At 38.2% G+C, this 72,089-nt stretch overlaps 1 protein-coding gene across 2 annotated transcripts; it reads right to left on the bottom strand.

Moving 5' to 3' along the window:
- Positions 1 to 9,490: 9,490 nt before the first annotated feature.
- On the bottom strand, positions 9,491 to 27,952 carry Vmn2r51 (vomeronasal 2, receptor 51). 2 transcript variants are annotated; one of them, XM_017321898.1, is made up of 6 exons: positions 27,756 to 27,952; positions 24,657 to 24,948; positions 22,101 to 22,913; positions 20,421 to 20,648; positions 14,458 to 14,581; positions 9,491 to 10,245 (listed from the first exon to the last, which is right to left on the bottom strand). In XM_017321898.1, exons 1-6 carry the CDS (start codon positions 27,950 to 27,952, stop codon positions 9,491 to 9,493), a joined length of 2,409 nt encoding a protein of 802 aa, XP_017177387.1. The 2 variants fall into 2 exon arrangements, with proteins under 2 accessions (XP_017177387.1, NP_001098649.1); NM_001105179.1 differs by having other exon boundaries at positions 9,491 to 10,395.
- Positions 27,953 to 72,089: the final 44,137 nt, after the last annotated feature.

Raw genomic sequence — 72,089 nt, forward strand, 5'->3', positions numbered from 1 at the left:
GAATCCTCCCTGTAGCAGGGGGTCTTCGCTCGTGCCTGAAGATGTTTCTTTTCCCAGATTTTTGGCACCACTTCTTGTGCGCACTCGACTGGCCAGGAAGAACGATGCTGCAACAGGATCCTTCTGCACCCGTTTATTGGGAGAGCTTGATTGTAGAGACAAAAAGACCATGAGCCCAGAACTGGTGCTGCTTACATAGGCCTAGGAGAGGCGTGTCTCACATCTGATTGGTTAACTTGTCTTGGCAAAAGAACCTTCACAGCCTATGTATGTGTGGTGGCCAGCAGTAGCCAACTGCCACTCTGCAACTGCCACTCTGTAACGGCTTCCCACAAAATATTAAGAGTGTCATCTGGTCACAGGGAATCTGTCAGTGTTAAGACTCCTGACCCCAGGCCAGACGTGTTTGTGAAGTCCATTAATTGCAACTCTCAAAAGACAGAGCTGACTGTGAGCATCCACTTCTGTGTTTGCTACGCCCCTGCATATTATCACAAGAGACAGCTATATCTGGGTCCTTACAGCAAAATCTTGCTAGTGTATGCAATTGTGTCAGCGTTTGGAAGCTGATTATGGGATGGATCCCTGCATATGGCAATCACTAGATGGTCCATCCTTTCATCACTGCTCCAAATTTTTTCTCTGTAACCCCTTTCATGGGTGTTTTGTTTCCATTTCTAGGAAGGGGCAAGGTGTCCACACCAGTACAGGGGAACGCCAGGGCCAAAAAGGGGGAGTAGGTGGGTAGGGGATTGGTGGGGGGGTATGGGGGACTTTTGGGATAGCATTGGAAATGTAAACAAGGAAAATACCTAATTAAAAAAAAAAGACAGAGCAAGAAGATCTTGGCAAGTCAGAGGACAGCCAGGTCTACGTAGCATATCCAGCACAGCTAGGATTCTAAAGATAGATCGGTGTCTCAAACTACACCCAAAAAATTCCTAAACCCAAATTGAATCCTGTGTGCCTTTGCTGCAATTGAGAGAAACAGAGCTGTTGTGAAACTTGACTTAGTTTTTAACCTGTATTTTATACTCTGAGACTGTGGGGAAAAGACTTGGTATTCATAGGCCAGCTTTGAAAAGATACAGCTCTCTCTAAAAAACAAACAAACAAATAAACAAAAACAAAAAAATAAAAAAACCCAAAAACAAAAAACAAAGGAAAGCCTAGACATGCTCTGAAATGATGGTAGGGTCTTACCCAGCAAAGACATGAGTGTTCAGATCTCTGACATCACAGTCTGGTGCAGGCTCCCTTGAGAGTCATCAAGCAGTGTTGATTCCTCCCAGGAGAAGTACACAGCCACATCCTCAAAGGATAAACAGTCCTGATCAGTGGAGAAATTTGAATTTATATGAATCCTCCTTGTCAGGTATTCCTGGTACCCTTAAGTCATTCCCACTTAGCTTCCTACCTCAGAGGGTACCAGACTGTGAATCTATTCTATTGATAGCTAGTCTATTCTCAAGTTCCCACCATCTACTCTGCTCATCACTCAGCAACAACTGTCAAGTTGACATAGGGGCTTAAATTCTTTTCTATTACTGTGAAGAGACACCATGAACAAGGCAACTTATAATAACAAGGAGTTTATTGGGGCTTACACCTCAGAGGGTCAATCTGTAACCTCCATGTCAGGGAGGATGGATACAGGCACACACAGCACTGGAACAGTTGCTGAGAGCTTACATCCTAATCCATAGTACAGTACCAGGCAGAGAGAGTTAATTGGGAATGGCAAGAGCTTTTGAGACCTACAAGCCCACCCCAGTGACACACCTCCTCCAATAAGGCTGTACATCATTATTATCTCCAAAGTGTTCCACCAATAAGGAACAAGTATGCAAGTCTATGACTATCTGGAGGGTGAGTTCATTGAAACCATCACAGCTGGGGTCAATCCAAGGGAGAAGAATGTCCCTCCTTTCAATCATAGAATTCACATGGACTCCTTCCAACCAGACACTAACATGGATTCCTCCCAATCATCTGTTTCACACACACTACATTTGGGGCACTGTTGTCCACTCTGTCCCTGGCACAAAGGCCAGGAAGCCATGTGTACATGACCTCAGGACACACACTTCAGTCTTCACACTGAGCTTCCATTCAATCTCAGTATGCAGACTTAGCCCACAGCTGTTGTGCTACTACAATTCCTACCTTCCCCTAAAGCCAGCTCACCTCATGCATGCCTGAGCATTTCTAATCATCCCCAACCCATCTCACTTCCAGACCTGGTATAATGTCATCACTGGAACTTTAAGACCTTTGAATTTTCAGCCAATGGTTACCATAAAGTGAAACCTAGCCATGTAATCCCTACTGTGGATGTGGGGAACTTTCATTCTGAACATGTGCCAGGGAAATCCAATGGAAGGACAGAGACAATTCCAGCACAGAGTCCCAGGACACCACAGTCCCAGAGGTCACTTATGTGTTAAGTGAGGAATGTGATTCCTGGGCACCCTCCACTTACCTCTTCCTGGTTGGCAGGTTTCACTGAATACTGGGGAATCCGTAGAAAAACAAGGTTGGGAGTAATAAGCAAGAGTGTTGGTATCCCAAAGGTTCACCCAAGTCCCCTCTCATACATGCAGTCGGATACCCACTGGGCTCCATCCCTTAATGGTGTCTCTTACTGGGTGACTTTGGACAAAGAATCCATCTCTTCAGTTTGTTACTTGAAGATAAGCAGGACAGCCTGTGTCATTTACTGTTTTATTGCAGTGAAGAGACACCATGGCCAAGGCAATTCTTACAATTAAAAGAAAGCATTTAACTGGGTGCTAGCTAACAGTTTCAGAGTGTTTGTCCAGGATTAGCTTGGTGGGGAGAAGAGAGGCATGGGTCCAGGGCAATACCTGAAGACTTTACATTCTGATCTACAGGCAGCAGCCACACACACACACACACACACACACACACACATACACACACACACACACACACTTGTGCTGGATTAGGTGTGGGCTTCTGAAACCTCAAAGTTCACTCCCAGCTATGTTCTTCCTCCAACAATACCTTACCTCCTAATCCTTCCAATTCTTCTCAAACAGTTCCACATTCTGGGGACTAAGCATTGAAACATCTAAGCCTATGGAAACTGTTCTCATTAAAACTAACATACCTTCCTATTCAAAAAAGAGACTCATAGGGCTGTAGAAATCACCCTCTTTTGGTGTGTCTGAAGATAGCAACTGTGTACTCATATACATAAAATAAATAAATCTTTAAAAAAACAAAGAAAAGAGAATCACAGACTCAAGCTCAGTCCTATGTGTCAAGTATTTGGTACAGGCTCTTCCTGAGCACATGACTAATGCTTCTTTCAAAAGTTTCACAAATGGGTACATATGATTTCAAAATGTAGTTTTGTCTACCCACATTGAATTAAGACTTTGGAATTAGCCTTTACACAACATTTGCAAGGCAGAAGCAGGCAGCCTTTTGTGCATCTGATGCCAACACGATGTATATAGGCCAGCTAGAGTCATGGGGAGTGTCAATGGGGAAAGGGAGGATAGCTAATAACAAGGCAGACTACTCAAATGCTGAATGCAATAACAAAATTGTAAAATCTTTCAGTAGTACTTACAAATTAGTAATATTAATTTTAATTACTGTGATCGTTTGTATATCCTTGGACCAGGGAGTGGCACCATCTGGAGGTGTGGCCTTGTTGGAATAGGAGTAACCTGGTTGGAAAGGGTGTGTCACTGTGGGTGTGGGTATAAGATCCTCACCCTAGTTGCCTGGAAGTCAGTCTTCCACTAATAGCCTTTGGATGAAGACATAGAACTCTCAGCTCTGCCTGCACCATGACAGCCTGGATGCTGCCATGCTCCCACCTTGATGATAATGGACTGAACCTCTGAACCTGTGAGCTAGCCCCAATTAAATGTTGTTTTTTTATAAGACTTGCCTTGGTCATGGTGTCTATTCACAGCAGTAAAACCCTAACTAAGACAATTACTAATATAACTTAGTAATATTATTTAAAAAATAAAATTTATTTTTAATTTAATTTTCCTTCACAGCTATGCTTAGCACAGCAGCACATCCTGATGGCTGAGTTTTTAAAACTCATTGGAAATGTAGAAGAGGTTGGCTCCGATTAGGGCGCTTCCACCATGAACCAGAGTTCAGTTGGCAGCCCGTACCCAAAGTAGACCCTAACCCACAAGAAGGCAAATCTCTGTGAATTTGAGGCCAGTCTGGTCTAAACAGTGAGTCTGAGCCAAGATTAAAAGTAAATAAATAAAGTAAAATATAACAAAGGGTTCTTTAATCTCATCACTTGTGAGTTAAGAGATAGAAGAATCTCTCTGAGTTTGAAGACACCCTGGTACTTAGAGAGACTGGACAGCCATGACTACATAGAGAGGCCCAGTCTGAGGGAGAAGGAGGGGTGAGGGGAAAGAGAGAGGGAGAGGGGGAGGGGCAGTGGAGGGGGAGGGAGAGGGGCAAAGGAATAGGCAAAGGGGTGAAGGAAGAGGGAAGAGGAGAGAGTGGAAAGGGGAGAGGGAGGGAGGGAGAGCAGGAGCCCACCAGGCCTCCTGGGGGCGGTGGAGGAGAAAAGGAGGTGGGGGAGAAGGGCATACAGAGAGAATAAAATAACTCCATCAAAGATCTGAACACCACCACCACCCACCCTACAACTCCCCCACCCCTGCTACAGCTTGCATTCCAACTCGAACATAAGTGCACAGGATTTACCCAAGGATTCACAGGTCTCTGCCTACACCTAAATTATCCCCACACCACCCTTGGAAAACTGACTAGATCAAATCTCTCACCTGTTCTAATCTTTTTGGCCACCAGAGTCTCTGTATACAAAAGTCAGGCCCTTAGGTGCACTGAGACCTTTCCATCATCTAATGCCAGTAGAGGTCATCCCAGGGCTCTCCCTACAAGCACAGGCCTGCCCACAAGCCTTAGCAATCTAGCACACAGATGTCAAAAACAAAACAAAACAAAACAAAACAAAACAAAACAAAACAAAACAAAACAAAAACAAACAAAAAAACAACAAAAACAAACAAAAACAAAAGCAAAACTACCATAATTTCGTCCACCGGTGCCCTACAGTCGGGGACATGGAGTCTACCCTGTTGGCTCCTGACCCAGATCTCAGCGCTCTAGAACTCAGGTAGGTGGGCGATCACTAAGCTGAACTCACCTGGGGCAGGGCTCCACCCGCAGTGTCCACAATCACCATTGGGTTACACTGGCCATCAGGGCTCTGGGACGTGGCCATCCCTCCTCGAAGCTTGGATTAGATCTCACGGGCTGTCGAAAACCTCAGCTCCGTCTCCGTGACAGAGGAAAAACGCCTCAACTCTACCGTTTTCCTGCCATGACCAATACTGATAAAACCAGTTTTCTGTGAAGCAGACTGACAGATCCAGAAAGTTTCAAAGAACCTCCTGCACGCAAAGCCGAAAGTCCCGCCCAGCATCTTTCTGTTGTCATTAACGCGCCTATTTTCATTGGCTTTTCTTGGTGCAATGTCTTCTGGACAATGTAGTTCAGACGTGATCAAGCGCCAGGAAGTGGACACACCTCCCCAGAAGGAGCCTTACACTCAATCAGTTAGGGAGAGTGTTGTGATTATAGATGTGTCAGTATTTCCTTGAGCTCCAAAAGCCTGGCTTGCTGAAACACTCCTAAATTCCAGAACTGCTGGCAGAGGCAAGTTGATGTTTGGGATTAGAAACTAGCCTGTCACAGTGAGTTCCAGACCAGACAGAAAACCTCTGGGAACCTTACAGAGTGAACATTACCCTAAGCTGGGCCATGTGAGGAGAGGGGATCTGAAAAGAGAAAGAGGGGACTCCAACCAAGAGAGACCACCTGAGCCAAGAGACTAGCACAGCTAAAAGTGGCTGAGTTATATGTGTCAGAGGAGCTGGAAGGAGTAAAGCCCAGGGGATCACCTGGACTGGGGAGTTTTTTTTTGGGGGGGGCGTGGCTGCAGGGAGGGAAGTAGGCCAGGCAGGGACCTATGTGCAGTAGAGACAGAGAGATGCTGAAGCCACTGTCCAGTTTGATGTGTTAATGGACACTTTATTTCAACATTTTTGCCTTGGATTTAAGACCCAACAGGTTATAGGTCTTTGTGTGAATGATACTTGACAGGTCTTCTTGCAAAGAAAACTCAGTAAATTACCACAGAGGAAGAAAGAAAGGACATATTTGGAATCTAGTACCCTTTCTCCACTGATCTCAAGAATTCAAACTCTTCTCAGTTATACACATCAGCTATGATGTCATCACCAATAGCCTAGACAGGTCTGAAATTTGCACCACCATGGTATAACTCATCTAAGCCTTTGGTAGAATCACCCCTATTCATGTGCCTCTCTGGACAGCCCTGTCTGAGGGCCTGGAGATGCTGGATGGGGTGGTAAAGGATCCTTAGTCTACCTGATTTTTGCAGCTCTCTGGGGTGTGGGTCCTAAGCCCAGGCAGAGGGCTGATGTCCCTGATAGTGATGCAGTCTTACAGTCCCGTTTTATGTATTAATTTTACTCTTATAAAGATGGTGTTTGCGGCCGTGTGGCATTAGTACATATAGCAGATATGTAGTGGAGTTGAAGGTCAACCTGGTGAGTTTCAGGACAGCCAGGGCTACACAGCTATTATAAATAAGGTTGCAATGAACATAATGGAGCATATAGCAGCTCACAATCCCACCAGCAATGGAGGAGTATTCCTCTTTTACCACATCCTCCCCAGCATCTGCTATCATCTGAATTTTTGATCTTAGCCATTCTGACTGGTGTGAAATGAAATCTCAGGGTTGTTTTGATTTGCATTTCACTGATCATTAAGGATGTTGAACATTTCTTTAAGTGCTTCTCAGCCATTCAGTATTCCTCAGTTGAGAATTCTTTGTTAGGCTCTGTTTGTACCCTATTTTTAATGGGGTTATTTGGTTTTCTGGAGTCCAGTTTCTTGAATTCTTGAATTCTTGAATATATTGGATCTTAGTCCCCTATCAGATTTAGGATTGGTAAAGATCTTTTCCCAATCTGTTTGTTGCCATTTTGTCTTACAAACAGTATACTTTGCCTAACAGAAGCATTGCAATTTCTTGAGGTCTCATTCGTCAATTGTCGATCATATATCACAAGCCACTGCTGTTCTGTTCAGGAATTTTTCCCCTGGGCCCATATGCTTGAGTTTTTTTCCCACGTTCTCCACTATAAGTTTTAGTTTGTTTTTTATAAGACACTATATATTACATATGTAAATACGTATTTATATATATCTTTACATTATATATTTATATGATATATTTATATTGTTTCTATATTACAATTTATGTTATATATTATATATTATATACATTCATATATTTATATTACTTTATATTAAATATTTATATATTTTATATAAGACTATAAGTTTTTATAAGTTTATATATATATATATTTATATTATACATGTATATTATATATTTATATTGTTTACATATTATAATTTTATATATTATATAATTATATATTTGTATACTTATATTATTTTTATATTAAATATATATATATATAAATATAAGACATATATATATATATCATATAAGAGAGTAAGTTTTTATAAGTTTTATAAGACACTATTGCCTATAGTAGCAACATTTTCTGCCAGGACCCTGATATAGCTGCCTCTTGTGAGGCTATGCCAGTGCCTGGCTAATCCAGAAGTAGATGCTCAGTGTCATCTATTGTATGGAACACAGGGCCCGCAATGGAGGAGCTAGAGAAAGTACCCAAGGAGCTGAAGGGGTCTGCGACTCTATAGGAAGAACAATAATATGAACTAACCAGTATCTCGAGAGGTCATGTATTTAGCCGCATATGTAGCAGAAGATGGGCTACTTCACCATCATTGAGAGGAGAGGCCCTTAATCTTGTGAATATTATATGCCCCCGTAGAGGGGAATGCCAGGGTCTGGAAGCAGAAGTGGGTGGGTTGGGGAGCAGGGTGCAGAGAGTATATAGGGGATAGTATTTGAAATGTAAATGAAAAAAATCTAATAAAATAATAAAAAATTAAAAAAGAATAAATTCGTGAAGAATTCTATTAAATTGTAGTTTGAATATCAAATCTTTCTTGCAACAATGCCATCTTCCATGAATTTTCAATGAGTCAAATGTGGATGTTAATAAAGAATGTGTCCCTTAAAGGGACATTGCTAATGATCATATTTCGATGAAGACTGACTGAGGGAAGTGATTGTTTTTTTTTAATGCATTTTAGACCCATTTGGTTTCCCATTATGTAATGAGAATTGATAAATGTGAAATATTTAGTGTAGCCGCAAACACTCAATTGTCTTTTTGAAAAGTCGTTTTCTAGAGAGCAGCGTAATTAAAGCATCTGCCTCTCATTCTGTTTTCCAGAATTTTCTGAGTCCAGGACCTCAATCAGAACTGCACACAGAGGGCAATCTCTGAAAGAAATTAGGTTCATGCAAATGTCAATAGTTTTACCTATCCGTTCCATAACTACAATATGAATAGCATGTTGACATAGCTACAAGCTTATTTCATTTCAGTTTTTATTTATTGTTACTCAATTTTTTTTTTACAGTCTAGTGTTTATCCCCCTCCTGGTCTGCCCCCTGACTTCTGACTTCCTCATCTAACATCTCCTCCCCCATCTCCAAGATGATATCCCTACATCCCCAATGCCCAGCCCTTCCCAATCCCTGGGGAATTAAGTCTCTCTGGGGTTAGGTGTGTCTCTCCCACTGGTGCTAGACCAGGCAGTCTTATGGTGCATATTTGTTGGGAGCTTCACATCAGCTAGTGTATGATCTCTGGTTAGAGGCTCAATGTTTGAGAGATCTTGCTTGTCCAGGTTTGTTGAGAATGCTGGTCACCCTTCTACTCCTCAGCTTCTTCCAAATATTCCCAATTCATCCACAGAATCCCTGGGCTTCTGATCATTGTTGGATATAATATATTAGTATTTGACAGCAGAAAAGGAACATTTCCTCGTAGATTATTGGCCAGTAGCTTGAAGAACAGAAGAAAAAAAAGACAGTATTTTCTTATGTGTGTGCTCTTACTGGAAATCAGAAAATATGTTCTGATTTCATCTTTGCTGATTATTTATTTAGTCTGTGTTTCTCATTGATTATTTGATTTGGTAGATGGTTTCTATGTGTAACCCTGTCTGTCCTAGATCTCATTTTTTCTACACAACATTTTTTGGAAGTTACCAGAGGGCAATCTCCATGAAAGCGAAACGAAGAATAAAATTGTAATAATTAGAGAGTTTAGTTCTCTGAGAGAAAATGAAGAAACTGAATGAGTGCAAGATTTTATGGACACTGTACGGAAGTGCAGTAGATATGATACTTCCTGATATCACTAGAGCAACCAGTGAGACTGATTCTAAAACTAGACACATGCACTAAAACCCAATATTTGGTGGTTATGTACCAACTTTACATTTGACAGAATTCCTAAATATTTGTTCAGAAATATGATTTTTCCCTGATCTTTTGGGTAGAATTTCTCTCTGGTCGCATTAAAATGATATAAATCTTGGGTACAAAAATACATCCAAGCATCCCTGCACTGGATGCCAAGATGGAGAAGATCTCCACAGCAACCATGTGTTTGCCCTTAGTGCTATGGTAGACAGGGAGGAAGGTGACCCAGACACTACAGAATACTAGCATGCTGAAGGTCAAGAACTTGGCTTCATTGAATGTGTCAGGCAGATTCTTGGCCAAGAAAGCCACAGAGAAGCTTCCAAGTGCCAGGCAGGCCAAATATCCCAGGATACAGTAGAATGCAGTATCTGAGCCCTTGTTGCACACAATGATGATGTGGCCATGGAGAGTGTGTTCATCAATATCAACAAAGGGAGGAGAAACTGCTAGCCAGATTGCACACAGAACACATTGGAGTAGGGAACATATGGGAATAATGTAGTTGGGTGTCCCTGATACCAGGAAGTATCTCAATCTTCTTCCTGGGTCTGTGACTTTGAAAGCCAGAACCACAATGACTGTTTTGGCCAGAACTGTGGAAACAGCTACAGTGAATACAATTCCAAATGTGATTTGCTGTAAGACACAGATGACTCTGTTTGGAAGGCCAATGAAGAAAAAGGAGCACAGAAAACAGAACATGAGTGACATGAGTAATAGGTAGCTGAGGCTTCTGTTATTGGCCTTCACAATAGGAGTGTCATGGTGCTTCACAAAGACACAAAGTACCAGAGCTGTGAATGCAGAGAAACAGAAGGCCATTAAGGCAAGTGCCATCCCCAAGGGTTCTTCATAGCTTAGAAAGGTGACACCTTTCTGAATACATTTGTTCTGTTCAGTGTTGGCATATTGGTATTCTGGACAATTCACGCATTGATCCATATCTGATTTCCAAAGGAAAGCTTAGTTAGGTCTGCTTTAGAAATTTTATTGTCAATGTATTTCAAGTAAGGGTAATGAAAGAAGCCTTGCAATGCTGCCTTTGATGCTGATATGTAATGTGAAGGATGCTGTTGCCGAGCATTGATTTCAATTCATAATGTCCATAAAGATTTAAAGGAAATAAAACCAAGCAATTTGTACTTTGTATACTTAACTTGATTGTATCGTTTATGATGTTAATAGAAAGAGGTTTGTGGTGTGTGGGCGGGTGAGAGTCGAACCAATCTCTGAGGACCAGCAAAAAGAATATAAACAGGTAACCTCAGATAATAAGAGCATGGGTGAACCCACCAAAATGCACCAGACACTTGGGAGGTCAGAGACCTTAGAAGAAATGTACTACAGTAGATAGAGGGAACATACAGAGCCCACCTCTTGCTGGAAGATAGGACATCAAGTGAGTGATGGGGTTCCCATCCCATAGTCACATCTCTGACCTATAATTGTTCCTGTCTGAAGGCAAGGATGAAATAGAGAGGAGCCTGAGGAAAAGAAGGTCCAATGACAGGCCCAAAGTGGGATCTAGGTCAAGAGGAGGTCTTATGGCCTCACATTTTACTGAGGCCCTGGAGCACTCACAAAAAGGATCTATCATGACTTACCTCCTAAATACATTTATTTGCACACAACCAATGGACAGAAGCAACTAACCCCTGAATTAGGGAAGGCTGAAAGTAGTTGAGGAGTAAGGTGATCTTGCAGCTGGTCTCAATTAATCTTGACCCCAGAAATCTCTCAAACAATATACTACCAAACAGACACCAAACACCAGCTGATATGGGTCCCTCAATACAGTAAAGGTCTTCTGTGCCTGTGTTCATTCAGAGAAGATGCACCTAACCCTCAAAGACGGAAGGCCCCAGGGAGTTTAGAGGTCAGGTGGTGTGGGGCATTGGTCTATGCACAGACAGGGTGGTCTCCAGTCGAGCTGGGATTCAGTGGTCATAATTTACCTACATAGGAGGGAAGGAGTTTTCTCATGGTCCTGGAACTGTGGCTCCTGCCTAAGTTACCTTCTACTACAGTCTCCACAAGAGAAACAAGGCTAGAAGTAGGCATGAGTAGGCAATATCCCAAGCCTTTGACCTTTAGGCTAAACTCCTCCCCAGTTACCTAGCAACAGAAAAGATAGCATATTTTAAAAGGGTCTGATTGGGCACTCCTTGCCCCCCTCTCTCTGTCTCTCTCTCTGTCTCTCTCTCTGTCTCTCTCTCTGTTTCTCTCTGTCTCTCTGTCTCTCTCTCTGTCTCTCTCTGTCTCTCTCTCTGTCTCTGTCTCAGTCTCTGTCTCTGTCTCTCTCTCTCTCTCTCTCTCTCTCTCTCTCTATCTCTCCTTTGTTCCCTTGCTCTTACTCTCCTCTCAATCTCCCCCTCTTACTCTCTCTTTTTTTTCTACCCCCTTTCTCTCTCCCACATTGTTTCTTTCTCTTGGCCTTTCTACAATAAAGCTCTAAAAGCATAGACAGTCTCTGATCATCAAGGCTGTGCTCACTCTTGCCAGTGTGGGAACCTGTTTTTCCTCTTCCCTCACTCCCATAACCCCTGGGCTACAGGGTGTTGCCCCAGGGCCCCCATGTTGGGCTGCCCCTTGTCCATCCCCTGTTGAATGAGTCAGAGGCTTGGATGCCCACCCAGAGCTGAATGGAAAGTGTCTGGCAGCCCACCCATGTCTGCCTGTCCAGGGCATAAGTGGAATTCTAGCGGGACATGGGTCCTCACTCCCCCCCTCTTTCCCCAGGCCCCCTTTTAGTTCTTATAAGGTGGTGTGGGGGATGGGAGTTCAAAGTGAAGACAGGTTGGGTTGGGGAGAAGGTGTGGGATGTGGAGTATTCAGTCGGTCTATGGGGGGATGGGGAATGGAATATGAAATGTAAAAAATAAATAAAAAAATAATGTTATTAGAAAGCTAAGATTTTGTAAGCCATTTTTTTGGTTCTATGTTAACATCAAGTAGATTATTTAATTCAGAGAAGATACATTCATAAACCACAATGTGTTTGGGTATATTTTATAAATACAAAACCCTATACTGACTGTTTTCTAAGATCAGTGACTATTTTATGAATTGATTCCCTATGACACATTGAGATTCTGACTTCTACTGGGAAAAGTAGTATAATAGCTGCTGGAGAATTTACTAGCTCAAACTTGTTGACACAGAAACATCACAAAATTGAACAGGTAGGCTGTATGTATATGTGTGCGTTCATGTGAAGGTAGATATTGCATTATTGTATTTAAGTGATTCCTGTCATAAGTCATATAAGAAGGAGGAATATGAGAGGAAATATAATGTTTATGTTTGAATAGTAGAAAATACTAATGAAATGAGCCCTAAGATGTTTCCTCATCTGGGAATAATTAATCAAAAGTTCTGGTTATTGTTCATGATGTGCACTAATTTTAGCACTGAAGGAAAAATATCTCTGTAGATACTTTGTACTAAAAGTTCCTTCACCTTGATTCCTTCTTCATATGGAAAGCTGAGCACTTTAATTCTTTCCTCACCTCCATTTGTATGAGAATCAAGGATGAAATCAGTGCTGAGAAACAGAATGAGCAAAATCACAGAGGAATCCTCTGGAAAGGGTGGTAACCCAGATGGTTTGCGTTAAGCAATAATACTCCATTCTAAAATTGTAATCCCCAACATGGTAACAACATGAACAGTGATTGTAATTGAACTTAATTTCCAAGTCATTTCAGAGAATGTTGATGGGCTTCCTTGGTTTTCAGAATTCTTATCTTCAACAATGCATTTGTGGACAGATATAATTTGATAAGTTGCCTAAGATTCTAAGAAGGTGGACTAGATATAAATAGAATATGTTGTTCTACCAGAGAATCTGAGTTCAGATCCCAGTACCCATGATAGATATCTCACAAGTAAATATAAATTTAATGACAGAAGTATTATTTGCTCATATGTGCACCTGTATATGTGTTATCCACTCCACACACATAAGCAATTAATGCAATAAAATATTTTATGGAATTTTTGTATTTAATTTTGATGAACATATTAATTTTTTAATGTCTAAAACAATTTTGTATACTTTAAATTTGTTTTCAAGCACAGTATATGTTAAAATGTATGACTTCAAAAGACAATTTCGTAGATTGCTTGGTTTTACTCCATGCATCATGGAAATAAACTCAAACTGTAAGCCTTAGCAACAAATGACTTAACTGTTTAACTGTCTCACAAGCATAATATGTCTTTTAAGAATTTTAATTCATTATGTAGAAGGAAAGGCAAAATATTTGAAAAGGTAACCATAAACTTATTTCATTTTGCCAACCCTAAAAAATTATCTTAATAATGGGTGTAATATGTAATATACTCAATATGAGTCTTATGGTATATTCCAATTCATAGGTCAACTCTTATCCCCTACATCCTGGATTCTTACTACATCTGGTTTTGAACATGGCTCTCTTAATATCACATACTTAGCATTTTTTTCATAAATTTTCAAATACCTTTGTCTTCTATATTAATCTTTCAGAGAACATGGATTTTGCGCCTAGTAGCCTCTTGATCTAATCCAGTAGATTAAATATAATATTCAGTTCTTCATGGGCTCTTATATGTATATAGTGTGCATAATCATATTTAGGATAGATAGATTAATGAACTATGACTAAATCAATACTAACAAAATTAGTGACTAAAATCTAAATGTACATGTAGTTTTATAATAGATTATCTGTTTGGAAAATCTTGTGCAGAATTGCTGGAAATTACAGTTATATTTTCTAAAGTATTTTCTTTATGAAATATAATCTACCATGAATTTTCAATGAGTCAATATGTGGTTCAAGGCACCAGGCATGTTTGTTTGCTTTTGCAAGATTTTGTTAAGGATTTTTATATCTACAAGTAGTAAATTTGATAAGTTATTTACTTTATATCTGCAGTTGCCTTTTAGCTGACTTCATTATTCCAGGATGATGCAAGAGAAATACATATCTTCAGGATTTATCAGAGCAGCAAACACTCACTTGTCTCATTAGAAATTTCATTTTCAGGACAGGGGCTGCAAACAAAACAGCAGGCTGCCATTCCCTCCTTCCATAATCTTCTGAATCCAGGACTACAATCTGCACTGCACACAGAGGATGGCATCTGAGAAAAATTAGACACATATTGATAATGAGTTTTAGAAGGTTCTTTTATGTTTTAGATTAGCACATTAAGATTTCAATAAGCTCATTTTATTCACACAATCTGATTGGCATTTATTTGTTTGGTGTGTGTGTGTGTGTGTGTGTGTGTGTGTGTGTGTGTGTGTGTGTGTGTTTTGAGGCAGGGTTTCTCTGTGTAGCCCTGGCTGTCCTGGAACTCACTTTGTAGACCAGGCTGGCCTCGAACTCAGAAATCTGCCTGCCTCTGCCTCCCAAGTGCTGGGATTAAAGGTGTGTGCCACCTCTGCCAGGCCCCTGATTGATGATTTACAATGTCCATTATTTCATGGACAGAAATGAATATTGGAAATGCATTGAAGAAATGTTGCATATTATCTGAGTGTCTAGTAATTTAGGAAAAAGAGCTGATATTGAGCTGTATGTGAAAACTACAGAAGTTGCAACCTGATGTTTTTTAGTTAATTATTTTCAACTTGGTACTAAGTGCTATGAACAGAGGAAACTTAATTGAAATATTCTCTCAGCCAACACTAGCCTGTCCTCATATCTTTGAAGCATTTTCTTCTTTGGTAATTGATATAAGAATGCCCATCTTACTGTGGGCACTTGAGCCAGTAAGTAGTGTTCTTTTAAGATCTCTTGGAAAAAAAACAGCCTAAAGTAATGTTGGCAGTTTTTCCATTAATGGGAGAATCAGAAAAATGTTTTGGGAAACTGATATTAAAAGATTTTGCCTTGCCTTATCATAAAGAAAAAAATCTATTATTTAGTTCCAGTTTCCTGATATCCACACTTGTCTTTCTATAACTATAAGCCATATGTCAAATCACACCTTCCTCCTCACTTTCCTTATTATCAAAGTTTAATTTAAGCAACAGAGAAGCAAGTTAGTATTTGAAGAAATTTGTAATAGGAAAAATATGTCCTTCAGTCACAGATAACAAATATGACCTCAACTAAATTACTGTTGCAAAGCAAGAGAAAATGTATATAAAAAATTGTGGAGTATGCAGACGCTGGTTTAATATGATTGGAGATGATAAATTAATCCGTAGCGACCTTGAATATGGAGTATTCCATGACGTCAATATGCTCTACAGTGGCTTCAAATTTTGGAAAAGGGCTGGATAAATATTAGATTGTTTAAAGTTAATTGATGATTTGAAGAATTCTTTCTATATTTTTGATATTGTTGAAAAGGGTCTTACATTTTTCCCATCAAAGATCAGAGAATCAGAGAATATTTCCCCCGCCCATCATTTTCTCTCTCTCTCTCTCTCTCTCTCTCTCTCTCTCTTTCTTTTCTTTCTTTCTTTCTTTCTTTCTTTTTTTCTTTCTTTCTTTCTTTCTTTCTTCCTTCCTTCCTTCCTTCCTTTCCTCCTTTCCTCCTTTCCTCCTTTCCTCCTTCCTTCCTTCCTTCCTTCCTTCCTTCCTTCCTTCCATCCTGTCTTCCTTTCCCTTTCTCTTTCTCTTTCCCTCTTCCCCTCTTTCCCTCTTTCCCTCTTCCCCTCTTTCCCTCTTTCTTTCTTTCTTTCTTTCTTTCTTTCTTTCTTTCTTTCTTTCTTTCTTTCTTTCTCTCTTCCTTCCTTCCTTCCTTCCTTCCTTTCCTTCTTTCTTTCTCCCTTCCTTTTTTTTTTTGAGACAGGGTTTCTCTATATAACCCTGGCTGTCCTGGAACTCATTTTGTAGACCAGGCTGGCCTCAAACTCAGAAATCTGCCTGCTTCTGTCCCTCATGTGCTGGGATGAAAGGTGTGTGCCAACATGCCTGGCTCCCATCATTTTCTTTAACTGTATATTAACCCTTTGTTATATTTGAAAGACTATTTTGAGTTAGAGTATGAGAAGTCTGCATACTTTTTTACTTTATGATAATTTATTTTAAGGTAGTGTCTCCATATAACACACGGTTGTTTGGGCCTCACAATATAGGGTAGAGTGGGAAGAAACAGACCGAGATTTCCAGACTTTGTCTCTAAAGTGCTTGGATGAAAACATGAATCACAAAAACAACATGATATTTTTTGTGACTTTCATAGACAAAATTTCCTCTGCATGTATTATAGTATTGTAAATAGTTTTGTGAAAGAAAATGTTCTAATATCAATATAGGTTCCTTCTGTTCAATCACTATTTTTGTTTCTTTATCTATGAATTAATGTTAGATTTGGCTAAGAGACATTTCTGAAGGTTTTTGGAAAATATGTAATTCTCTATTTTGTCATGTATTGCATTTGATAGAACTGCATATATTGAAGTATGCTTGCATCCCTGAAATAAATTCTCCCTTAGAGGAAGAAAACAGGGGGAGGGAAAAAATAGGAGAAAAATCAGGTATGGTAGAAGATGGAAGATGTGTACAGAGGTCAGGAAATAGAACAGAGGTGTATAGCAGTCAGGGATGGGTTCTTTGGGTAGCAACCAGAGAGTCACAGATGCCAGGAAATCAAGAGCATCCCAGGAACACGTAGGGATGACATTAGCTGAAATATCCTAGAATTGGGAGGAAGAATGTGTTGATACCATGTCTAGAGGTTATTCATGGCCCCCCAGTTGAGGAATAGGGCCACCCACACATCCACAAAATTTTAACCCAGAATTGTTCCTGTCTAATGGAAATTACAGGGCAAAGAGTAGAGCAGAGTCAGAAGGAAAGGACACACAGAGACTACCCCACCTGGAGATCAATCACAAATGCAGACACCACACCCAGACACTATTGTGGATGGCCAGAAGTGTTTACAAAGAGTAGTCTGATACAGCTATCTCCTGAGAGGCTCTGCCAGATCCTGACCAATACAGATATGGATGCTCACAGTCAACCATTGAACTGAGCACAGGGACCCCAATGGAGGTGTTAGGGGAAGGACTGAAGGAGTTAAAGTTTCCTATCTGGCAACAATGGGAGGGGAGTCCTTTGGTTCTGTGAAGGCTTGATGCCCCAGTGTAGAGGAATGCTTAGGTGCTGAGGAAGGAGTGGGTAGTTGGGTGGGAGAGCATCCTCAAAGAAGCAGGGTAAGGGGGGATGGTATAGTGGGTTTGCGGAAGGGAAACAGGGTAAAGGAGTAACATGTGAAATGTAAATAAATGAAATCTCCCATTTAAAAAATTGAAAAAAAAAGCCACAAATAGCAAAATTACAATAAAAATGGGAGTATAATTCATGGGTAGCTTTTAGCCTAACACATATTAGGTTCAATCTTCAACTCTAAGAATGTAATAAACAACAGTAAAGTAAGAGCAGGGTTTTTTTTTTTTTTTTTTTTGTTAAGGCTTTATATGTCTTACTTTTATTAAGCCAAAGGCAGCTGGGCAGTGGTGGCACACACCTGGGAGGCAGAGGCAGGCAGATTTCTGATTTTGAGGCCATCATGGTGTACAGAATGAGTTCCATGACAGCCTGATAATAAAACTAGTTTTTTGATTTTTTATAGTTTTTTTTTTTTTTTTTTGGCTTTAGCCTCTTTTATACCAGTTGAATGTTAGGAATATGATTGCATTTTTCCCATAAAAGCCCTACTACATATCAGGCCAAATTCAAGGCACACAGGTAAAAAATAATAAATTTGTGTGTGTGTGTGTATATATATACATATATATATAATTATATAAACTTGCTATTTACTTACTGTCTCTTCATATAAAATATTAAAGTATACTGTGATAAATGATACTTATATTTTCATGCAGTGTGCCACATAGATACATATGAGGGGTATCTAACACTCATTTATTGCCATGTAGTGCTTCCGAAATATTTTTTAAGTACCACAGCTCCAAAAATAACAATTTTCTGAGTGAATGATAAAGAGTTGACAAAAATCCAAAGTAGAAAAAAGAATGAGCAAGCCAGGATTATCAGCAGTTGTGGAGGTATATTAACTCTGATTAGTTTGCAAGCAAAACTGAGAATCAGTCTCATCCCACAAACCTCAAGAAGTCCTGTCTACAATAGATGGAATTGTCAAGTGGAAGTAATGAGTTGGTCATATTTGGGCTCACATATTAATGGGATTGTATTTTCACAATTTTGCTCCCAAGTCCTGAGCACATTCAGTTTATATAAGATTAATTTCCAGGTAGGGGAACACAGCATTTGTGAGTCACAAAAAAATTCCTACTGTCCCTTGTATTTGGTAATTATGCTATGGTTAATCAGTGATAAAAGAAGATACCAACAGTGTTTGACTACCAGATTCTTGTGTTTTGGCTGGCTTTGAAAAGGACAGTCTATTTCAGGGTGTTTGTGTAGAATTCCCTTTGACATATAACATCACTTTGTCCAAGGAATTCCTTTTGCAGTTTGACATTAATAGTTTATAGGTGATTCTTCTTATGTTTGTTCACATGCAAATGTGGAATAAATAATTTGTATCAGTAGTTTATGATGTTCTGATTGTTGAATTGACAGTTTGAATTATATTTTCAAAAATAAAATATTCTTAAACCAAACTGGGAATAATTGTCACTCAATATTCTCTCACTAACTCATGCTTCATTCACTACTATTCATATGAGGTATGAAGTTGTATTTCGTGGTCTTTTCACCTAGCTCAATTTCATATGTCTAGTTACCATAATGTGTTAGTAAATTTTGTCCTATTATGATGGCTTAGGTTTGTTTAATCTTGTTTTATTTTATTATTCTCCCATAGTATCCTGTCATTTTCTAATGACTAACATAAAGTGGATCTGATGAAAAAGGAAGGAAATAGGAATATTAACAATGGTACATTTGCAAGTAGAACTGACAATTTTTCACATCCCAATAGAAGGAATGGAAACTGTAATTAGTATATATTATGTGAGAATAACAAGTTATTTTCAATAAATAAAACAGTCAAAATTAAAAAAATAATCTCCTTCTTCTCAGAGAATGATCTTTCTTCTGTGTGTTTTGGTAGGTGTTTTTGTCAAGAATTATTCCACACATATCCATCAAATGTATTGTTCTTGAATTACCTTTTTCCCTCTTATTATACATTATACTGTTTTCCTCCATTTTTTAATAAAGAAAAGTTCTCCTCTTGTATATGAATGTGTCTTCCTACCCTCTGCAGGCAACTTAGGAATGTCTTTAAAAATAAACCAGTTTTGTTGTCTTTGATTTCATTTAGAGAATGTGAACAAAAAAGTTCAATTATAACTGAAAATTATTTGTTGCTTTTGTCTGGTTGCTGTTATTGCTGTACTTGAGGTGTATTAATAGCCTGTATTTTTTCTGTTGTTCTAGTGCTGTCTATAGGTTCCTTTGACCTTCTGGTCATCTTAAGTAAAAGGGTGAATGGATTCTTCAAATTTAATAAAAAGTCATGTTTCTATGAATATGAATTTCTGTAACTGTGTTCATTAGCGAACGCGGTGAATGTCCTTTTATTATATGGTAAACATTTTCGGATATAATGACAAGGGTTAGCAATTATGACTGTGGTTTTTCATAACTGTAACATTAGCCTCTTTCATATCAATACCTGTTCCAGAAGTTTAAGGTAAGGGAGGAGATTACTGTTTCATTAGCACAATTATGTGAAGAAAATTTTGTTTAATTTAAAGGAAAGAAAATCAAACAGTGGTGAAGAACAGGGTTTTTGATTTATTAAATTTCAAAGAATGGTTCTGATATGACAAAGGCATACTGTATGCATGTTTGAAATCTTCAAATAATTGGTAAAAATGTGAAAAATGAAAAAAAATATCATACAGGAGACTAGAAATTGGTTCCTTATGTGACTAAATTGTTCCTTTCAATGTGTTGCCGTGTATTCATCTGACACTGTTTACTGCTCTGTATTATAAACCAGTAAGCTAGCACACACTTACCTTTCTTCTTCCTGTGGCCAACTCAATCATGTCTTCGTATAAGTGAAAGTGTCGACCGTGTGGTAAATATGGGCTGATCTTTCCTAACTTCATCTTAATCCCAAGGTGTTGTGAGAGATTCCCAAAGTGAACAATGTCATATTCATCCTGCATTATTACTCTTTGCTTCATAAACACTTTGTCCCCAAGAGGATTAGTGAAGTAGGTCCTTCTTAGAAAGGAGTTTACCTAAAATACAAGCACTGCACTATAATGTGTATATCATTCCTTCCAGTCATAAAATTCATTCTGATTTCATAGCAAAGGCAAATGTATTTAAAGAAAGAAAGAGAGGAATCACAACAAATGCAATTGCATAAATGAAATTATCAGAATATTACAAGAATTTCAGTTTTCTCAGCGAAGAAAACCAAACACAAACAGAGAAAAAAATGCAGATCCAAACACAGGTATGCAACACACACACACACACACACACACACACACCCCAAACACACACACACAAACACACAAATATACATACAGACACCTAGAGAGGCTCACATCTTTTCCAAGTCACACACATAATACAGCTATACATTTATTCACAAACAAATATACGTACATGTTGACAAACATATGTAAATATTCACGCACATAAATGACAATTAGATCCATTCAAATAAAAACACAGATATGAAATCACACAAAATAATACACTGGCACACATACAACCACACACACAGACATACAGATACACAGAGAGAGAGAGAGAGAGAGAGAGAGAGAGAGAGAGAGAGAGAGAGACTGACAGCAAAACACGGGGAGAGTTATGAATATTTAAGGACCAGCCATGAACAATATTGACACACAGAGATTTTTATACTCACACGTAAAGACAAAAAGGAAGGCAAAGGCCTTGCCAAGTACAAAGAAATAGGCAGACACATACTTAGTGAAGCAGGTACAAATCCGTATAAGTACTTATAAACACTTACAAAATACATACATTGTACACAATGAAACCTACTCTCACAAAACCCCAAAGAAAGATACACACATATATAAACAAACACTTATAGAAAGAACTTCCTACATAGAAAAAAATTGTTGCTCACTTCCACTTTCATACAGAGAGATAAACATATATGTTGAAAGTAACACAAATGTAAACACAGATACACAGAAAGAGTAGAAAATATACATATACACAGTGAGAAGCATACATTCACACATATAAACACATTTCTACAGACAGAAATGAATACCAACACTATTTCTTGTTTAGTTACTCTCGGAAAAACCAGAATGTTCTCCAGAGCCTACACTCTTGGCAGAATCACTGGATTACACTAATGAAAATAATTCCTCCAAATGATTTCCATAGAATTGACAAATATAAATAAAAACTCATCTTCTAATCATGGAGAAAATTAATGAGGAAAGACTGTTTATATCCAATATTGGAAGTGGCAAGCTAATAGATATTTGGGTGCTCTGTATGAAACTACACAATTTCATTGCTAATCTGTGAATTCCTTTTTCCAAACACATTCATAACAATCTATAGATTTGCTTTTGTTAAGGTAAAATGTTTGGAAAAAATATATATCTTATTTCTTTAAGTCTGGGCATCTGAAATGCTCTAAACAACTATGCAATTGAAGACACCAATCCTCGGCCAATAGAAGAAACTTTTACCTTCAAGCAGTGAGAACTGGCTCTTTTTCCATTGTCTGTTGCCTGATTATCAGCCTGTTGCAGATTCATCTCGTGGAGGGCATGGGCTATGGCATGCACAGCATTGTATATGTTATGACTACTCTCACTAAAGGTCATGTCAAACTTCTGTTCCATTAGCCAATCAAATGAGGCATCAGATGAATTGTTCTTCAGTATTTTACAGTTAGATGCTGAGTCTTCATAGTTAAAATATTTCCACTCTTGCATTAGTAGATATAAATCTGTGTTTCTGACATGGAACCATGTCTGTACAAAATTTTTAAAGCCAGAAATCTCACCATGGTGGGGTAGAAAAGTAAGTGATCCATAGAATGTGCCATGATTTATGTCTGTATTACTGGTAGGGAAATTCCATTCTATTGTGGTGATCCATATTCTCTGTAAAGTGGGAGGGTCCAACATTCTGAAGATCAAGTCAATGAAATTGTATGTTTCTCCATAAATGATAATAATATTTGTTAATGACATCACAATTTGGCTGTAGTACATTTCAGTTGTATGTGGAAGTGAAACGTCATCAACAGAGATCATTTTCACAAACGCAAAGCAAATTTCCTTGTTTTCACTCTGTTTCTTCAACTCTAAAAGAAATTGGTTTCCTTGATCGTCATCTGGAATGACAAGGCCAATCCAGTTCCATTTGAAGTAAAGTATGAAGGAGACCATTGCCAATGCTAGAGATGGGCCTTTTGGGGCCATCTGATAGAGATAGGGATATTGTTCATCATCACTGAACACAGATTGGAAAGGTCCATAGGTAAGCATAAGGAGCTACAACACAAGGAGCAGCATGAGGTGAGGTGCATGTGAAAACACTTGTAATCATATTTACCTGCAAACAGTTGATTACCTGTTACTTTTTCTCATATCTCTGATTCAAATTAGCAAATGTGGAAGCCTGGCACATCCACTTCTAATGGAAACAGCAAGCATAGCTGTTTGACAAAGATGTAACAAATGTGTTCACATGTTATAATGACTGCCTTTCTGTCTTTCAGTTTTAGTCTTGATATCTGTGTTTCATATGTTTGAAGGGAATTTTATACTTTTACAATTTGGAGATATTTGATTAATATTTTTTAAAAAAGACTTTTATGCCATAATCCATAAATACTTCTAAGATTGAAGAGGAAAGTCCTGTACATAATACTGATATAGCATTTGGAAGAGATATTCTTATATTGCCCTACTTGACAGTAATAGTGAAAACTAGAGGTTGTGACTCACATAAAACTGCCAGAGATCTCCTTTTTAAGTTTTGTTCTGAATTACTCTGGCAATGTCTGTGTCTGTGCCTCCTCAAGAAACACACAATAAGATCAAAGTATCTGTAAAAATATAAACTAGATTTTGCAGCCTAAAAGTGTTAGCAGCAAATTGGAATAGAAAAACTCTTCTTAATATATACCCAGGTAATTCTGGTGCAAAATAATTGGGATTCATAAGCTGTACATCTTGAGGAAAATATATGGAAATGAAGGTAGATTGAATGGTATTTTGTCCTCCTTCAAAAGTGATTATAATGTTTTAAAAATCTTCATGTGGAAAAATATGGAAGAATGAGGTATTGGAACCCCATAATTCCTCCTTCTTAGAAAAGTTCACTAGTGAAGTTCTAATCTTGTATCTTACGATATGGAAGCAAAAGGTTAAAACAAGATAAAACATAGCAATAAATTCTACAGAGTATATAATAATATTATATACTAATAATAATATAATAATTTAAATTAATTACATTAATAATTTCATCATATTATTAAAGAAAACGACTTATTACAGGTATAGCACTATGGGTGTGAAATTTTTGCCAGGGATGTAATGTCAATTTAAATTCTGACTTTTAATAGTTGGTCATACACTCACAGGTAGTCAAATGACTAACTCCACAGACTGGATTGGAGATTTTCATCCTTTCTAGTACCACTGAAATGTCATGAGTTGCCAGATTAAGAATGGTATTTCATGCATTTACAAGAATAAAAATACTCCAGTTAGTTAAAAGTTTGGTTATAGAGAAAATGTTGGAAAATTTATTTCTGTTCCATCACAGCTTTTCTCTGATGACTAAACTTATAACACCACCATAATTCTATTATTTCATAGTTTACCAATGATAATTTAATCTTATAACCAAGATGAAGATAACACCTATCTGGGGACAGAAATAACATGCTCTATATTTTAGAACAGCGTGAACAAATCTCTGCCTGCTGAGATTTGTGTAAATAATGAAACACTCTGACTGACAGTCAGCTAAGGCTGTAAGATTCTCTCTGCCACCATGCCAGACTCAATTCTCCATGGCCTCTTCTATTCTATCTTGCTGGTATCTTTCTACTTCTGGTGGTAGCCCTTAGCAAAAGGCCTAACATGTTTCTGAATAGTAAGTATCCTGGGATTACTTAGATTGACATAAGCATAAGTCCAAACACATCCATTAACTTTTTTAATAGCTATCAAAATCCCCCAAAGAAACATGATGTTAAGAATTCCTGGCCAATGATAACTCACACGTGGAGATAAGAAGCTGTTCAGGTAATTCCAGGAACTTAAAGACACCTCCCAATTGGATTCTGAAAGCAGAAAGGAACACATAGTCTCTTCATTACAGAAATAATCATGGATAGGGCTTTGTTTTTTTTTATGAAATAAATATGGTGTGGGTATTCCAGTTTTTCTATCACAGTGGCCCAAAGTGTATCTTATAATCAAAGACATATTTGGTAAAAGATCAGGATTTCTATTGATTTCATCCATTGCAAACACCAATGCCAAAGCATATTTGTGGTTTTTAGTTGTTTTTCTGTAAAAGAGTACAGTGTTTATTATGGACAGATGATTATACATGAACATTTGTACTCAATAGAAGCACTACGCTATACTGGAAGTTTCTGCATCTGACATCTAAAGACGGGAACAAATGACTTTTGTTATAAGATTGGATTGACAGATGGACCTGAAAAATAGAAAGCAGTTTAAAGTTCATGACGGTGTTGGTCCCATAAATAAGGGATGGTATTGACCTCATCCACAGAGATAATTTCCATTTTTGTTTTTGAACGCTTGATCAGAAGGTAAAGAGAAAACCACAGATATTGACAAAAAAGTAATCCTGATCATGTCTTTGTTTTGAAATTATTGAGCAAGAAATAGATTTGTTATTAGAGCCACTGACTTCATGATATTTTCTTGTGAAATTAACTGAATTGGTTAAGGAAATGAAACCATAGCCAGGAGTGGTGTCACATGCCTTTAATCCCAGCACTTGGGAGGCAGAGGCAGGTGGATTTCTGAGTTTGAGGCCAGCCTGGTCTACAAAGTGAGTTCCCAGACAGCCAGACCTATACAGAGAAACCCTGTCTTTAAAAAAAAAGAAAGAAAGAAAGAAAAGAAAAGAAAGAAAGAAAGAAAACCATGATTTATCAATGCATAATTGTCTCTCTAGCAACATTTGATACCTGTACTCATAACCACTTACAATTAGTGGCCAAAATTCTTCACATATCCCTTTATATCTATCCTCATGCTGTTATTTTTTCAATCTTTTATTGAAATAAAATATTTTCTAAAGATTTATTTTTAATTAAATTCAAAAATCAAACACAAATTTGGTAATTGATACAGGTCAATATTTAAGTTTGTATGTATTTGAGCAAGGACTATTTAGGTTATAAGATTGCAATACATCCAAATGTTTTATAAGATACTTTCCTGTAGACTATCCTCAATTCAAATGCACAGTTATGCAGCAGTGGCAGGTCTTTAATGCAGAGATTAAGGGCTTGTCCCACCACTGATGTATCATTCTCCCACTTCCTATTTACAAAGAAATGTGATATATTCACTCTGAATATTTTATTCATTATAAATTAATTTCTAGGAAACATCTTTGACAACCTTTGTCATTACACTAAAACAGTTCTATTATCCTACTGAGAACTCAGAAAATAAGGAATATCTGTGATATTTGTATATTCCAGTATTATATGCTTATAATATGGAAGAGAATATTTGTGTAATTTTATGGAATATAATCATTGTTTTCTTTTAAATAAAAGTGGACTTATAGACCATGGGAATTGAATAATACCATATTGGCTTTGTTTATGTTTTTGAAAAGAATAATATCTCCTGTTTTATCCTTGTCATTTCATATAATTTTATCAATAAATTCTATATGAACACCTGCATATTTACTGATTAGAATGAAGTAAATACAATCAGTCTTTCACTAAAAATTATACAACTATTGTATTTTCATTTTATACCCTAAAATAGGTCATTTTAGAACATTCTTTATTACCACACACACACACACACACACACACACACACACAAACATAGAAATCTCAGTTAAAGTTTAATAATATACAAAATAAATTTGAGAGTAGACGTTGTTCAATGCTCAAACTACTACCTATAACTGAAATTTAGGAAACATCAGTTACTTAAGATGTCTGTGTAGCCTAGTAGTCTAAAGGGCTGTGTTTTAAAACAATGATCAACAATCAACAAAAATTGGTATTGATACCACGTTGGTAACATGTGCACTAATATTTACTAAAATTATTATAATAAATCCCACAAGATTTAGATATTTTAAAAGGGCCAGAGATTAACAAACTGTATACATGAATGAAGAAGACATTTTTCTTAAATAATAACAAAAAAACTAATAGAAAGCTCCTGTGTTACTGCTCTCAAACATTCCAACTATCCCACAATACAATTGTAACCCATGCCAGTGATAAGGGAAATAAGCAGACACCACTGTTATTGATAGCCTGCCTATTCAAAGAATGTAATCATATCATTGGATTCCATATGTTCCAAGTATGGTTTACTCTAAAGAGAGTGCCCAATTGAACTTTGCAAAACATAAAAGCCAGTGATATACATAAATAGTGTGAAGTACGAAGCCACAGTGCTTTTGGACTTTATCTTTTAAAACACTTAGATGTCTTGACCCCAAATGAGCTAAATATTCCTTGCTCATATACATACAAAGATATCCATCCAGGCATTCATATGAAGTAGGAATTTCTGAGTGCAAGTATCTTCTTTTTCCAAACCTGGTGAAACTTTAGAAGTCAATAAGTGACCACATGCAATGACTTTGAGACAGTAAGTTTGTATGTATGTTAAGTTTCTGACAACTATATGTGCCATGAATATTACTGGAACCAGAATATGCTCTAGGAGCAGCAGACTTATGGAAGAACTGTCAGCAGAATTATTGACCATTTATTTACATGTGCTTGGGATAAACATAATGAAATATTACAGAATCAATTTCAATAAGTCATCTCTTCCTAGAGTGCAATATAAAGTGTCAAAAGGCAGGCTTTATGTTAAAGATCAATGTAGATATTCCTTTATTCCTAAGCTTCAAACCTTTAAATCAGAAGCCACCTGGAAGAAAACCAAAACCTCCACTGGATTAATTAAATGGAGAATATAGGATTAAATCTGAAAAGGAATTAAGGCTGTTTCTTGGAGTTCAGACTTAGCACCAGGACAGAAGACTCAAGAATTTGCCAAATCTTCATCCTCAGAGCACTCAAGAAATATTTATGTTCTCATTTCAATTTAAAATACAAACTTACTTACAGAACATTAAGAGTCTTGTTGAAATAATCTTTTTCAATGGGTGTCTGAACAGCTGCCAGGATGAAAGCACAAGATAATCCCAAATATTCATCCGTTGTTTCATCCAAATTTATTCTCCAAAAGCACCTGGGATCAATGAAATTGGCCATGAGAAGTGTAATATTAAGGAGTAAGAAGACCCCCATGAAAACGAACATATTTTTCCTGCCTTAAACCTGGGCAGTGTGGATTGTGAAGTGCCATGCATATCAGCACATCAGATTTCTACCAGCTTTTATTTCTTTGTGCAAAGGTGAGGTTTATTGCATATTTATGACTCATTTTATTTTCAGGTTTCTCCTGAGCCCTGGAAGAAACTTAAATACTTTCTTCCCTGGGGCTCTGCAATTGGAGTCCACAGCCCAAGTAATAAACACATGTAGGTAAATAGGAGGATAATTCATTCTCACTCTCCATGATATCATTCATGTTTGTGAATCTGTGGAAGGAAGTCCCTGTGTTAAAATTTGGTCCTTGGAATGTTTCAACAATCTGATTATGTGACCACAGTTAGAAATGATGTCAGTGGATTGTATCACATTATTCACAGTGAGACATCCAGTAATAGCAAAACTGGACCTACTGAGAACACAACGGACACTTTATTACACAGTCCAAGTCATGCAGAGGCAGACTCATGTTTACAGTCACTGAGATCCACAGACCATGTAGAGTGTGGACTATGCCACAGAAGTGATAGATAAGAATATCTAAACAAGACCTGTGCTTCCATTATCTTGAGAATCTATTAACAGGTCAAATCCCAAGTATAGGTAATCCAGCTCTATCTGAAATCATACATTCTTCACATATCCACAGTTAATTTACATGGTAAAGATTGAGTTTTAAAGGCTCATCAAGACCCAGAAAATATGCCATGCTTTGTTCTTTATTTCCAATAAAACAACAAGTCACCCTACCTTCCAAAAATTAATTAGTAATGAAAAAATCATATTAATATTTGAATTCCAAGCCATTATCTCCCTCCCATTTGCTCATTTTTTTTTTACTTAATAGCTTAGTCTGACCCATCTATTATATATATATTGTTTTCCTACATTGTTTGTCAGTTTATATTGAGGTACTGGCTGTTAAGAAATCTTATTTACAAATATCTATTATATATCTTAGAAACAAATAGTGAATGTGACAGGACACTGGTTCAATGTGTAAACTTTTCCTATACATTCTTTCTACCCATGTATATTTGGTTGCAGTCTAGAGTCAACAGTGACAATCTGAGAGTTTACTGAATATTGTACACTCATGACCCTGTTTCATTGGATTTGGACTGGAAACAGGCAGAGTTTATATAGGCAGTTCATCAGTTTGGGCAATGATATGCCCCATTTTATGTTTGAATGATACAAACAAGTTTAGTGTTTTGCATTGTATATTTCTGCATTATGTAAAAGTCACTGTTTTTCCTGTGTATGACTTGTGAATCTCTGCTAAATTCAGAGTAGAGAGAGTTGTATCTAGTGGAATGAATGATAATGAAGCACTCTTTCATAAGAATAAAGAGGAGGGCTGGGCGTGGTGGTGCACACCTTTAATCCCAGCAGTCAGGAGGCAGAGGCAGGCAGTTTTCTGAGTTCAAGGCCAGCATGGTCTACAAAGTGAGTTCGAGTAGAGCCAAGGCTATACAGAGAAGCCCTGTCTGGAAAAAACAAAAAACAAAAAACAAAAAAAAAAAAAAAGGAGGAAATTTCTTTTTCAAGTGTGCAAATGAAATATTAAGTAGTTCAGATTTGGTAATTTTTTTGTTTAATTATCATTTTCCAAATTGTATCTTATATCTTGGGTGTTCTAAGTTTCTGGACTAATATCCACTTATCAGTGACTACATATTGTGTGAGTTCTTTTGTGATTGGGTTAACTCACTCAGACTAATGCCCTCCAGGTCAATCTATTTGACTAGGAATTTAATAAATTTATTCTTTTTAATAGCTGAGTAGTGCTCCATTGTGTAAATGTACCACATTTTCTGTATCCATTCCTCTGTTGAGGGGCATCTGCATTCTTTCCAGCTTCTGGCTATTATAAATAAGGCTGCTATGAATATAGTGAACCATGTGTTCTTTTTTATTACATATTTTCCTCAATTAGATTTCCAGTGCTATCCCAAAAGTCCCCCACATCCTTGCCCCCACTCCCCTACCCACCCATTCACATTTTTTGGCCCTGGCGTTCCCCTGTACTGGGGCATATACAGTTTGCCTGTCCAATGGGCATCTCTTTCCAATGATGGCCCACTAGGCCAACTTTTGATACATATGCAGCTAGATTCAAGAGCTCCAGGGAACTGGTTAGTTCATAATGTTGCACGTACAGGGTTGCAGATCTCTTTAGCTCCTTGGATACTTTCTCTAGCTCCTCCATTGGGGGCCCTGTGATCCATCCAATAGCTGACTGTGAGCAACGACTTCTGTGTTTGCTAGGCCCCGGTATAGTCTCACAAGAGGCCGCTATATCTGGGTCCTTTCATCAAAATCTTGCTAGTATATGACATGGTGTCAGCGTTTGGAAGCTGATTATGGGATGAACCCTGGATATGGCAGGTTCTAGATATTCCATCCTTTTGACACAGCTCCAAACTTTGTCTCTGTAACTCCTTCCATGGGTGTTTAGTTCCCAATTCTAAGTAAGGGCAAAGTGTCCACACTTTGGTCTTCGTTCTTTTTGAGTTTCATGCGTTTAGCAAATTGTATCTTATGTCTTGGGTATCCTAAGTTTCTGGGCTAAGATCCACTTATCAGTGAGTACATATTGTGTGAGTTCCTTTGAGTTTGGGTTACCTCACTCAGGATGATACCCTCCAGATCCATCCATCTGCCTAGAAATTTCATAAATTCATTCTTTTTAATAGCTGAGTACTACTCCATTGTGTAGATGTACCACGTTTTCAGTATCCATTCCTCTGTTGAGGAGCATCTGGGTTCTTTCCACTGTTGGCCATTATAAATAAGGCTGGTATGAACATAGTGGAGCACGTGTTCTTTTTTTTTATTACATATTTTCCTCAATTACATTTCCAATGAAATCCCAAAAGTCCCCCACACCCTAACCCCCACTCCCCTACCCGCCCATTCACATTTTTTGGCCCTGGCGTTCCCCTGTACTGGTGCATATAAAGTTTGCCTGTCCAATGGGCATCTCTTTCCAGTGATGGCCGACTAGGTCATCTTTTGATACATATGCAGCTAGAGTCAAGAGCTCCAGGGAACTGGTTAGTTCATAATCTTGCACGTACAGGGTTGCAGATCTCTTTAGCTCCTTGGATACTTTCTCTAGCTCCTTCATTGGTGGCCCTGTGATCCATCCAATAGTTGACTGTGAGCATCCACTTCTGTGTTTGCTAGGCCCTGGCCTAGTCTCACAAGAGACAGATATATCACGGTCCTTGCAACAAACACTTGCTAGTGTATGCAATGGTGTCATTGTTTGGAGGCTAATTATGGGATGGATCTCTGGATATGGCAGTCTCTAGATGGTCCATCCTTTTGTCTCAGATCCAAACTTTGTCTCTGTAACTCCTTCCATGGGTGATTTTTTACAATTCTATGAAGGGGCAAAGTATCCACACTTTGGTCTTCGTTCTTCTTCACTTTCATGTGTTTTGCAAATTGTACCTTATATCTGGCTATATTAAGTTTCTGGGCTAATATCCACTTATCAGTGAGTACATATCATTTGAGTTCTTTTGTGATTGTGTTACCTCACTCAGAATGATGCCCTCCAGGTCCAACCATTTGAATAGGAATTTCACAATTTCATTATTTTTAATAGCTGAATAGTACTCCATTGTGTAATTGTACCACATTTTTTGTATCTATTCCTCTGTTGAGGGGCATCTGGGTTCTTTCCAGCTTCTGGCTATTATAAATAAGGCTGCTATGAACATAGTGGAGCATGTGTCCTTCTTACCAGTTGGGACATTTTCTGGATATATGCCCAGGAGAGATATTGAATGATCCTCCATTAGTACTATGTCCAATTTTCTGAGGAACCGCCAGACTGATTTCCAGAGTGGTTGCATAAGCTTGCAATCCCACCAAAAATTGAGGAGTGTTACTCTTTCTCCACATCCTCGCCATCATTTGCTGTCACATGAATTTTTGATCTTAGCCACTCTGACTGGTGTGAGGTGGAATCTCAGGGTTGTTTTTGTTGATGACCCACGCAACCGTCTCGCCAGCAAAACACACGCAGGCCACTCAGATCCTTCTGCAGTACAGCTTTAATAAATCTCGAGAGATAGATGATCAGCTTCAGGAGAGGAGACCCAGAGAGCAGAAAACCCTTCCCTTTTATAGGCTTCGAAAAAACAGTTGGAGACGTGCACCACTAGGATTGGCTGCCCACTATCAGTCAGTTAACACCACGAGAGAGGCAGGGCTCAGGTAATGGAACGATACCCTGATGCCTGCGCACATTTTACTACAAGCATCGGATGTCAGCACCATCTTGTAACAGCAACTGTGAGGGCTGCTCCTCACATCTTTGATTTGCATTTCTCTGATGATTAAGTATGTTGAATATTCTTTTAGGTGCTTCTCAGCCATTCGTTATTCCCCAGGTGAGAATTCTTTGTTTAGCTCTGAGCCCCATTTTTTAAGGGTGTTATTTGATTTTCTGGAGTCCACCCTCTAGAGTTCTTTATATATAATGGATATTAGTACCCTATCTGATTTAAGAGAGGTAAAGATTCTCTCCCAATCTGTTGGTGGCCTTTTTGTCTTTTTGACTATGTCTTTTGCTTTGCAGAAGCTTTGCAGTTTTATGAGGTCCCATTTGTCAATCCTCGATCTTACAGCACAAGCCATTGCTGTCCTATTCATGAATTTTTCATCTGTGCCCATATCTTCAAGGCTTTTCCCCACTTTTTCCTCTATAAGTTTCAGTGTCTCTGGTTTTATGTGAAGTATTTTGATCCAGTTAGATTTGACCTTAGTACAAGGAGATAGGAATGGATAGATTCACATTCTTCTACATTATAACATCCTGTTGTGCCAGCAGCATTTGCTGAAGATGCTGTCTGTTTTCCACTGGATGTTTTTTGCTCCCTTGTCAAAGATCAAGTGACCATAGGTGTGTGGGTTCATTTCTGGGTCTTCAATTCTATTCCATTGGTCTACTTGTCTGTCGCTATACCAGTACCATGCAGTTTTTATCACAATTGCTCTGTAGTAAAGCTTTAGGTCAGGCATGGTGATTCCACCAGAGGTAGTTTTATCCTTGAGAAGAGTTTTTGCTATCCTAGGTTTTTTGTTATTCCAGATGAATTTGCAGATTGCTCTTTCTAATGCATTGAAGAATTGAGTTGGAATTTTGATGGGGATTACATTGAATCTGTACATTGCTTTTGGCAAGATAGCCATTTTTACTATGTTGATCCTGCCAATCCATGAGCATGGGAGATCTTTTCATCTTCTGAGATCTTCTTTAATTTCTTTCTTCAGAGACCTGAAGTTTTTATCATACAGATCTTTCACTTCCTTAGTTAGAGTCACACCAAGATATTTTATGTTATTTGTGACTATTGAGAAGGGTGCTGTTTCCCTAATTTCTTTCTCAGCCTGTTTATTCTTTGTGTAGATAAAGGCCATTGACTTGTTTGAGTGAATTTTATATCCAACTACTTCACCGAAGCTGTTTATCAAGTTTAGGAGTTCTCTGGTGGAATTTTTAGGGCCACTTATATATACTATCATATCATCTGCAAAAAGTGATATTTTGACTTCTTCTTTTCAAATTAGTATCCCCTTGATCTCCTTTTGTTGTAGAATTGCTCTGGCTAGGACTTCAAGTACTATGTTGAATAGGTAGGGAGAAAGTTGTCAGCCTTGTCTAGTCCCTGATTTTAGTGGGATTGCTTCAAGCTTCTCACCATTTACTTTGATGTTGGCTACTGGTTTGCTGTAGATTACTTTTACCATGTTTAGGTATGTGCCTTGAATTCCTGATCTTTCCAAGACTTTTATCATGAATGGGTTTTGGATTTTGTCAAATGCTTTTTCCGCATCTAACTAGATGATCATGTGGTTTTTATCTTTGAATTTGTTTATATAATGGATTACATTTATGGATTTTCCTATGTTAAACCTTCCCTGCATCCCTGGAATAAAACCTACTTGGTCAGGATGGATGATTGCTTTAATGTGTTCTTGGATGCGGTTAGCGAGAATTTTATTGAGTATTTTTGCATCGATATTCACAAGGGAAATTGGTCTGAAGTTCTCTATCTTTGTTGGGTCTTTCTCTGGTTTAGGTATCAGAGTATTTGTGGCTTCATAGAATGAGTTGGGTAGAGTTCCCACTACTTCTATTTTGTGGAAAAGTTTGTGCAGAACTGCAATTAGATCTTCTTTGAAGGTCTGGTAGAACTCTACACTAAACCCACCTGGTCCTGAGCTTTTTTTGGCTGGGAGACTATTAATAACTGCTTCTATTTCTTTAGGGGATATGTGACTGTTTATATCGTTAACTTGATCCTGATTTAACTTTGGTAGCTGTTATCTGTCTAGAAATTTGTTCATTTCATCCAGGTTTTCCAGTTTTGTTGAGTATAGCCTTTTGTAGAAGGATCTGATGGTGGTTTGGATTTTTTCAGGATCTGTTGTTATGTCTCCCTTTTAATTTCTGATTTTGTTAATTAGGATGTTGTCCCTGTGCCCTCTAGTGAGTCTAGCTAAGGGTGTATCTATCTTGTTGATTTTCTCAAAGAACCAACTCCTCATTTGGTTAATTCTTTGAATAGTTCTACTTGTTTCCACTTGGTTGATTTCACCCCTGAGTTTGATTATTTCCTGCGGTCTATTCCTCTTGGGTGAATTTTCTTCATTTTATTTCTAGAGATTTTAGATGTGTTGTCAAGCAGCTAGTGTGTGCTCCCTCCAGTTTCTTCTTGGAGGCACTCAGAGCTATGAGTTTCCCTCTTAGAAATGCTTTCATTGTGTCCCAAAAGTTTGGGTGTGTTGTGGCTTCATTTTAGTTAAACTCTAAAAAGTCTTTAATTTCTTTCTTTATTTCTTCCTTGACCAAGGTGTCATTGAGAAGAGTGTTGTTCAGTTTCCAAGTGAATGTTTGCTTTCCATTATTTATGTTGTTATTGAAGATCAGCCTTAGTCCATGGTGGTCTGATAGGATGCATTGGGCAATTTCAATATTTTTGTATCTGTTGAGGCCTGTTTTGTGAACAATTATATGGTCAATTTTGGAGAAGGTCCCGGGCGGTGCTGAGAACAAGGTTTATTCTTTTGTTTTAGGATAAAATGTTCTGTAATTATCTGTCAGATCCATTTGTTTCATAATTTCTGTTAGTTTTACTTTGTCCCTGTTTAGTTTCTTTTTCCACTATCTGTCCATTGATGAAAGTGGTGCGTTGAAGTCTCCCACTATTATTGTGTGAGGTGCAATGTGTGCTTTGAGCTTTACTAAAGTGTCTTTAATGAATGTGGCTTACCTTGCATTTGGAGTATAGATATTCAGAATTGAGAGTTCCTCTTGGAGGATTTTACCTTTGATGAGTATCAAGTGTCCCTCCTTGTCTTTTTTGATAACTTTGGGTTGGAAGTCGATTTTATCCGAAATTAGAATGGCTACTCCAGCTTGATTCTTGAGACCATTTGTTTGGAAAAAATGTTTTCCAGCCTTTCACTCTGAAATAGTGTCTGTCTTTTTCCCTTAGATGGGTTTCCAGTAAGCAGCAGAATGTTGGGTCCTTTTTGTGTAGCCAGTCTGTTAGTCTATGTCTTTTTATTGAGGAAATGAGTCCATTGATATTAAGAGATATTAAGGAACAGTAATTGTTGCTTCCTTTTATTTTTGTTGTTAGAGTTGGCATTCTGTTCTTGTGGCTGTCTTCTTTTTAGTTTGTTGAGGGATGACTTTCTTGCTTTTTCTAGGACATGGTTTCCATCCTTGTATTGTTTTATTTTTTCTGTTATTATCCTTTGAGGGGCTGAATTCGTGGATATATAATGTGTAAATTTGGTTTTGTCGTGTAATACATTTGTTTCTCCATCTATGGTAATTGAGAGTTTGGCCAGGTATAATAGCCTGGGCTGCCATTTGTGTTCTCTTAGTGTCAGCATAACATCTGTCCAGGCTCTTCTGGCTTTCATAGTCTCTGTTGAAAAGTCTTTTGTAACTCTGATAGGCCTGCCTTCATATGTTACTTGACCTTTCTCCCTTACTGGTTTTAATATTCTCTCTTTATTTAGTGCATTTGTTGGTCTGATTATTATGTGTTGGGAGGAATTTATTTTCTGGTCCAGTCTATTTGGAGTTTTGTAGGCTTCTTGTATGTTCATGGGCATGTCATTCTTTAGGTTTGGGAAGTTTTCTTCTATAATTTTGTTGAAGATATTTGCCAGCCCTTTAAGTTGAAAATCTTCATTCTCATCAACTCCTATTATCTGTAGGTTTGGTCTTCTCATTGTGTCCTGGATTTCCTGGATGTTTTGAGTTAGGATCTTTTTGCGTTTTGTATTATCTTTGATTGTTGTGCCAATTTTTTTCTATGGAATCTTCTTCATCTGAGATTCTCTCTTCCATCTCTTGTATTCTGTTGTGATGCTCACATCTAAGGTTCCAGATTTCTTTCCTAGGATATCTGTCTCCAGCGTTGCCTCACTTTGGGTTTTCTTTATTGTGTCTACTTCCCTTTTTAGGTCTAGTATGGCTTTGTTCATTTCCTTCACCTGTTTGGATGTGTTTACCTGTTTTTCTATAAGCACTTCTACCTGTTTGGTGGTGTTTTCCTGTTTTTCTTTAAGGAATTGTAACTCTTTAACAGTGGTTTCCTGGTTTTCTTTAAGTGAGTTATTAAAGTCCTTCTTGATGTCCTCTACCATCATCATGAGATATGCTTTTAAATCCGGGTCTAGCTTTTTGGTTTTGTTGGGGTGCCCAGGACTACGTGGGTGGGAGTGCTATGTTCTGATGATGGTGTGTGGTCTTGATTTCTGTTAGTAGGATTCTTATGTTTGCCTTTCGCCATCTGGTAATCTCTGGAGCTAGTTGTTATAGTTGTCTCTGGTTAGAGCTTGTTCCTCAGGTGATTATGTTAGCCTCTATCAGCAGACCTGGGAGACTAGCTCTATCCTTAGTTTCAGTGGTCAGAGTACTCTCTGCAGGCAAGCTCTCCTTTTGCAGGGAAGGTGCCCAGATATCTGGTGTTTGAACCTGCTTCCTGGCAGAAGTTGTGTTCCACTCACCAGAGGTCTTAGGATCCCGTGGCAGACCCTGTGTGGGTCCTTGCATGTGTCCAGAGACTACCCAGACCAGGGACCCCGGTGCTGCAGTGGGCCAGAAGGGACTTGAGCCCTGGATCAGGCCGGGTTATCTTCTTCCTTAATTAATGCAGTCTCAGGTCCCGCGAGATTGGATTTGAGCAGGTGCTGTATTCCACTCACCAGAGGTCTTAGGATCCCGTGGCAGATCCTGTGTGGGTCCCTGTGGGTGTCCAGTGACTCCCCGGGCCAGGGACCCTGGTGCTGCAGTGGGCCGGAAGGGATTTGAGACCCGTATCAAGCTGGGTTCACATGCGTCCTTCTTACTGGTTGGAATATCTTCTGGATATATGCCCAGGAGAGGTATTGAAGGATCCTCCAGTATTACTATATCCAGTTTTCTGAGGAACCACCAGACTGATTTCCAGAGTGGTTGTACAAGCTTGCAATCCCACCAACAATGGAGGAGTGTTCCTCTTTCTCCACATCCTCGCCAGCATCTGCTGTCACCTGAATTTTTGATCTTAGCCATTCTGACTGGTGTGAGGTGGAATCTCAGGGTTGTTTTGATTTGCATTTCCCTGATGATTAAGGATGCTGAACTTCTTTTCAGATGCTTCTCAGACATTCGGTATTCCTCAGGTGAGAATTCTTTGTTTAGCTCTGAGCCCCATGTTTTAAGGGTGTTATTTGATATTCTGGAGTCCACCCTCTTGAGTTCTTTATATATATTGGATATTAGTCCCCTATCTGATTTAAGATAGGTAAAGATCCTTTCCCAATCTTTTGGTGGCCTTTTTGTCTTATTGACAGTGTCTTTTGCTTTACAGAAGCTTTGCAGTTTTATGAGGTCCCATTTGTCAATTCTCGATCGTACAGCACAAGCTATTGCTGTTCTATTCAGGAATTTTTCCCCTGTGCCCATATCTTCGAGGGTTTTTCCTACTTTCTCCTCAATAAGTTTCAGTTTCTATGGTTTTATGTGGAGTTCCTTAATCCACTTAGTTTTGACCTTAGTACATGGAGATAGGAATGGATCAATTCGCATTCTTCTACATGATAACAACCAGTTGTGCCAGCACCAATTGTTGAAAATGCTGTCTTTCTTCCACTGGATGGTTTTAGCTCCCTTGTCGAAGATCAAGTGACCTTAGGTGTGTGGGCTCATTTCTGGGTCTTCAATTCTATTCCATTGGTCTACTTGTCTGTCGCTATACCAGTACCATGCAGTTTTTATCACAATTGCTCTGTAGTAAAGCTTTAGGTCAGGCATGGTGATTCCACCAGAGGTTCTTTTATCCCTGAGAAGAGTTTTTGTTATCCTAGGTTTTTTGTTATTCCAGATAAATTTACTGATTGCCCTTTCTAATTCGTTGAAGAATTGAATTGGAATTTTGATGGGGATTGCATTGAATCTGTAGATTGCTTTTGGCAAGATAGCCATTTTTACTATATTGATCCTGCCAATCCATGAGCATGGGAGATCTTTCCAATTTCTGAGATCTTCTATAATTTCTTTCTTCAGAGATTTGAAGTTCTTATCATACAAATCTTTCACTTCCTTAGTTAGAGTAAGGCCAATGTATTTTATATTATTTGTGACTACTGAGAAGGGTGTTGTTTCCCTAATTTCTTTCTCAGCCTGTTTATTCTTTGTGTAGAGAAAGGCCATTGACTTGTGTGAGTTAGAACATCGGCACAACAACTAATTTTTTAAATTATTTTATTAGATATTTTCTTCATATAAATTTCAAATACTATCCCCTATATACTCTTTCCACCCTGCTCCCCAACCCACCCACTACTGCTTCCAGACCCTGGAATTCCCCTCTACTGGGGCATATAATGTTCACAAGATCAAGGGCCTCTCCTCTCAATGATGGTGGAGTATCCCATCATCTGATACATATGCAGCTAAACACATGAGCTCTGGGATTACTGGTTAGTTCATATTTTTCTTCTTCCTATAGGGTTGCAGAACCCTTCAGGTCCTTGGGTTCTTTCTCTAGCTCCACCATTGGGGGCCCTGTGTTCCATACAATAGAGGACACTGAGCATCCACTTCTGGATTAGCCAGGCACTGGCATAGCCTCACAAGAAACATCTGTATCAGGGTTCTGTCAGAAAATGTTTGTATCATAGGCAATAGTGTCTTATAAAAACTTATAAAAACTTACTGTCTTATATGATATATACATATATGTCTTATATTTATATATAAATATTTAATATAAAAATAATATAAATATACAAATATATAATATATAAAATTATAATATGTAAATAATATTAATATATAATATGCATGTATAATATAAACATATATATATAAACTTACAAAAACGTATGGTCTTATATAAAATATGTAAATATTTAATATAAAGCAATATAAATATATAAATGTATAATTATAATATATAACATAAATTGTAATATAGAAACAATATAACTATATCATATAAATATATAATGTAAAAGAATAAGTATATAAATACATATTTCTATATATATAATATATAGTGTCTTATAAAAACAAACTAAAACTTATAGAGGAGAACATGGGAAAAAAACTCAAGTATATGGGCCCAGGGGAAAAATTCCTGAACAGAACAGCAGTGGCTTGTGATATATGATTGAAAATTGACAAATGAGGCCTCATGAAATTGCAAAGCTTCTGTTAGGCAAAGTATACTGTTTGTAAGACAAAATAGCAACAAACTGATTGGGAAAAGATATTTACCAATCCTAAATCTGATAGAGGAGTAAGATCCAATATATATATAAAGAATTCAAGAAGCTGGACTACAAAAAACCAAATAACCCCATTAAAAATGGGGTACAAACAGAGATAAACAAAGAATTCTCAAATGAGGAATACTGAATGGCTGAGAAGCACCTAAAGAAATGTTCAACATCCTTAATGATCAGTGAAATGCAAATCAAAACAACCCTGAGATTACATTTCACACCAGTCAGAATGGCTAAGATCAAAATTCAGATGATAGGAGATGCTGGGGAGGATGTGGTAAAAGAAGAACACTCCTCCATTGCTGGTGGGATTATGAGCTGGTATAACCACTCTGGAAATCAATCTGGTGTTTCATCAGAAAATTGGCAAATATAGAACTACTGGAAGATCCAACAATACCTCTCCTAGTGGAGCATGTGTCCTTCTTACCTATTGGGACATCTTCTGGATATATACACAGGAGAGGTATTACAGGATCATCTGGTAGTACTATGTCCAATTTTCTGAGGAACCACCAGACTGATTCCAGAGGTTTATACAAGCTTGCAATGCCACCAACAATGGAAAAGTCTTCCTCTTTCCCCCACATCCTGGCCAGCATCTGCTGTCACCTGAATGTTTAATCTTAGCCATTCTGACTAGTCTGAGGTGGAATCACAGGGTTGTTTTGATTTGCATTTCCCTGATGACTAAGGGTGCTGAACAATTTTTCATGTGCTCCTCAGCCATTCGGTATTCCTCAGGTGAGAATTCTTTGTTTAGCTCTCTATTGCCCAAGCTTTTGTCCCTGCCGGCAAGAACACACTCCGGACAACCAGAATATTCTGCGGCAAAGCTTTTATTGCTTACTTATCAGGAGGGAAGACCCCAAACCAGGAAAATGGCACTGCTTATATAGCCTGCAGCATGATGTTTCAGCACCTGATGTGGCGTGACAGCTCCTGATTATTTGCTAGCCCATCACCCCATCACTACGCTGGGAGATGGGCAGTGACTAGGGGTGAGTTCACTCTTGCACTTGTGCATAAGGATTATTTATTAGTTAGGTGCAGTGGAAGCCAGCACCATCTTATAATGGCAATTGCTCACAGCACGGCTCTCCACAGCTCTGGGCCCATTTTTTAATTTGTGAAACACATGAAACTCTAAAAGAATTAAGACTAAAGTGTGGACACTTTGCCCCTTTTTAAAATTCAGGACAAAACAAACAGAGAAGGAGTTACAGAGACACAGTTTGGAGCTGAGATGAAAGGCTGGACCACCTAGAGACTGCCATATCCGAGGATCCATCACATAATCTGCTTCCAAACGCTGACACCATTGCATAGACTAGCAAGATTTTGCTGAAAGGACCCAGATATAGCTGTCTCTTGTGAGACTATACCGGGGCCTAGAAAACACAGAAGTGAATGCTCACAGTCAGCTATTGGATGGATCAAAGGGCCCCCAATGGAGGAGCTAGAGAAAGTATCCAAGGTACTGGGGGGATCTGCAACCCTATAGGTGGAACAACAATATGAACTAACCAGTACCCCCTGGAGCTCGTTTCTCTAGCTGCATATGTATCAGAAGATGGCCTAGTTGGCCATCAGCAGAATGAGAGGCCCATTGGTCTTGCAAATTTTATATGCCTCTATACTGGGGAACGCCAGGGATAAGAAGTGGGAGTGGGTGGTTGGGGGAGTTGGTGGAGGATCTTGTGGGGGACTTTTGGGATAGCATTTGTAATGTAAATGAAATAAATACCTAATTAAAAATAAATAAATAAATAAATATTTACATTAACTGGGGATATTTAGTTATAGAATTTATATTATTAACTTGCCTATCTCTTTAAAACTGTATATGTAATAAACATTCAGTATGTGTCATTTTAATGGAAGTTTTCTAGTTTAGAATAATCTATTGTATTATAATAAAATAACCTTGAGAATAACTAATGAAGCTTTGGGGAACAAGTTATAATAACTATAGAATTTTAAATAAATATGATTTATTGAACATGAAAAAGTAATTATTATTTCCTGTAAATTACCATACATTATTGAGTGATTCATTGTTGCACATTAACACAAATGTAACATGTACTTTGCTGGTACCTGCACCTCCACGACCCATGTCTGTTGCCCATCTTGCTGCTGACTCATTCCTGCGTTCAATCCACCTTCTTCTCCCTTCAAGACATTCTGGGTCGTGCTCAATCTGCAACTCAAGAATGATATTTTTCTTTAAATTCTCTGACTATTGTCTTCATATTTCCTTTATTCCTTTATGCCTTCCCAATTTCTTTACGCCTTTTTAGTCAGATAATTTCTCACTTTCTTCAGTATTTTACTTTTAGATTTATTCATTTATTTTATTTCTATGTATATGCATATTTTATTAATAATTATTTGTTATTTTACTTATTTTTGCTTCAAATGTTATCCTCATTCGAAGTTTCTCCTTCAAACCCCCACAGCACAATCCCCTCCCTTCTGATTTTATTAGGGTGTATGCCCACCCATCCACCCACTCCCACCTTACTGCTCTAACTTTTTCTTAAGGAATGGCATCAAGAATTTACAGAACTTATTTCCTCCCCTCCCATTTATGCTAGATAAGCCCCCCTTTGTTATATATGCAGCTGGAGCCATGGGTCTCTCTATGTGTATTCTTTGGTTGGTGTTTTAGTTCCTGGGAGTTTTGGGGTGTCTGGTTGGTTGACGTCATTACTCTTCCTATGGGATTGCAAACCCCTTCAGCTCCTTTACTATTTCTTCAACTCCCTCACTGGGGTTCCTGTACTCATCCAATGGTTGCCTGCAAACATTTGCAACTGTATCAGTCAGGTTCTCATTGTGTCTTTCAGAAGACATCCATAACAGTTTCCTGTGAGCAAGCACTTCTTGACATCAGCAATAGTAACTGGGATTGTTGACTGCATCTGGAATGGATCCCCAGGTCAGACAGTCTCTGGATGGCCTTTCCTTCAGTTTCTGCTCTACTCTTTTCCCCTGTAATTCCTTTAGACAGGAGAAATTATGGGTTAAAATTTTGAGAAGGGGTGGGGTGGATCCAACCCTCAACTGGTGGCCATTCCTTTTTTTTTTTTTTGCCATTTTTTTATTAGGTATTTTCCTCGTTTACATTTTCAATGCTATTCCAAAGGTTCCCCATACCCACCCCCCCAATCCCCTACACACCCACTCCCCCTTTTTGGCCCTGGCGTTCCCCTGTACTGGGGCATATAAAGTTTGCAAGTCCAATGGGCCTCTCTTTCCAGTGATGGCCGACTAGGCCATCTTTTGATACATATGCAGCTAGAGAAAGAGCTCCCGGGTACTGGTTAGTTCAAATTGTTGTTCCACCTATAGGGTTGCAGATCCCTTTAGCTCCTTGGGTAATTTCTCTAGCTCCTCCATTGGGGGCCGTGTGACCCATCCAATAGCTGACTCTGATCATCCACTTCTGTGTTTGCTAGGCCCCGGCATAGTCTCACAAGAGACTATATCTGGGTCGTTTCAGCAAAATCTTGCTAGTGTAGGCAATGGTGTCAGCATTTGGAAGCTGATTATGGGATGGATCCCTGGATATGGCAATCACTAGATGGTCCATCCTTTCGTCGCAGCTCCAAATTTTGTCTCTGTAACTCCTTCTATGGGTGTTTTGTTCCCATTTCTAAGAAAGAGTAAAGTGTCCACACTTTGGTCTTCGTTCTTCTTGAATTTCATGCGTTTGGCAAGTTGTATCTTATATCTTGGGTATCCTAAGTTTCTGGGCTAATATCCACTTATCAGTAAGTACATATTGTGCGAGTTCCGTTGTGATTGGGTTACTTCACTCAGGATGATACCCTCCAGGTCCATCCATTTGCCTAGGAATTTCATAAATTCATTTTTTTAAATAGCTGAGTAGTATTCCATTGTGTAAATGTACCACATTTTCTGTATCCATTCCTCTGTTGAGGGGCATCTGGGTTCTTTCCAGCTTCTGGCTATTATAAACAAGGCTGCTATGAACATATTGGAGCATGTGTTCTTCTTACCGGTTGGGACATCTTCTGGATATATGCTTAGGAGGGGTGTTGTGGGATCCTCCGGTAGTACTATGTCCAATTTTCTGAGGAACCGCCAGACTGCTTTCCAGAGTGGTTGTACAAGCTTGCAATCCCACCAGCAATGGAGGAGTGTTCCCCTTTCTCTACATCCTTGCCAGCATCCGCTGTCACATGAGTTTTTGATCTTAGCCATTCTGACTGGAGTGAAGTGGAATCTCAGGGTTGTTTTGATTTGCATTTCCCTGATGATTAAGGATGTTGAACATTTTTTCAGGTGCTTCTCTGCCATTCGGTATTCCTCAGGTGAGAATACTTTGTTCAGCTCTGAGCCCCATTTTTTAATGGGGTTATTTGATTTTCTGGAGTCCACCTTCTTGAGTTCTTTATATATATTGGATATTAGTCTCCTATCCGATTTGGGATAGGTAAAGATCCTTTCCCAATCTGTTGGTGGCCTTTTTTTCTTATTGACGGTGTCTTTTGCTCTGCATATGGTTTCTACTGCTCTCTCCCCTTGGTTGGGTATTTCAGCTAATGTCATCCCAGTTTTGCTCTCAGAGCCAATTGCTTTCCTGGCATAAGGGACTTTCTGTTGGCTACTCCCAGTTTCCCACCTCCCATTGCTACACACCTCTCTTTAATTTATTGACCCATTGTATATCTCCCTCATCTCCCCTCACACTTGATCCTGCCCCTTTTTTCTTCTCCCCTTCTCTCTTTCTCCCAAATACTTTTCATCCTCTACCTCCTGTGATTATTTTGCTCCCACTACTAAATAGGACTGAAGCATCCACACTTTGTCTTCCTACTTCTTGAGCTTTGTATACTTTGTATACTCTGTAAGTTGTATCATGGGTATTCCAATCTTTTTACCTAATATCCACTTATTAGTGAGTATATACCATGTGTTTTTTGTGTGTGTGTGTGTGACTGTGTTACCTCACTCAGGATGACATTTTCTAGTTCCATCCATTTGCCTGTGAGTTTCATGAAGTCATTGTTTTAGTAGCTGTGTAGTACTTCACTGTGTAAATGTACCACATTTTCTGTATCTATTCCTCTTTTGAGGGACATCTTGTTTGTTTCCAGCTTCAGGGTATTATAAATAAGGCTGCTATTAACATAGTGGAGGATGTGTCCTTGTTATATGTATAGGATGTGTCCTTGTTATATGTAGGAGCATCTTTTGGTTATATGCCCAGGAGTGCTATGGCAGGTTCCTCAAGTAGGACTATTTCCAATTCTCTGAGGAACCATCAGAATGATTTCCAGAGTGGTTGTACCTGCTTACAATCTTAGAGAAATGGAAAAGTGTTCCTCATTCTGTACATGCTCACCAGTGCCTGCTGCCACCTGAGTATTTGATCTTAGCCATTCTGTCTGGTATGAAGTAGAATCACATGGTCATTTTGATTTGTATTTCCTTGATGACTGAGGATAATGAACATTTCTTTAGGTGCTTCCTGCCCATTCAAAAGCCCCAGTAAAGAATTGTTTATTTAGCTCTTTACCTCAGTTTTGTTTTTATAGAGTTGTTTGTTTCTGTGGAGTCTAACTTCTCATATTCAGGAAGGAGAATCAGAGTAAAGTATTAGAAATAATCAAGATAAGGGGAAAGAAATAAGATAGAAACAAAGGAAGGAACACAAAGAATTAAATAAAGTAAGCACTTGTTGTTATAAAAAATTAAGACAGTCAAACACTTAGCCAGTCTAAGTAGAAATCCATGAGAGAAAATAGAAATTAACAAAATATGGACAGAAAAGAGGGTATCACAAGAAACACCAAATATCACTAAGAATCCTAAGGGTATTCATTGAAATTTTGTACTCAATTTAATTGGAAAATCCAAGAGAAATCACTAATATTCTCCATATATATCACTTAGAAGGGAGGTGAAATCTGGGTTTTCTGAGGGGAAACTGGGAAGGGGTATAACATTTGAAATAGAAATAAATAAAATAACCAATAAATATTTTAAAAATTAAAAATATATACTAGAAAAAACAGAAACATGAGCAGATATAAAACAAAAACTTTCAGATTTTAGAATTTTGTCTAAGTGGTATTCAAACTCTAAGATATTATGAAGACCACAATGGAAACTGAAAGGTAATATGTTTGGCAATCTGGACTCCGTCAACATGGTCACTGAGAGGGAATGTTTCCATAGGCACCCAGAATTTATAGTGGAGAATCATTTAGAACACTGGAGAAAAACTGTATGTGAGAATAGGAGCAACAATGGACAGTGTTGATAATCTTAAATCACTTCTGCCAGGATACTGCTGTCTCTGAATGCAGATAAAGCAAAACAACTTTTTCAGAATTAGGTTAAAGGAAATTTAGAACTGGAGGCTAGCCTATTATTGACCTTTTGGAAAGCAAAATACTCAGATCAAATAAATAATGGCACACTTACTTTTTAAAAACTTTAATCTTTTTATTTTTTTATTTACACTCCAGATTTTATTTTCCTCCTGTCCCACCCCTGACTCTTCCATATACCATACCTCCTCCCTGCCCCCATCTCCACAAGGAAATCCCCACTACCCACCCCCCAGACCTCTAACTCTCTGGGGCCTCCAGTCTCTTGAGGGTTGGTTGCATGTTTTCTGAATGAACCCTGACCCTGCAGTCTTCTGCTGCATATGTGTTGGTGGATTCATATCAGCTGGTGTATGCTGGCTGGTTGGTATTCCGGTGTCAGAGAGAACTTGGAGGTTCAGGTTAATTGAGACTATTGGGCGTCCTACAAGGTTGCTCTCCTCCTCCTCATCTTCCTGGTTTTCCATAATTGAAACTCAGTGGTCAGCAGCTTCAGTCTACTGGTTGGGGGCAAATATCTGTATCTGACTCAGCTGCTTGTTGGATTTTTCAGAGGGCAGTCACAATATGCCCCTTTTTTGTGAGTGCTCCACAGCCTCAGTAATAGTGTCAGGCCTTAGGACCTCCTCTTGAGCTGGATCCAACACTGGGCCTGTGGCTGGATCTCATTTTAGACAGGGTCCTCTCCATTTCCATTCCTGCAGTTCTTTCAGCAGGAACAATTATGGGTCAGAGTTTTGAATGTGGCATGGAAATGTCCTCCCTCATTTTTCTTAAGACAAAAATGAATTAAATGCAATCATGGGATTGAATATCCTCTCAGTGGATGATGGTTTGCTATATAATCATTAAGGACCTTAGTTGTGAACCCTTGCACTGTTTGACATGCCATCATAATTTATTCCTAGAAATGGCTGTACTGGTACACACTATCTAAATTAGGCTGGTCTTGGGCACAAACTCTGTTTCCTTACCTATTTAGGCCTGGGATTAATGATGTTTGCCAACAATTCTGTAGGGAAACTGTTTTTGTGTATGCATGGCTTTAATTGATTAAACAATTTTCTCTTGGTATCCATTTGTTCTTCATGAAACATAATTTTGTCCTAGGTAGTATTTGTAAACAATGTGGTAGAATACATGTATATATCAAAGTTTTTGGATATCTACCTTGTTTTAATTTTGGTCAAATGTTGCTGAATAAAATGAATTAGGAACAATTTCCTGCTTTCTGGTAAAAATCAAAGCTTTGGTGGAAACATAGGTAACTCTTCAGAAGTAGGGAGGTCATGAATCTTAGAGGAGACTCTGCTGCTGACAATTTACCAAACCAGCATTATTCCTCACTACATGGTAAACGTGTATCCTTATACTCGCAAAAAAAAAAACTATAGTTCTCACAACTCTCAAGAGACTTATGGCTTGAAACAGATCAGTTCAGTTACTGAGAAGCAAACTGAACAAAATCCAGAGAATAGGAGATCATGTGGTACCTATCCCTATCTGTTTCATCTACAGAACAATAGCTCATAAATCTCAGACATCAAAGTGGAGGACACTACAGAGCACCCAGGAACTAAGCCACCAACTAATGAGTACACATAGAGGGTCCCATGGCTCCAACCACATATGTAGCAGAAGATGTCCTTGTTGGACATCAGTGGGAGGAGAGATCCTTTGTCCTGGGTAGGCTCCATGCCCCAGTGTAGGGGAATTCCAGGGAGGAAAAGTGGGAGTGGGAGTATGGATGTTTGAGCACCCTCATAGAATCAGGGGGAGGGAGAATAGGATAGGGGTTTCTGGAGGGGAATTCAGGAAATGGGGTAACATTTGAAATATAAATAAATAAAATGACCAATAAAAATAAAACAAAGGGGAGGGCAGGATGAAAATATGGCAAGAACCTGAGAAACAGGACGTTTGCTGGGAGAATGCCTCTCCTACAAATGGTAGAAATATATCAATGATGTCTGATCAATTTGGTACCTAAACAAAAATGGAAAAGGTGATGCTGATTGACATGGGAACATGGAAGTGTTTAACTTCATGAAAACTCAACAGTATGCAGAGAACTATAGACAACCAAGGAATACTGAAATAGGGAAAGATAATCTACCCAAGAGAGGAGATTTTCAGTTGGTAATGCAACACCAAGAGTTCAGCCCTGAAGTATTTATACATACAAGTTATTTACTCAGTAATTTTAATTTAAATATTTAGAACATTCATAAATGTATACTATGAATATGAAAGTGTTTGAGGAGTGTGCATGGGAATGATTAAAGTGTTGAATGAAAAGGGGAAGTGATATAATTATATTTAAATCTTAAAAGTAAAACGTATTTCTTAAACAAGTTAGAAAAGAAAAATATTTTCCCAGAATACATTCATGTTATTATTATGAATTTTTATTATATTATGCTAAGTGTTCTAATGATTTCTATTGCTTCACATGACAGCAAGTTTTTCCTTTTACTCATAATTCATTAGAAATTAATTCTGACATGTAGTACTATGTTCCTTTGATGATTATTTTAAATTTGGGGAGGTTAGATGTTTCAAAGTTAGGAAATAAATTGAGGGCAACTGTCTTAGTTAGGGTTTTACTGCAGTGAACAAACACCATGACCAAGGTAATTCTTATATAAAAAAACAATAATTAATTGGGGCTGGCTTACGGGTTCAGAGGTTCAGTCCATTATCATCAAGGTGGGAGCATGGCAGCATCCAGGCAGGCATGGCACAGGCAGAGCTGAGAGTTCTACATCTTCATCCAAAGGCTGATAATGGAAGACTGACTATAGTGTATAGCAGTCTCAACAATGTTATAAATCCAAAGTTCAAGGGCTCTTCTGAGATTCATCCAACTAATTAACTGTAATCCCCAAAGCAATGCAGGAAACCAGCTGAGCAAACTACAAACTCTGCATCTCCATGGCTGATATGAAAGCAGTCTTTGCATCTCCATTCCTTTTTCATCTTTGTTGCCTGCAACAAACTGCTTTCTCCTGGGCTAGTTCCACTCCCTGTTATCAGCTTTCCTTAGCATGCATCCAATGGCTCTGGCATCTTTAACATCTTTGAGTCTCCAAGGTAATTTCAATGTTACAGCTACTTGTTTCTGTGTCTGGGATTCAACTTGGTCTTTCAACTCCTCCTAAGGGCTGGCATCACTTCTCCAGCTCTGCCCTCTGTAGCACTCTAAGCTCAGGTTGATCCACTCCACTATCACTGCTATTCTTGGTGATCATCCCATGGTACTTACATCTTCAATACACTGGGGTGTTCCACTCCAACTAGGCTTCACTAATAGCCTCTCATAGGCTCTCTTCATGGTGCCAAGCATCAGAACCTTTTCCTGACACCTCCAGTCATGAGCCATCAGCTACAGCTGAGACTACACCTTCTCCAATGGCCTTCTGTGACCTCTCACAGTGTCAAGCCTCAGCTGTTCTTCATGACACCTTCATGCCTTCAAAACCAGTACCACCTGGGTGACTCTTACACATTACCAAGTCCAGCTGCAACACGAGGTACAACCTTGGCTATCTCTGGAACACAGTTTCTTTGTGCTCCCAGAAAACAACTCCCAGATTTCAACACAGTGATGCTGGTCCTTTCTTAATCATTGCTAATGTCTTAGCTCCAGATAACCAGTGTCAATTGTCCCAGTAGTTCATTCCATTCTTAACTCTAGAGCCAGAGCCACTTGGCTGAAGCTGTCAAGTTCTGCTTCTTACATGAACTAGAACATGACATGCTTGTAGTATTATCACTGGCTTTATGTTTTCTAAATCCTTCACTGCCTAAGCTTGACTATTCTGGTTCTTGCTCTGTAGATTGACTTTGAATGCAGAGATCAGCATGCTTGTCTCATGGGATTAAAGGTGTGTACCATCATGCCTGGATCTATATTTAGTTCGGTAGGATCTTGCCCTAAGGTCACTCCCTTAATCTATTATTTCCTAGAACACAGGATTTTTCTCCATTTCATTTCCTGGTATGCATTTAATACTCAAACATATATTTTATACTTTGCCTTTCTAAGCGTGCTATGCTTGTTCAAACTTCTCTTTGTGAGGCTTAACCAGAGAACAAAGTCTCTGCTGGGCTTTTTTGAAACTTCCTTTGTCAATGCAATTAATGCAATTAATCCAAGTCTCTTCACCTTAGCATCAGGCAGACTTTTCAGAAAAGGGCAAAAAGTAGTCATATTCTTCACCAAAATACCACAAAAAAAAAAACAGTCTTCATGCCACATGAAATTCTTCTCCTTTGAAATCTCTTGGATCAGGTCAATACAATTCAAATTACTCCCAGCAACAAAGTCTTCCATATTCCTTCTAGGATGACCCATTTAAACCCATTTAAAGCATTCCACTGAGTTCCAAATCCAAAGTCCAAAAATCTACATTCTTTCAAATAAAAGCATGGTCAGGCCTATCACAGCAATACCCCACTCCCTGGTACCAACTTCTGTGACTGACTTATAGGCAACTGGGGTGAGAGTCTTAAGCCCACACCCACAGTGACACACCTACTCCAACCAGGTCACATGCCTTCCAACAAGGCCATACCTCCAAATGGTGCCATTCCCTGGTCCGAGAATATACAAACCATCACAGCAACATAGGCTGATCCTTATAAATGATAATGTTTAGCAGTATTGTAATTCATAAGGTAGTACTCATTTCTGAAGATGCCTTACACTTTAGTCAAAGAACATGAAAAAATCAAGCTGGAGGCTTCAACTTTACTGGCTATTTTTAATACTCTTTGAAGTAATCATAAATATTATGCAAGTGTGAGCTCTGAGAGGTATAACAAAAATAAGGCTGTTGGAATAGTGCCATAACCATCCTAGGAGTAAACAATGGATGGGTTCATATGGATTGAAAGTCTACTTCACAAAATGATACCCATTCCTAGATCCATTTCCAAGGGAAAAATATGCAGCTAGAAAGTTACATAAACTTTGGAGAAGGGCCTAACAGTAATGTTTAGATAAATCGCCATATTGATAATATTTCCACTGAATTTTATTTTCATTTTGAAGAATATTCTATGCCTCAATCCTCATCAGGTGATTTACTTTTCACAATTTACGGTGATTATGTTGTGGACCCATAATCATTCAGAATGGTGGGAGTAAAAAACTTTGGTGTTTCCAGCTAAAATAAAACACATGAATTATACCTTCCATTCCAAGACTTCAGAATCATCCTGGAAGAAGTCAGAAGATATGTAAAACCAGACATGGTCTATAAATCCACAGAAGCAGGCTTTTCTCAGACAGAATAGGGTAGTTCCCTTCATAAATTCATTTGTTTTAACAATATGCACAAACCTTTCCCAAATCAACCTAAAAAAATCTGAGTGGAGTAGAGAGTGTCAGGAAATTCCACAACTATCAGCACACCTACAGACAAATTTATGTCTTAACACTATTCATATTTCATTTCAGTTCACTAATAGAACAAGTGGTATTTTTTGTTCGTGGAACATAAGAAATTTGGAGGGAATAGTTGTGTTGTTTAAGAGATTGGAAAAGTATTAATTGAAGGTGAATTTGTGTAAAACACTCATGCAAAAATAAAATTTGTAAGAAATATTTAAGTATTAATAGTTCCAACTACTTTTATTTAAAAGAAGGCAATTTGATTTTGTTGGAAATAGTCATTAAAACCTGGTACCAGTGAGAAATTGAGACTTCTCCCACTTTCTCACACATGTGTCCTAAAATTTTTAGGATCTTCACCAGCATGCCTGGTCAGCTTTCAGGGATATTGAAAATTTATGCCTACTCAAAACACCTGATCTTTGTTAATGTTCACAGTAAAATCTTATGTATTTTTGTTATTAATCAACTGGAAGAGATTCATAAATGATTTGGAATCCTGAAGCTAACTCTGTCTTTGTCATTTTAGGTGACATAAAAATTGCAATCAAGTAGGAAAAAACTCAGACGTCTCTTTGTCTACCACTGAGCTATTAAACTTCAGATATCTTCTCTTACTAATGTTGTTCATATATATTGTAATGTATATATATGAAAATATATGAACCTGGTCTAAAGAGTCCTACAATATTTCCTTAACTAAGAATTTGGGAATGTCTAGATCCGGTTTATCTCAATGTGTATTCTTGTGCTTTCATCACCCCATGTCTGGTATAATAGGCCAGCACACAAAGATGCAGCATTGTTTTCCTCCATTGTCAATAGAAATGTTCAGTGTGTGCTGTGCAGTTTATCAGTTTGTAATATCACTTAGTACTGAAAAGTTAAATTATAGTTCACAGAGGAAATGACATTACATGAAGGAAATATTGCAGAGAAGTGAACTCAAAATAAGGGAACATGATGGGACACCAACACTGAAATGAAGATGAATAAAAACTACTGGCCTGGAGAGGAATTTGGAGTTTTCAGGTTTTTATTGAACCTGTTTCCACATATAATCGTTGGGCAATGAAGTTCAGAATTTAACTCATTCTGTTTATAATTCCCTGCAGGAATTCACAGGATAAAGAATTCAGAATTATGACTTATTAGAGGAATCTGTGGAGATCAAAAATGATGAGTTTTCAGGGTCATGGGCCTCATACAAGTGTTATAATCTACCCACTCAGTACAAACATTGGTTTAAATAATATTTTTATTTTCTGAAAAATTACTGGAAGGGCTAAGTGGAGTAAATATAGTAAAATGAGAATCCTATTACTTAATTGGAAACTCTAGACATGACTTTTAAAATCCCTAGCAAAGCTGTCTTCCAAGAGGCCCAACAAGCACTGAAATGAGAAAGAAGCAGATACCTACTCCCAACCAATGAATTGAAGTTGGGGACCTGTGGGGTTCAATTAGGAAAAAGCTGGAAGAAGTTGAGGAAGAGGGTGGCCCTTAGGAAGACCAACAGTCTCAACTAACCAGGACCCTAGATATCCCTCAGACACTGAGCCACCAACCAGGCAATATATCCTAGCTCTTTTGAGGACCCAGACACTTACATAGCAGAGGAGTGACTGGCCTTGTCTTGGTGAGAGAAGATGTGCCCAACACTTGAGACTTGAGTCTCCAGAGAGTGGGGTGGCCAAGTGAGGAGAGTTTGAGTGTATATTACAGGGGAAAATTAGGGAATGACATGGGTGGGTGGGTGGAGTAAGGTGGGGTGAACAGGGTGGTAGGTAATTCCTCTTGCATACAGGGCGCAGAAGACAATGTTGAGGACCTGATGGAGGGTGGGCCAGGAGGGGAATAGCGGCTGAACTGTAAAAAATGATTAAAGATAAATATTGAAAAACCCAAATAACTCCTTGGATATTCTATGTAGACCACCATCACTGAATAATCATTAAGGACGTTTGTAGGGAAGATTGTCCTTTTACACGAGAAGTTGAATAAACTTTCTTGACATACAAATAAATGGTATGTTTCATTTAAAAAATAAATTTTGGAATTGGAAAGTCCCTTAGGCTACATATTTTACCTTAAACTTATAAAGAGTAAATTGAAAGAAAATGGCAAGATACATCCCACTACTTTTCATCTAGTTACAGATGAATGTTTACTATATAATATTATTCTCTGACACATGATCAGCCCTTATATTAGCTATTAAATGTTGGTGTGGTTGAAGTGAGGAAGTCATCTTTAGTCTTAAATATTGAAGATAATTACAGTTAGGATTGAAAAAAAGATCAGAAAGAGTTGGTGATCTGTTGGGCATTGGGCTATACACAGACGGTCTGGTCTCCAGTTGAGCTGAGATGTTGAACCCCTGGTCCCGGTGGAGATAATTCAGCTACATGGGACAGAAGGAGTTCTCTCATGTCTGCTGGAACCCTGGCTCCTTTTGAAGTTACTGAACCCTCAGCCCCAACAAGAGAAACAAGGCTAGTAGTCACATGGGAAATGTCCCAAACTTCTGACCTTCAGGTTAAACTATTCCCTAGTTTCCTAGCAACAATAAAGATAGCAGCATACCATAAGAAGGGCTGTTTGGCCACTACTCGTTCTCTTGCTCTCTTGGACTCCCCTTATACTTATTCTTCCCTCCCTTCCCCTCTCCTTCCCTCCTCTCTCCTCCCCTCCCCTCTCCTCTCCTCTCCTCTCCTCTCCTCTTCTCTCTCTTTCTCTCTCTCCCTCTTATTCTCCAGCCTTTCTTCTCTCTCTCTCCTTTTCCCCCATTCTCTCCTCTTGGCCATGGCCACTCTCTCTTTCTCCTCACCTTGTCTCTTTCCCTCTACCTTTCTATAATAAATATATATATATTACTTTTGAAGTCATAAGAAGTTCTTAGATATCCCAGGTTAGCAATACAATAGGATGTAAGGTTCTCTGTGTGTCCTGTAGTCAATTCTTCTAGAACACCCAATGTTGTTATTCACTATGCTATGTGTTCAAGATGTTACAGAAAATATTAAACTGTGACACAAAATGTTAAACTGAATAATGAACTGAAATTGTACTAAACTTTAAACGCTTTTCTTGAATAAAAGGGTTGTTTATATTCTGTAATTGAAATAAGTGAGTTATAAAATTAAGTATGTATCATCACTGTTTCGAATTGGCATTAGACATTAGGTGTCAGAAACTCAGGCACATGTTGTTTACAATCACATAGTGGACTGGTATCCACATAAGAATCACGACCTGTGATACACACATTGTCCATAAAAAGAGAGGAAGGCTTCTTTGACACAGGGGCCTACTCATTAATATTTGACCTACAAATGAGGGTGATGGAGATTCAAGAACCAGAAAAACTCAGTGCTCAATGTGTATGAAATTGCTATAATGAATCCCATTACACTGTAATCTACAGAAGAATGACATCATAATCATGATGAACAATTTTAATACTGTATTTCACACACAATATGGAGCACTGGAAATCTTAAATGCAATCTTTAAAGAGGATTTTTTCTAGCTTTCTGTGAAATATTCCTCTGGTTATGTCCTATATATGTACTAAGAACAAAAACCACAGTTCATGACAGAATCAGTGATCAGAACTGTGCTATATTTTAATTTTTAAATGATCAACAAAAATCAGAGACAAAAACCAACCATGTGTGGCTCATTTCAAATGCTAAATAACATCTATTACACAAAAGATTTGGTCTGAATTTATCTTATAGTATATGTAGGCCATTATACCTCAGGATGTTCATATGTTCACACTACAATGAACATAAGAGACTAACCCCAGAACATTCTGGTCAAGATATGATGAAAAGGAATGGAAAATCTTCATTTCTTTCTTCTACCACATCAAATCACCTAGGATCTGCAGGTGAACAACTGCTGCAGCTTTTCCTGACAAGTGACCAGGATACAATCGCCTCTGAAGATTAGAATCCTTCTACTCATAATCAATCTCCTTTCTATTTTTTTTTATTGCAGCCCCTCAATGTCCTCTGACACAATTTGTTACAAAAACAAAGGGCCAGGGCTAAGGATAGGATCAATGCTGATTTTTACTTCACCCTCTGATTCTCACCACCCAAACTCTCAGTTTTTTTAAACACGGCAATTGCTGACATTCAGGGGCGACTTTCCTTTACTTTATACGCCTTTCCCAAAGATGCCGAATGAACAAATCCTAAGACAACAGGATTCTTTCCCCCTGCCTTGGAACCAGTTCAGAAACATAGTCTATCCCCACTCCTGTCATATTCTAATGTCTCAATGGTTTGAACATAAGTGCACACTATCCAAACCTATCAGGCCAATAAAAAATATCTCATCAAGCCACAGGCATTCATGAAACTCTCCAAAAATAAAGGGAAGAAGCATAAACAAAAAATGTATCACTCATTCAACACAGAAAAAAACAGATGTCAGCAACTAGAATTGTAATCTTTCTACTCCTCTATGTCTAGACAAAAGCATAAAAACACAATAAAAAACAGGAAGGACAAAATGTGTCTTGTAGAGTCCAGAAACTCTACCACAGACATCTCCTTATATGCTAGCTTAGAAAACACACAAGATATGATTTTAGAGCATTGAAGAATAGAATAGATGTTTTTAAAACAAATTTTACATATTTATATTCCAAATATCGTTCCCCTTCCTGAGACTTATCCCATCCCCTCTTATGTTTCCTCTAAGAGGGAGCTTCCCCACCACCCACCAACCTCATACCCACACACCCACCTCACACCCACAAGCATCTACCTTGGTTGGAACACCAGGTTTCTTCAGGATTAGGCATATTCTTTCCCACAGAGCCTACACAAGGCAGTCTTCTGCTTCAAATGTGCCAGGGCCCAAAGGCCAGCCCAAGTATGCTCTTTGGTTGGTGGCTTAGTCTCTGAAATCTCCCAGGGGTACTGATTATTTGATACTGTGGAACTTCCTCTGGGGTTGCAATCCCTTTCAGCTCCTTCAATCCTTCCCCTAACTCTTTCATAGCAATCCCTGACCTCAGTCCAATGATTAGCTGTAAGTATCTGCATCTGTTCCAGTCAGCTGCTTGTAGAAACTCAAAGAACAGCCTTGCCCAATTACTCTCTGCAAGTAGAAATTGGCATCAGTAATAGTCTCAGACTTTGGTGCCCATGATTTGAATACCAAGTTTGGCTGGAAACTGGGTAGCTTTTCCTTCAATCTCTGCACTATATTTTTCACTGCCTTTCCTTTAGGCCAAACCAATTCACGGTCAAAAATTTTGAAGATGACTGAGAAACTTCATGCATCAACTGGGATCCATGTCTATCTACTGGAGGTATTCTTTTCAGATTCCATCTCCACACTGTTGGACATTTCAACTAAGGTGATTCCTATTGGGTCTTGGGAGCCAATAATAACCAGAGTCGCCCCCCCCCATGCTTCACCTCAGAGTTCTGCGGATTTCCATGAATTTTTCTGGCCTTCTGGGCTCCTTTTCTTTCCAATCTTGATCCTGCCACACCTTTGTTCTCTCACCCAGCTCCTTCCTTCTCCTTTCCATTACTATTTTGTTTCTCCTTGTAAGGATGATTGAAGTGTGCATACTTTGGCCTTACTTCTTGTTAAAGATACTAAGGTCTTAGAGTTGTATCATGGGTGTTCTGTACTTTTTGCTGATATCAACTTACCAGTGACTACACACCCTGGATGTTCTTTTTGTTCTGTGTAACCTCACTCAGGATGATGTTTTCTAGTTCCATTTATTTGACTGAAATACTGATGATGTCATCATTTTTCATAACTGAATAGTGTTCCATTGTGTAAATGAACCCCATTTTCTTTGTCCATTAATCAAATGGGGGTTATCTGAGTTATTTTCAGCTCCTGAATATTACAAATAAGGCTGTTAAGAACATAGTAGAGGATGTGTACTTGAGTTTTAGTGCAGCATCTTTGGAGTACATGTCCAGGAGTTGTATAGCTGGGTTTTAATGTAGAACTATTTCCAAATTTCTGAGGATGTGGCTGATTGATTTCCAGAGTACTTGTACCATTTTATAATCAGACCTGCAATGGAGGAGTGTTCTTCTTTCTCCACATCCTCCCCAGCATGTACTGTCACACGTGTTTTTTTTTTGTTTGTTGTTGTTGTTGTTTTGTTTTTTGGTTTTTTGGGTTTTTGTTTGTTTGTTTTTTTATACTAGTCATTCCTATTGGTAAAACGTACCATTGAAGGTCATTTTAACTTGCATTTTCCTGATGAATAATGATGTTGAACATTTCATTAGTTCTTCTAGGGCATTAGAGATTCCTCAGTTGGAAATTGTTTTTAAATTGGATTATTTGGTTTTTTCGAGTATAACTTATTGTGTTATTTTCATGTTTTTGATATTAGCCCTCTATCAGATTTAGTGATATAGAAGATCATTTCCCAATCCATAGGCTGCCATTTTGTCCTATTGTCACTATCATTTGCATTACCAAAGATTTTCAGTGTCATGAGGTCCATGTTGTCAATTTTTTATCTTAGATTCTGAGCCACTGGTGTTCTGCTTAGGTAAATTTCCTCTATGCCAATGAACTCAAGGCTCTTTTCTGTTTCCTTTATCTTTTTCTCTTTTATTGGATTTTTTTCTTGATTTTAATTAAAATGTTATCCCTTTTCCATGTCTCTCCTCAACAAACCCTCATTCCATTTTGTGTTACACTGCCTCTGTGATGGTGCTCCTCCAAACACCCACACACTCTCTTCTTCCCTCCCTGGCATTCCCCTACACAGGGGTGTCAAATATCCTCAGTCCCAAGGACTGGTGCTCCAATTTATGTCCAAGAATATCATCCTCTGCTACATATGCAACCAGAGGCATGGATTCCTCCAAGTGTACTAACTTGTTGGTGGACCAGTCCATCTCTGGGAGCTCTAGGGATCTCGGTACTTGACAGTGTTGCTCCCGCTGTGGGCCTTTATACCCTGTAGCTCCTTCAGTACCTTCTCTAACTCCTTGATCATGGACTCCACAATCAATCCAGTAGTCGGCTGTGAGCATCTGCCTCTGTATATGTCAGTCTCTGACAGAGATTCTCAGGAGATAGGAACATTAGGCTCCTATGAGCAAGCACTTCCCAGCATCCGCAACAGTGACTGGTTTACCTCACTCAGGATGATATTTTCAAGTTCCATCCATTTTTCTGTGAATTTCATGAAGTCATTGTTTTTAACAACTGAGTAGAATTCCATTGTATAAATGTCCTACATTTTCTGTATCCATTCCTCTTTTGAAGGACATCTTAGTTGTTTATTGCTTCCAGCTCTTATAATTATGGCTTCTATGAACGTAGTGAGGAATGTGTCCTTATTACATTTTAGAGCATCTTCTGAGTATATGCCCAGAGTAGTATATCTGCATCCTCATGTAGTACCATGTCCAATTGTCTGAGTAGCTGCCAGACTGATTTCCAGACTGGTTGTACCAGCTTGCTATCCCACCAGCAATGGAAGAATGTTCCTCTTTATCCACATCCTCTTCAGCATCCACTGTCACCTGAGTTTTTGTTCTTAGCCATTCTGGCTGGTGTCTGGTGGAATCTCAGGATCGTTTTGATTTGTGTTTCTCGCCATTTAATTTGTTGTTGGCTATTGCTTTCCAGTATATTGATTTCATTATATTTAGGTATGTTCCATGAGTCTCAAAATGGATTTAACAAATACCTACAGAATATTTCATTCTAAAACTACAGAATATTATTTCCTCTCAGTACAAAATGGAATCTTCTGCACAATTAACCAGTGGCCTGACAGAAAACAATCCTCAACAGATAAAAGAAGGTTGACATATTCCCATGCATTCTGTCAGATCACCAACTTATTCCAATTTATTCCAATAAAGCTGAACTTCACTAACAACCAACTCAAAAGAAATCCCCAATAGTCATTGACAATGAACAATTCTCTGCTCAATGATAATATGGGCAGGGAGATGTATGGAAAGAAATGAATGACTTTCAAGAATTCATTGAAAACAAGGTACAGTTTACTTAAAATTAAGTAACAAAAAACTAGTGCTAAGAGAAAATTACATTGCACTGAGTACCTTCATAAAGAAATTTGGGATCCTATATTAGCAACTTCGCAGTACACCTGATAATTTTAGAAGAAAAGGAGCAATAAACAATAAATAGGAAATAATCTAACTCAGGTCTGAAAACAATCAAGTAGAAAAGTTGAGAATGAAAAAAAAATCAAAAGGGCTAAAGTCTGGTTCTTTGAGAAAATCAAGAATATAGATAAACCCTAAGGCAAAGTAACTAAATTCACGGGGAGTCCTGACAGGTTTTAAGAAGTGAGCACATCAGGTCCCACATCTCCCAACACTAGAGTCTCAATGATTCGCTGGAGCCAACTTCATGCATGGTTCCAGGCACATCCTAAAAATGCCCCTATTCCACCCTCCAAAGATTTTCTTTCTCCACTGTTCTCTTACATATGATCTCCCCAAAACATCCAATCTTATACTAAGCACTTTCCTCATGCACTATTGTGTGAGAGTCAAACATACTCTCTTGGGCTCACCTTGTTATTTGTGTTGTGGACTACCTTCTATTTATCCTGTATATTATGGCAAAGGGCCACTAATAAGTGAGAGCATAAAATGCTTCACTGTTTTCAGTTTGGGTTCCCTCACACAGGATGGTGTTTATCAGTTCCCTCAATTTGCCTGCAAAATTCTTGATGTCTTATATTTAATAACTTAATAGTATTTCATTGTGTAAAAGAACATTTTTCTTCATCCATTCTTCAGGTGAATGACATCTGTGTTGTTCCAAGCTTTTGGTTATTAAGTACAAAACTGCTAGGAATATAGTTGAGCAGGTGTAAGTGTGGGGTAAAATAGCAAATTTTGGGTATATGCCCAGGAATGGCATAACTGGGTGTTGAGATAGAACTACTCATAATTGTCTGACAAACCACGATGTATTTTTCCAAAGTGATTGTACTACCTGTGAGGAGCTGCCCTTGCAATCGCCATTACAAGATGGCGCTGATATCTGGTGTTCTAACTGGTAAACAAATAGTCTGTGTATGTGCTGGGTATTTTTCCATTCCTTGTGCCCTGCCTGTCCCGTGGCTCATCTGGGCTGATAGTGAGCAGCCAGTCAGGGTGAAATACGTCTCCAACCCCGCTTATGGCCTACCTATTTAAGGACCAAGTTTCTTGTGTTCTAAGCCTCCTCCCCCAGAAGCCAATGATCTTTTTCTCGAGATGCATTAAAGCTATGCTGCGGGGCTGGTGAGATGGCTCAGTGGGTAAGGGCACCCGACTGCTCTTCCGAAGGTCTGAAGTTCAGATCCCAGCAACCACATGGTGGCTCACAACCACCCGTAATGAGATCTGGTGCCCTCTTCTGGTGTATCTGAAGACAGCTACAGTGTACTTACATATAATAAATAAATAAATCTTTAAAAAAAAAAAAAAAAAAAAAAAGCTATGCTGCAGAAGCACCAGTGTGTGTCCTGTGTGTGTGTCCTTGCTGGCGAGACTCCATATCATATCACAGACACATCTGGTGCTGAAGATCCTGGGAATTCTACAACATCGCCGGCATGGAGGGGGTCCCCCGGAAACGGGGCGGGTCCAGAACTGCAGTGGAAAAACGTAAGTTCAGAGAGACATGCTTAACCGTGAGCCTGTTGTTCCCTTTAACTTTGGTCTCAATCTAGAAGCACTGTAGGATGGGTTGGTAGAAGCTTTGGTTTTGTAACCCTGGCATTTGTTTTCTTTCTCCTGGTATTTTATTGTGTTTATCGTGGTTAGTGTGACCTTGAGGTGCAGTCAGTCCTACATAAATAAACGGCAGCACTAACAAGCTTAGTCAGTCTCTCGTAGATAAGAGAGCAGAGCGTGGCAGCTTACTTTCACTTCTGCTCTGGGAGCAGGCTTCTGTTTTGGGAGCAATCTTCTGTTTTGAGAACAGACTTTTGCTTCAGGGACAGACTTTTGCTTTTGAAGCAGAGCCCGGCAGTTACTTTCACTTCTGCTTCAGTGTGCCTTAAGTCGGATGTAGATAAACCGCAGGTGCAATGAGGTCCTCACAGTCAATTGTAAATGCACTGCAAATTGTCCTTAAGCAGAGAGACCTCAATATAGCCACATGCATTCTACAAAATTTTGTCAAAGAGATTGACCGTGTTGCTCCATGGTATGCTTGCTCAGGTTCCCTGACCATAGCCTTGTGGAATAAGTTAGGAAGAGACCTAGATAAAATATTTGAGGAAGGAGACTTACGCATAGGCACTAAGGCAATTTGGAAATTAATAAAGAATTGCTTGGAAGATGAGACCTGCCAACCTGCAGTGGTTGAGGGACAAGAAACGTTAGAAGAGTTTCAAGACAGCATGCCAGAAACTGAACGGTGCGAGAGATAAAAAAAAAAAAAAAAAAAAAAAAAAGACATGTCTAAGGGAAAAAGGACCTCCCCGGAAGTTAGAAAAGGGGAGAGTTTAGAAAAGGAAAAAAAGAGAAAAACAAAAGATAATATAAAATATAAAGATACAAAAGATAATATAAAGTATAAAGATACAAAGGATAATATAAAATTAAGTCAATTTACCCTCCTCTCAAAGACTTTGACTAAGATAGCTCTCAGGGTCACTGCACCTTCTCTCATTCACTGGAAGTATTCCCAGAAGAAGGAGATAAGGAAGTTAGAGTCTGAACATGAGAGAGAGAGGATTAGTTTTAGAAAAGCAGTTGTCCCCTGTTTGGGATCTTTAAAAAAAGAAAAGAAAAGAAAAAGAGAAAAAAAAGAAAATAAGCTATTTCAGAGCGCTCCTGGGGAACAGAAGAAAAATGGGAGATGTCCTGTTTTTTTTTTTTTTTTTCTCTGACTCCTATGGAGATTTTCTTAGCTCTGGTTGAAATATCTGTGTCCCTTTGAAACACCAAGTTCTATTCCCTGTCTGTCTATTGTCTCTTTTAGGTGCACCAAACAAATTGCCCATATGTCTGTCAATTCATGTTTGTTTTTGTTTTGTGGTTTGAATGGTTATTGTTCTGTGTTTCATGTTGAAAAATATAAATGGTTAAAACTTGTTTTAAAAGTAGTTTCAATTTGCACAAGCACAAGCTGATAAATTAGCTGCACTGTGGCTGGGAGTCAAGTACAGCTAGATAAGCCTTGCTGAAGAGCCAATTACAAACGGAGCTCTTAAAGGGGCAGGCAGCCTTTCGCTTGTAACAGAAAGTTAGCCTAAAATTGGGAACTCAAGGTTAGAATCTTTCTAAACAACATGAACAAACACAAGAAAACAAGTCTTTAAAGATACTTCAACATAGAGATAATCTTTGAGCCAAGACTCTGGCAGAGTGTTTAGATTTAAAAAAAAAAAAAAAATTGCAGTTGGGTTAAGGCTGAACTCGGAGGGGAGCAGCTTCAGCTCGGCTTGTGTGGCACTTCTTAGAGCCTTATTACAGCTCTAGCCAGATATTGTTCTAAATAAAATTTAAATTCAAAAGTTTATAAAAGGTCAAAGATTTTGCCCCTAGCTATGGCTAACATAGCTTAACAATATTAAAAAAAATTATTATCAGCTTCAATACAAGAAGTAAAAGGTTTAAATCTTTCAGTACATATTGTTTCCTAAGTGAAAAGTATTTTATTAGCTAATGTCTCTAAAGGGAAGTTTAAAGTTCTGGAGAATAGTTGTTGCTTCATAAGATTCAGAGGCAATATCTTTTTTAATAATTAGGGTTTCAGTCATACTGGAAAATTGGTACAAATTTACTTCAAAATTTTATTTCCAAAAGCTTACAGGATATGTTAATTGGCTAAGACCTCACCTTAAACTCGCCACAGGAGAACCTAAGCCTTTGTTAGGTGCTATCAAGTGAGATTCCAATTAACTGGTGAGAACCAAAAAGGCTTTAACAGAAAGTAGGAGAAACTTCTGTAATCTATTGGCATCAATTGTAATTGGTGGTAATCAAATATTAGTTACATATTCTAGTTATTTTTATTAATTGTGTCCACAGATATTTTTTGGCAAAAATAAACATTAATGTAAAATCATCCTTCTTCACCTCAAAGTTTTAACATCCTATTATAAGGCTGATGTGGTGATAATTAAGAATTAAGACTTCCTTGTTCCAAACAGCAATTGGTTATTGCAGAATATTGATATTTGACCTATTACATACCATCATTTTAAATAAAATTGATACTCATCTTAAGATAAGTTAAAATTTGCTTATGAATGCTTTTGTATCTTCATGCATGCTTACATCCCATTTACTGTATTTAAAAACAACCCTTCTATGGGAGAAAAGTATATGTAAATTAGATCACATGATTATTCTTTTGAATTTCCTCCTGTTTCAGCACAGATAATTAAATTGTGTGCTGAAGATGGTGTTTAAAAATGTTGAACAATCAAACTTTAAGTTGTACAAATTTACTTAATTAATTATTCATAAATTAATAATAAATTAATAAATTAATATTAATTTATTTAAGTTGTACAAATTTATTATATCTCAGAGCTTGCAATTGCTTATGCAACTTATAAGAAAAAATACTGTTTCTTTAAGAAAATTGGTTTTGGGCAGTTAAGAACTTGTCCTGGGTTGCCTGGAAAAGACCCCCAGGATTTGCTTTTGTGTTAGAGAGGTTTACATAAAGCTTTAACTAATAAAGATTACAGATAGTTCCAAAAAGATACAAACTCAGGATTCTTATATTTATTTGGGTTTTAGAAGATAGTTATTTACAGAGACAACTTAAAGATTTTCTCTAATTTCAAATAAATAAATAAATAAATTATACACAAGTGACTATAATGAGTTTTCAAGCATTCTAGTTACAATTTCTCTTCAAGAGAAACAATTGAAAGTGTAATTAGGTACTGTTCATGTTATATTAAAACTGACTAACAGTTCAGTATCTAAAATTTTGATGAAAATACAAGATTGTATTTTGATACGTGAGCACCCCTTTTATATTCAACATAATAGAGCACATGCATCATTACCTGGCTCCTATTCAAGGAAAAAATTACTAAGCTGAAGTTAGCTACTGACAAGAAAGACTAAACAGATAAGTCCTAGCTGTTTATTTTGTAAATCTAAATAGTGTATATGACTGGGCTGAATCTAGAAACACCTAGAAACAAATGTTCTGTTCTTGTTAGTCAAAAACATTCATGACAGTTTTGCCATCAGATGAATGTGACTCATCTGACTGGCCTTCCTTATAATCCTCAAGGACAAGGCATTGTAGAACGTGCCCATCGCACTCTCAAGTCCTATTTAATTAAACAAAACGGGGGGATAAAGGCTATGACGCCAAAGATGGCTCTATCCCTTATAATATTTACTTTTAATTTCTTAAAATTGGATAATGCTGGGAGATCACCAGCTGAAAGGCACAGACAATGGCCTCAGTCGCTCAATGAAATGGTCAAGTGGAAGAATGTCCTTGATAATAAATGATATGGCCCGGATCCTATTTTAATAAGATCCAGGGGAGCTATATGTGTTTTTCCACAGGAGGAAGATAATCCCTGAGCGCCTCACTCGAAGGATCCAGCTCTTGGACAATGAGTCACAGGAACAAGATCCCAAGACATCGATGGATCATACTCCTCATGCTGGACATTCTGGTTCCTAGTATATCTGGAGAGTTAAGATGGGGAATTATGTCAACTTTCCCTTTTCCTATGCCAGTTATTCATAATGCACAAATATCTCCATGCTTTTTCACTACAGATAAAAAACTGGGACTTGCCTATTTGCCTTTAGATGAACAGATTCAGGCTCTGCAAGAAAATAAAACGTTCTTCACACAGGGAAGCCTGTGCTTTGTACTAATTTCTTCATTACAAGATAAGAGTCAATGTATATCCCTGCATTATCAATCAGCATCCTGGTTAAAAAAAGAGCTCTTGGGGTAAACAAATAGTCTGCGTATGTGCTGGGGTATTTTTCCATTCCTTGTGCCCTGCCTGTCCCGTGGCTCATCTGGGCTGATAGTGAGCAGCCAGTCAGGGTGAAATATGTCTCTAACCCCTCTTGTGGCCTATTTAAGGACCGAGTTTCCTGTGTTCTAAGCCTCCTCCCCCAGAAGCTAATGATCTTTCTCTCGAGATGCATTAAAGCTATGCTGCAGAAGAACCCATGTGTGTCCTGTGTGTGTGTCCTTGCTGGCGAGACTCCATATCATATCACAGACACAACTACCCACCAGAAATTGGTGTGTCTTCTCTTCATTCTAATACATGGCACCATTTGACATGACTTTCGGTTTTTATCTCAGCTATTCTTACAGGTGTCATTCAGGTGAGATGAATCCAGAGACATTTTTATTTGAATTTCCCTGATGACTAAGAATTTCAAACTTTTCTTTAGGTGTTTCTATGCTATCTGTTCTTCCTGTGTTGAGAATTCTCTGCTTAAAATTGAACTCTACTTTTAAATTGGGTTATTTTGTTGGTGTCTAATTTCATCTGTTCTTTATATATTTGGGATTATAGCACTCTGTCAGACGTAGGGTTGGTGATGATATTTATCTAGTTTGTAGGTTGCCATTTTATGATTTTGATGCTCTCCTGTGCCTTACAGAAGCTGTTCTATTTAATGAGGGCCACATTTAGTAACTGGTAATCTCAATGCCTGAGTTATTAGTGTTCTGTTTAGAAGGTTGTTTCCTGTGTCAAAGTGTTTAAGGCAATTCCCCAGTTTCTTTGTGTGACAGAGATAATTTTGCCATTTTTTTGTTTGTTTGTTTTACAAGCAACATCCAATTTGTCCAGCATCATTGATTGAAGATGTTTTCTCTATTCCATAGTATAGATTTGGCTTCTTCAAAAATCAAATGCCTGTTGGTTAGTTGGCTTCTCAATTTTGAGTTTGACCGTATCATTCAAACTGTCGATTTTAATAGTAATACCATGTAGTATTTACTAATACTGGCCTGTAATACAGCTTGTAATCAGGGTTCAATATACTCCTTGAAATTTCTTGGTTTTGTACATGACTGTTTTAATATCCTTGGTTTGTTTTTTTCCCATATCAAGTTGAGAATTGCTTTCAAGGACTATAAACTATATTAGAATTTTGTTTGAATTTATATTGAATCTGTAATTGCTGTTAGTAAGATGGTCATTTTTTTTTTGCTATGTTAATCTCCATGAGCATTGTTGACAAATCAACTTCTTTTTTTATCCAATTTTTTATTAGATATTTACTTCATTTACATTTAACATACTATCCCGAAAGTCCCCTATACCATTCTTCCCTGCCCCTGCTCCCCTCCCCACCCACTAATACTTCTTGGCCCTGGTGTTTTCCCTGTACTAGGACATATAAAGTTTGCAGGATCAAGGGGCCTCTCTTCCAAATGATGGCCGACTAGGCCATCTTCTGCTAAAAATGCAGCTATAGACATGAGCTCTGGGGTTACAGGTTAGTTCATATTGTTGTTCCACCTATTGGGTTGCAGACCCCTTCAGCTTCTTGGGTATATTCTCTAGCTCCTCCATTGGGGGCCCTGTGTTCCATCTATTAGCTGACTGTGAGCATCTACTTTGGTGTTTGCCAGGCACTGGCCTAGCCTCACAGGAGACAGCTAAATCAGGATCCCTTCAGCAAAATCTTGATGGTGTATGAAATAGTGTCTGTGTTTGGTGACTGATTATGGAATGGACCCCTGAGTGGGGCAGTATCTTGATGGTCCATCCTTTCGTCTCAGCTCCAAACTTTGACTCTGTAACTCCTTCTATGGGTGTTTTGTTCCAAATTCTAAGAAGGGGTGAATTGTCCACACTTTGCTCTTCCTTCTTCTTGAGTTTCATGTGTTTTGCAAGTTGTTTCTTGGGTATTCTAAGTTTCTGGGCTAAAATCCACTTATCAGTGAGTGCATATCATGTGAGTTCTTTTGTGATTGGATTACCTCACTCAGGACAATACCCTCCAGATCCATCCATTTGCCTAGGAATTTCATAATTTCATTGATTTTAATAGCTGAGTAGTACTCCATTGTTTAAAGTTACCACAATTTCTGTATCCATTCCTCTGTTGAGGGACATCTGGGTTCTTTCCAGCTTCTGGCTATTATAAATAAGGCTGCTATGAACATAGTGGAGCATGTTTTCTTATTACCATTTGGAATATCTTCTGGATATATGCCCAGGAGAGGTATTGATGGTTCCTCCAGTAGTACTATGTCCACTTTTCAGAGGAATTACCAGACTGATTTCCAGAGTGGTTGTACCAGCTTTCAATCCCAACAGCAATGGAGGAATGTTCCTCTTTCTCCACATCCTCACCAGCATTTGCTGTCACACGTATTTTAGTCATTCTAACTGGTATGAGGTGGAATCTCAGGGTCGTTTTGATTTGCATTTCTCTGATGGTTAAGGCTGTTGAACATTTTTTCAGGTGCTTCTCAGCCATTTGATTTTCTTCAGTTGAGAATTTTTTGTTTAGTTCTGTGCCCCATTTTTTAATGGGCTTATTTGGTTTTCTGGATTCCAACTTCTTGAGTTCTTTATATATATATATTGGATATTAGACCCTATCTGATTTAGGATTTGTCAAGATACTTTCTGTTGGTGGTCTTTTTGTATTATTGACCGTGTCTTTTGCCTTACAGAAGGTTTGCAATTTTACGAGGTCCCATTTGTCAGTACTCGATCTTTCAGCACAAGCCATTGCTGTTCTATTCAGGATTTTTTTTTCCTCTGTGCCCATATCTTTGAGGCTTTTCCCCACGTTTTCCTCTATAAGTTTCAGTGTCTCTGGTTTTATGAGGAGTTCCTTGATCCACTTAGACTTGACCTTAGTGCAATGAGATAAGGGTGAATTAACTCTCATTCTTCTACATGCTAACAACCAGTTGAGCCAGCACTTTTTTTTTTCTTTTTTTGAAAATGCTGTCTTTTTTCCACCGGATGTTTTTAGCTCCCTTGTCAAGGATCAAATGACCATAGGTGTGTGGGTTCATTTCTGGGCTTTGATTCTATTCCATTGGTCTACTCGTCTCTCGCTATGCCAGTACCATGCAGTTTTTATCACAATTGCTCTGTAGTACAGATTTAGGGCAGGCATGGAGATTCCACCAGAGATTCTTTTGTCATTGAGAAAACTTTTTGCTATCCTATGTTTTTGGCTATTCCAGAAGAATTTGCAAATTGCACTTCCTATCTCAGTGCAGAATTGAGTTGGAATTTTGATGGGGATTGCATTGAATCTGTAGATTGCTTTCGGCAAGATAGCCATTTTCACTATATTGATCCTGCCTATCTATGAGCATGAGAGATCTTTCCATCTTCTGAGATCTTCTTTGATTTCTTTCTTCAGAGACTTAAAGTTCTTATCATACAGATCTTTCACTTTTTTAGTTAGAGTCACACCAAGGTATTTTATATTACTTGTGACTATTGTGATAGTTGTTTCCCTAATTTATTTCTCAGCCTGTTTATCCTTTGTGTAGAGAAAGGACACTGATTTGTTTGAGTTAATTATATATCCAGCTCCTGCATTGAAGCTTTTTTATCAGGTTTAGGAGTTCTTTGGTTGAATTTTTTAGGGTCACTTATATATACTATCATATAAACTGCAAATATTGATATGTCGACTTCTTCCTTTCCAATTTGTATCCACTTGACCCCCTTTTGTTGTTGAATTGCTCTGTCTAGGACTTCAAGTACTTTATGAATAGGTACGGAGAAAGTAGCCAGCCTTGTCTAGTCCATTATTTTAGTGGGATTGATTCCAGCTTCTAGCCATTTATTTGATGTGGTCTCCTGGTTTTCTGTAGATTGCTTTTATTATGGTTATGTATGGGCCTTGAGTTCCTGATCTTTCCAAGTCTTTTATCATGAATGCGTGCTGGATTTTGTCAAATGCTTTCTGTGCATCTAATGAGATGATCATGTGGTTTTTGTCTTTAAGTTTGTTTATATAGTGGATTACATTGATGGATTTCTGTGTCTTAAACCATCCCTGCATCCCTGCATCCCTGACAAGAAGCCTACTTGGTCATGATGGATGATCATTTTGATGTGTTCTTGGACTCAGTTTGCAAGGATTTTATTGAGTATTTTTGTATCGATATTCATAAGGGACATTGGTCTGAAGTTCCCTATCTTTGTTGGATCTTTATGTAGTTTAGGTATCAGAGTAATTGTGGCTTAATAGAATGAATTGGGTAGACTACCTTCTGTTTGTATTCGGTGGAATAGTTTGAGAAGAACTGGAATTAGGTCTTCTTTGAAGGTCTAATCGAACTTTGCACTAAACCCATCTGATCCTCAGCTTTATTATTATTATTATTATTATTATTATTATTATTATTATTATTATTACTATTTTTTGGTTGGGAAAGTATTAATGACTGCTTCTTTTTCTTTAGGGGACATAGGACTGTTAGGATCATTAATCTTATTCTGATTTAACTTTGGTACCTGGTTTATGTAGAAATTTGTCCATTTCATGGTTTTCCACTTTTGTTGAGTATAGCCTTTGGTAGAAGGATCTGATGGTGTTTTGGATATTCTCAGGATCTGTTGTTATGTTTCCCTTTTGTTAATTAGCATGCTGTACCTGTGCCCTCTAGTGAGTCTGGCTACGGTTTTACTTATGTTTTTGATTTTCTCAAAGAACCAGCTGCTGGTTTGGTTGAATTTTTGAATAGTTTCCTTTTATTTCCACTTAGTTGATTATGGCCCTGAGTTTGATTATTTCCTGCAATCTACTTCTCTTGGGTGAATTTGTTTTCTTTTGTTCTAGTGCTTTTAGGTGTGCTTTCAAGCTGCTAGTGTATGCTCTCTCTAGTTTCTTTTTGGAGGCACTCAGAGCCATAAGTTTTTCTCTTAGAAATGCTTTCATTGTTTCTCATAAGTTTGTGTATGCGTGGCTTCATTTTCATTAAACTCTAAAAAGTCTTTAATTACTTTCTTTATTTTTTTCCTTGACCAAGGTATGATTGAGGAGAGTGTTGTTCAGTTTCCCCATGAATGTTGGCTTTCCATTATTTATGTTGTTATTGAAGATCAGCCTTACTCCCTGGTGATCTAATAGGGTGCATGGGACAATTTTAATATTTTTGTATCTGTTAAGGCCTGTTTTGTGACCAATTATATGGTCACTTTTGGAGAAGATATCAAAAGAGGTGCTGAGAAGAAGGTATACCCTTTTGTTTTAGGTTAAAATGTTCTGTAGATATCTGTTAAATCCAATTGTTTCATAACTTCTGTTAGTTTCACTGTGTCTTTGTTTAGTTTCTGTTTCCAGGATCTGTCCATTGATGAGAGTGGATTGTTGAAGTCTCCTACTATTATTGTGTGAGGTGCAGTGTGTGCTTTGAGATTTACTAAAGTTTATTTAATGAAAGTGACTGCCCTTGCATTTGGAACATAGATATTCAGAATTGAGAGTTCATCTTGGAAGATTTTAAGTTGATGGTTATGAAGTGCCCCTCCTTGTTTTTTTTTTTTTTTTTTTTTTTTTGATAACTTTGGGTTGGATGTCGATTTTATTCGACATTAGACTCCAGCTTGTTTCTTCAGACCATTTGCTTGGAAAACTGATTTCCATCCTTTCACTCCGAGGTAGTGTCTGTCTTTTTCCCTGAGATAGGTTTCCTGTAAGCAGCAAATGCTGGGTCCTATTTGTGTAGCCAGTCTGTTATTCTGTCTTTTTATTGGAGAATTGAGTTCATTGACATTAATTGATATTAAGGAAAAGTAATTGTTGCTTCCTGTCATTTTTGTTCTTAGAGTTAGGATTCTGTTCTTTTGGTTGTCTTCTTTTAGTTTTGTTGAAGGGTTATTTTCTTGACTTTTCTAGGGCATAGTTTCTGTACTTGTATTGGTGTTTTCCCGTTATTATCCTTTGAAGGGCTGGATTCGTGGAAAGAGATTGTGTGAATTTGGTTTTGTCTTGGAATACTTTGTTTTCTCCATCTATGGTAATTAAAAGTTTTGGTGGGTATAGTAGCCTGGGCTGGCATTTGTGTTCTCTTAGTGTCTGTATGAGATCTGTCCAGGATCTTCTGGCTTTCATAGTCTCTGGTTAGAAATCTGGAGTAATTCTAGTAGGCCTGCCTTTTATGTTACTTGACATTTTTCCCTTACTGCTTTTAATATTCTGTCTTTATTTAGTGCATTTGTTTTTCTGGTTGTTATGTGTCAGGAGGAATTTCTTTTCTGCTCCTGTCTATTTGGAATTCTGTAGACTTATTGTATGTTCATGGGCATCTCTTTCTTTAGCTTTCAGAAGTTTTCTTCTATTATTTTGTTGAAGATACTTGCTGGCACTTTAAATTGAAATACTTCATTCTCATCTACTCCTATTATCCGTAGGTTTGGTCTTTTCATTGTGTCCTGGATTTCCTGGATGTTTTGAGTTAGGATCTTTTTGCATTTTCCATTTTCTTTGATTGTTGTGTCCACATTCCCTATGGAATCTTCTGCGCCTGAGATTCTCTCTTCCATCTCTTGCATTCTGTTGCTGATGCTTGCATCGATGGTTCCTGATTTTTTTCCCAGGGT

This window comes from Mus musculus, chromosome 7 (assembly GCF_000001635.26).
Source record: "Mus musculus strain C57BL/6J chromosome 7, GRCm38.p6 C57BL/6J".
Lineage (NCBI taxonomy): Eukaryota > Metazoa > Chordata > Mammalia > Rodentia > Muridae > Mus > Mus musculus.

Excerpts from the sequence above, each read along its gene's own strand:
- Vmn2r51 (NM_001105179.1), bottom strand. The coding sequence starts at position 27,952 with ATGTTCGTTTTCATGGGGGTCTTCTTACTCCTTAATATTACACTTCTC. Across the intron at positions 24,949-27,755 it reads AACAAGACTCTTAATGTTCT|AAAAACAACTAAAAACCACA; the intron begins GTAAGTAAGTTT and ends ACTCTTTTACAG. Across the intron at positions 10,396-14,457 it reads TGAAATTTCTAATGAGACAA|ATATGGATCAATGCGTGAAT; the intron begins GTGAGTGTTTGC and ends TTTGGAAATCAG.